Below are 60,948 nucleotides of genomic sequence, written 5' to 3'. Positions count from 1 at the left end.
TTTATGAAGTCCAAAAAATAGGGTTTTTAATGGGGGTGGTATATGGTACATTAACAAAATTCACAAAATAATTATATTGAATCCCTATATATATATATATATATATATATATATATATATATATATATATATATATATATATATATATATATATATATATATATATACACCTAACATCTCCAACCGAGTAAGTTTTGTCTCATTTCATTCGCAGTCTGTCTGCATCATCTTTACTTTATACTACCTGCTTTCTGTTTTGTTAATTTTGTACCCGGCACTTTTTCTGCACTACCTAGTCTAGTCACTGTCACTAGTCTGTGAGTAGTGAATTGAGGTGTTAATCTTGTTTTGTGGTTGTGTTTTGTAGAGTGAGAAGTTGTGCTACGAAATATAGGAATCTAGGAAGATTAAGGTAAATTAATAACATTTATGTTATTTATCGGAACAGAGTCATTAGTAATTTTTATGAATGATTTTCCGAAAATAATAAGTTAATTTTTTAATTCTAAATCTTACTTTCTGACGAGGAATAGGGCTAAGTCACTTCCATTCTGCTTTAGCTAAAGTATCTTAGACAAATACTTATTGATAAGTCCAATTAGCTGCAAAATATTAGACTGATCGTGATGCCTCAAATTCTGGGCATTAATGTCCCAATTTTGGGTCTGGTTGGGAATAAATGTTTATGTGGTACTAAGGTTGGGAGAAGTTTGGAACCCTTTTACAGTTAGGATCAATAGCTAGTTAGGATCAATAGCTAGTTAGGATCAATAGCTAGTTAGGATCAATAGCTAGTTAGGATCAATAGCTAACCGGACCAAAATAATAAAGGAGGCTGCAGTATAATAAGTGGGCACCAACACAATCAGATGATGATCATCGAATAATGTGGAATCATGAATATTCATGACCATACAAAGGACTGAAAGTAAAATGTCAGATCAAATAACGTAATATGTATTTCAAAGAACAATAAGGTTTGGCTACTTTTCAATCTTAGAAATTAATGTATATGTCTAAATATTAATATAATGTACAAATTTAAATAGGCTAGACTTTAATAAGCGGCCTTCTCTCGTTATTCAATTGTTTTTATTGGATTTAAAAAAATTTATGTTATATTTATTTTATATTTTGATTATTTTTAAGGAACAATTTTATATTATAATTTATTTAACTTAAGTTATGATTTCAACTTATTAGTCATTATAATGTAAATAACAAGAAGATTTTAAGTCTGGCCACAGAATTGTCGCTAGTGTTTGTAAGTCGGTTACAAACTCAGCGAGGATTTTGTTAGGTTTCTGAGCACAATATATATGAGCTGCGATATGGTTTGCTGTTTTACTCGTCGTCCCGGCAAAATTCTGGAACGGACCATTGCTGGTAAATCGTTAAATTGCGTCTTGTCTACTATGAGCTAAACTACTGTATTTGATTAGAGTACCAATATCAAACTTTAGGAGTCAGTAAGTCCCAACTTGTGGATTTGCGCTATCTGAATAAGAAACCTGACGAATTGATGAGGACTTGTACCTGAGAATTTTGGAAGTTTATATATCATTTAAATGGCCATCTCAGATAAATTTCCTGTACCTAGCACTAGGACCCAATACAAACAGAATTATTGCGTGTTGAAAGTTGATTGGTATTTTCAAATGCCACATTGGAAAGTTTCTACGTACAATAATAAAAAACCCGTGCATTTTTCAGAAAAAGCTCATCATAGAACCATTTTAAAAGTCGTTTAAAAAACCTTTATTTTTATTTTTGATAAAAGTTTTGAGGATCAAAACTAAGCAAGTATGAAGAAAATAATGTTGATTCCTATTTTATCAAGTTGGGAAAAATAGTGAAAATCTCACCCTCTCTTCCACTCCATTTGAAAATAATTTGTGCCACTTTACAATTCACTTTATTTATGTTCTTATAAAACGTTATGAGTGTTTGACCAGTTTAGAATACTTAGTTTTGAAAAAATTGAGCTTGAAGTGATAAAATCATTTTTGTAATTTAAAAAAAAAATCGCCTTTTCTTCAAAATAACTAAAAATATACTAATAATACACCAAATTTTGTAAAGTACAATATTGTAGAGTTTACTCTCTGAAAATTGTGACGTTTTATTTATTTTTGTAGGCTAAAAATTGAGTAAAATATGGCCGCTTAAAGTTTGAGCGCGTTCGCGCAAAGTACCTTTTTAAGCCCTTTTTAGCATGAACCTTTTTAAAAATAAGCTTATATCTTTAAAAAACTACAAAATGCTTTTGTAGGACTTGATTGCTTAAAAACTTATCAAGTTATGGGGACAAACCAAAATCACGTTTTTTTAGAAATTAGAAGAAATATATTAGTATATTAATGGATACACATAGTGGCTGGCTATATTTTAGGCCTAGTTAAACTGTCACTTATATACAGGGTGTTTCAGATGGTTTCCTCTAATCAAAATAATGAAAAAGGTTTATATAAATAAACATATGGATGTTTGGAAAGATTTTGCCCAATTTTCTGGGAAAGAATGGAAATAAAGCGACACTGATGTTTTTATGGTCCAAGAATAGGTGTTAAATTTAATGGATTTTATGTAAAATAAACTTAATTGAATAAAATACGTCCTAGACCTGTAAAACCACTCATATCTGAGATATCAAAAAAATATGCAAAATTGAGACTAGAAAAACCTCCTTTGTTTAGATTTGAAGTACATTAACTTCGTTAAATGAGTAATAAACACGCAAACTTTCTAAACAAAAGTTGTAGATAATTTAATTCTGAAGTTATGTAAAATAGGCCAATAATAAAAAAAACACAATGATTTTTAGAGGTTGAAACTGTTTAATATATCAAAAATTGTCTAGCGACGTTAATGTAACATATTTGTAGATGATTGCACACTAGAAAGTAATATTTTATTAATTTTTTTGAATGGGGGTTTTTACCCCTAATAAATAAAAACAACCCCCATCACAGGGTTAACTCTGAAGTAGAGGGTGAATAGAACCTAAATTCAAATTTTTATGCAAATCGATACTGTTTAATCAGTTAACAAATGTTCACACAAATCGGTGCTGTATGGGATAAATACACATTTTAGACATTTTTACTGTCATTGACTGCACTAATAATCCAAAACAGTTATACAACTCTATAAAACTATAGCAAAGTGGATTGCATAGCAACAGGTGACATGTGGGTGAATGAACTGGCCACGGTCAAAAACACTTGGTTGTGTAAATGATATTTTTTATCTCTTTCACACTTATAATTTCGATGATAAATAACTGTAAAAGATTGAGTAACTGATAGACAACATATTCCACATAGTCATAGGTTGAAATGCTGACAGGTGTCATCATATGGAAGAATGTCTAAACAGATGACAACCAATGGGCTGGAGATGACAGATAGGGTTCGACAGACCATCTAAAAGCATTACAGAATATATTTTTTATCTGTTGTTTTATTATAATGTCACTTATTTATTTCCCATTGTACCTATGTTTACTCTGCAATAATAATAATAATATTTGCTCAGAGTTTCTTTTTTCAATGAAAACCTAGTTTTGTTTTGTAAAGGTTTCTTACCGTATGCACCAAAGTAGTTTTGTGTTCCAGATTGAAACGGCAGCTGAACATTAAGGCTCGCTGCAATGAGTTTAGCCAAAGTCTTTTTCCACCAGTGGTGTACAAAAAACAATGTGAATCACACGTTTGAATGCAGAGCCACAGGTGAGATTTATTTCATTAATATCCAGGTTTATTTCATCTATTCTCTTGGCTGTTATATTATTATACTATTGGTTACATAGTAAATTAATTGATAGCTATGGTACAAGTGAATTAATTAGGACAAGGTAGGAGTATGCCACACCATGTCACGTAACAATGACTCAATTTACGTACCCTATTTATATAATGCAGCTGCAGGATAAAATATGGTAAATACAGCACCAATCGTTTGTGTAATTTGATTTATTCCAGGTCCAAAGAACAGACAGAGGTTTCTCTGTGAATGCCGAGTGGAAGGGTACACTTATGTCGGTGCAGGAAACTCCAGTAACAAGAAAGATGCTCAGATAAATGCTGCCAAAGATTTTGTACAGTATTTAATTCGCCAAGGGATTGTCTCTCCATTAGAAGTACCTATAGATGTAAGTACTCTCGTATTAGAATATCAAAAACCTTTAATAGGGTATATAGTGGTTTGAATAGTCTTTTTCAGAGTAATTATTGCTTAAAAACTTTGTAAGTATCATTTAATAATATTCCATTAGGCAGGTTTTATTAAAAACGTTATCTCTATAGAAACATTATATAGAAGTTGAGATGCTACTTTTGATTATATAGAGCCAAACGATTGTTTTAAAAAGTCAAAATATTTAAATACAGCTTTGTCATTCTTCTTTACAGTTTATAAGCATGTAATCAATTTTAGTTCTTAGGTTAATGTGATTGTTGTCTTGACTATCTTCTGTTTTCTGGTATACATAATAAACCATTGAATTGATGAGATAATTATTTGATTATCTTCTTATATTTCTAACATTAAAGATGGTTAAAATTATTCTCAGATTATTATGAGGCGCATTTTTTAAGTAAGGTCTGTTTAGTTATAGACACTAGTAGTTCATGCGCATACCTCAACAAGAGTGTGCTTTGTGTACTGACATGTCTCGGGAACAACTCTGCTCAGTTTCAGCTCTATAGCTAACCTGTACGGTTCAAATGGTGATGTACTTTCAAAACGTCTAAGACTATCAACTTGCCCACCACGTGTGAGGTTCGCTCAGTGATACGGTTTTTGTCAGTAAAGAACCTGCTTGCTGCAAAAATTCATCAACAGATTTGCAAAGTGTATGGTTATACTGTTAATATGAGTGAAAGTGCGTAAGTGGGTACCACTATTTAAAGATGGCCATGACAATGTCCAAGATGAGGACTGCTTCAGTCATCCTTCTTTGGTTACAAACAATATGGTGGCTTCAGTTGAGGAAGTGATGTACACTACTACAACACTCGTAGAGCTAAAGATTATATTTTACCAGCACATCACACCATTAAATACAGTAAGAAACCCTCTTACATTACGCAAGATCTACAACTCACACCCTCTGAATCTGAAGAACCTTACTGGAAGACAACTCGAAGTAACAGAGTATGGAATGGAGACACACACACTCGCCTGTAAAGGAGAAGACCAAACAGACCCTGAACCAGTGCAAAATAGTGGCGTTTGTATTTTGGGATAGGCATGGTGTTTTATTGGTCGAGGTCATGCACCAAGGAACCCCTATCAATGCAGAACCATACTGCCAAACTCTGAGAAAGCTATTCAGAGCGATTCAAAATGAAAGACGTGGTATGCTGACAAAGGGAATTGTCCCTCTCCATAACAATGCAAGACCTCACACTGCACGTCAGGCCCGCGATTCACCGTACAGTCCTGATCTTGTACAGAGCGATTACCATCTGTTCCTCCACCTCAGTGGCAACTGTTACAATGATGATGACAATGTGAAAACAGCAGTGAACTCTTGGTTATCGGAGCAGGCGGCAAGTTTTATGAAGAGGGTATTTTTAAATTGGTTGAGAGAGAGGTATGATAACTGTTTGAACAAACTTGGCAACTATGCCAAAAATTAGAGTGAAGTGTATACTTTCAAAAAATAAATTTACTTTTTTGAAATAACTTTTCATTGTCTACTTATGTTCAAACGGAATTTACTTTTAAGAAACAAGCCTCTTATTATTGTAGCAAGTTGTACTGTTTCTCTTAAAGGAAAATTAGGTTGATTAAAACAATTTGAAATGATTTAAATTCTTAAAAATAATAAGGAAAAAATCATTAAGAGATTTGAGTAATCTCAATGGCTTTGCTGCAGAAAGTGATGACTGAGGAGTTCTGTGGACTTTTGTGTTATTTTATCAAATTAACCCTTTAAGCGTCATGAAAAATTTGACCTGTTCTTTGATAAAGTTACAATTTTTTTAAATTTCCAATATGTAAAGTTAAATTTATTTTCGTTTCTCTATGTCAAAATAGAGTTATTTAACGGTAAATAAAATTTGTTTAGCCCTTTTTGGATTTCCTAGGCTAATTTTTAACTTTTGAGATTATCGCATTGTAGTTGTCACTAATATTTTTATTATTTATTCAGTAGTATGGGAATGAAACACAGTTTTATAGATAAACATATACTATATTACAAACCAATAAAATTAGAAAAATACAAAAGTAGACAAAGAGTGTTTATTTGGTGGCAGGCTGTCACAACTGACATTCTGCGCGTCTCCCGCAAGCCACTGTTATCGCGTGGACTTTGAACCTTCTTATCGCTCGGCAACCTGTAGGACAGCCTTGCAAGGCTTGAATTATGTTTCTTGCTTTCTGATAACATCCTTATGACCGTAGTAAAATATTAAAAAGTTTGGGGTTGACCAAGTAATTGCTCAGAATTACCAAATCTTCAAATTCCGAATCGTCTGGATTCGCCATTCACACGAATAATGGTAAAAAAAACACTACATAAATACTGGAAACTGCTGTATATAATATGAATAATTTACTTTAAAAAGAATAGGACACAACAGAAAATTATCGATAACCGAAATACATATGCGTGTACTGGACGCTTCTCACTAACTGACTAGATGCCTTGACGGGAGCTCCCGTCAATGACTTTGTGAAAGGCGCGGGGCAACTCCCGCTAGACAGTGTTTGGCCAATTAGAAGCAGCTGCCACTCCCATTGTAACAGAATTCGAGGCAGGGCAACCCGTCTGTATGTCGCATGACTACTAGAACCATCTAGCAGCAAAATATTCAACTAACATAGCAGTAAGAAAATAAAGAATGCAAAAACGCGGATCCACGGCAATAACGTTTTGAGCTTGTAGTGGCCCTCCGCGGATCCGCGTCAATAACGCTGGAAAGGTTAAAATTGAAAACATTTAAAAAAATAATTTATTTGTTATAAAATTCTTCGTATGATTTTGAGAGAAAATTGAGTCAATAATTTGCTATTTACTTCAATTAATTCTAGTTTATTTTCCAGCATGTTACTAGTCAATATTACTTGACAGTACCTAATTATCTATTTTCATAACTTATGTAAATTTAACTAAACAATAATTAGATACTTTGTTAACTGTTTTATTTTAAATCAAAGTCAGACAAGACAGATGCAACTATTGATTTCATGTGGAGTATGTGTTATATTTCATACAGATTAACAAACATATTGTCCTCAAATACAGACACTCAAAGAGGATTGTCTAAGGTTTGGTTGTTATTTTCATGTATCAATGGATTCAATTAAGCTAAATAATTGACATATCACACTACTGAATTGAGCAAATTAAGTCAATATTTTTTATTTAACAACTTTAAATTTAAAGGAAATGCATACATTATTGTTATTTAATGAAATGCATATCCTGAATCATGATTTAGAATTTTGATTAATAAGAATTAGTTTATTGTTATGCTGTGTTTATATTATCATTTGCTCTTAGTTGGTAATTCAAATTGACTTTTTCAGAATATCTATTTGCTACAAAACCATAAAGCTAGTTAGTTTGACCTCAACCTAACATTATTCAAGACGTAGCATTTGTGTTATCTTTACAAATTTCAGCATAAACTATTTTTAGATAAAGCTTCCAAATGTTTATTTTCTAAAAATATAAAATGAATATTATGATGAGTGAATTGTTTGTTGACAGACGGGCAATGACGGTGAAGGTGGAGGTGGAGAACCTCGTGGGGGAGTGCCACTTCCCCCTCACCTGGGGCTGGGGCTCAACTCTCGCCCTGTGTTCCAGCCAGGTCAGGATCCCAACACTATGGGATCAGCCTATATGCCCTTGCAGCGTGAAGGCGAGACACCCCAAACCTACCAGGACATCATTGCTGATCAGAAACGTGTTGAAGAGGTAATAGAACGAATTCCCCTCACAAAGTAAAACAAATCAATCAGTCATCTTTATTCATCACTAAGCATTATACATGCAATAGATGTCGTACAAAAATGTGTTATATAAGCAATACATTGAATGGTCTAGTTAGTCATATTGTATTTGCAATGTCAAACTAGAGAACACACTTAAAATAAATCCATATGCATTATCTTTGACAAGAATAATTTATAGTTAATAAAGTCTTAAACAGACCAAAAAGAACTAAATAATAACATACAGCAATTTATAATGAACAATAAGAAGGGGATAACAATATCAACTAAAATATAACATAATAATAAACATATTATAATGAACACAAATGGTAAAATTAGCTAAGGAAGACAATTGCATTAAAACATAAGTAATAATCAACAAGTTTATTACTTTACAGAATTAAAAATTGAATAACAATATTACTAAAATAAACACTTCAATACACAATACAAAATGTTTAAAACTGACAAAGAAAAATGTCTGACACAGGTACATTTATAAATTTGTGTTAATATAAAAAAGATTTAAGACCAACCACTTGTAAATTTTAATGTTATTAAATTTGTGTTCTTGTATTCTCACAGGCAATCTATTGTATAGATTTAAACCTATTACGATGTAGCCGGATCTTACTTTTTCCAGTCTAAAGTGAATATCCAGTAAATTATAATTACGAATACGTAATAAATGTACCACAGTTCTACATTAATAAGATTATTTGTTCCCATTAATAAATAACAATACATCATATAGGGTGAGGCAGACCACTTGTTCACGATGAACAGCGGCTGAACCAAGAAATGTACCTTCTTTGTTTTAATGAAAACACCCATATTTTGATTCCAAAGAATTCTGGAAAATGACTTTTAACGCCCAAAAATACCCCAAAATGGCACTGAAGGTGATTTTTGAAAGAATTTTCAAATGTAAACGTAGGTTTAGCCATACCTCATTTTAACCCTTTCATTGCCAGAGTCCGGTTAACCTGACGTTTTTAAGAAAATATACTAAAAGAATAATATATAATATTTTTACACGTAATTCATATCAATTTGCATAAAAAATACATATTTTCTATTGAGCACGTTATATGATGCACAAACATAGCTGATCTATCAGCAACAATGATGAAACCAAATCTGTAAGTGTGGTTCACTTGTAAAAGAGCCACTGACCTTATGCGTTAATGCCGGTGGTTTTTTTGAACTGTGACATATCTTCCATTTACACTATTTTGTAAAATTACTTGTAACATTAAAAGCATTTGAGACCCTAATATCAAAAGTATTGATTTTTTTATCATATACCTCTTTTATTTACAAAATGTACTCTATAACGACTTGGATTGTAGATATTAATATTTCAGAAGATTAATATTTGAATTATCAATGAGACATCCAAGACGATATAAAGTATTTTTTTATTAGTAAGCTCCGAGTGAATATTCAGTACAATTTATTACTAAATTGTTAACTATTAAATATTATCTGGTTTGTCTAAAATAAAAATCACAGTTCTAAATAAAAATAATGGATTTATTTTAAACTGGCAAATTAATAAGTTCAACGTTTCAGAATTTTCATCACTCTATTTTTTACAAAGAATTGACAAACCGTTTAGTAAATTAAAAGTTCCTTTGGTAAGAAATAAAAAATATTAATCAAATATATCAAACTATAATCAGAGCTCTCTTCTAAAATAAAATAATGAAGTTTTAAAATAAAAATCAAATACCACTTAGAAATAAACAATAAATAAAATAAAAATGTTCACTTCCAAGTTCACTCAAAATTCAAAATAAAAATTTAAACTTCTCTTTTCCACTAGTTGAACCTTAACTTTCAAGTCTTTGCAATTCAGATTACAACTCTCTCAAATAATCATTAATGTTCAATTAATTTCCAATTAATAATTCACAATAAAACAGTTCCAATTAAATATTAATAAATTACCAAATCTCAATTAAAGTTATTAACAAAGTTCAATTTTAATTCACTTTTCTTGCAAGTATGAACCAAATGTAACTTGTATGATTCTATTATGCTCTATTGTTCATCGAGAATTAATTATGCATATTGCTCTGTGGTTTCTGAATTTAATTTTTTCCTATAAAAAAGACAGCAAAATTAATTTAATATCAGATCAGGAAGACTATTTCAATAAAACGTACAATAAATTTGGTGCTTACCTCAAAAACCCTCGTGGAAAAAATTTAAGAAACACGGCGCACTGTAATTAACTTAACTCACGAAAATAACCAAAAGAAGGGCGAAAATTATGAGTTGGCGCTTTTATACTCCCTCACTCCAAGCAACTTTGCAGGACATCCGCTGTGTTCTCTCATTGGTCCAGCTGTATCAAACAAGGAGAACAATAGTCGCAACAAGACAAGTTCTAATCAATTCAAGGCAGTCAACCTGTCTTCCTAACAATTTAAAACTACCAGTACTAACTTGCCAAAGGATTACATGTTCGTTTTTACCCTGACTTTTCACAATCTAATTTAAAATTAAATCCCAATATTTCGTTCCCAAAACTTTCATTTAATTTAAGGTTTAATGAAAAATATAAACCAATGTAGCTTTATAAACGCTACATACTCAGAGTTAATAGAAATGCCATTTCAGGCTGAAGATGTTGACATGAATGCAGCAATCCATGGGAATTGGACAATTGAAAATGCCAAGTCCAAATTACATCAGTTCATGGATTTAAACAAAATAAAGGCTGATTATTGTTATACAATGGTTGGGCCTGACCACACCAAGTAAGTAGGCAATTGTTTGTAGATACAAAATACGAATAAAATTTTTCTTTTACTAAGAATTTGATTTATTTTTATTTTATTTTATTCTGGTAAGACGAATTTACTTAGCAGTGTAAAACAGAGGAGAGTGGTAATCTTTAACCCTCACATCCACAATGTGGCTCAACCCACACTTCTTTATAAACAGGTTTTATTTGTCAACTATATGTTGTACTTAACCCTTTGAGTGCTGTTGCCTCAAAAATTTTGCTGTACTAAACATTTTACAGTTCTTATTTTTTACGATTCATATTTAGATCGTAATTAATAGCCTGTAACACAACGTTATTTCAGCCGTCTAGCCAGATTTTGGCGTTCTTAGGATAAATAATATATGTATATGTAATACAGTAGAGCATGAAAATTTCGATGTGAACATTTAGACCATCAGTAATTTAGTTTCAATTCTGCCAATTTTTATATGTGTACAGTTAAGTACTTGTATAAAGCAAAAAAAATTTGTCGTCCCAGAGCGCACTTGAGAGGCATCATTATTTGCTTGATTACTTAGGCGTTCTTTTTCGTTTAAGGTGACGCAGAAACAGAATAATCGGATGTGGATAATAATAAAGTTGCTGGACTGACACAATCTGAAGCTTTTATGGCAGCAGAGACTTTGATGGCATAGTTTGAAATATAGACTGAAAGCACACCAACTCAGCTTGTTCTCCTTAACCAAATAAAAAAACTTGGCAGAAAAAAAAAACAAAACAAAACCCATACAGTGGTTGATAAATCCATAACAGATTTAAAAAAAATGTCAAATAATTAATAATTTACGTTATTTATTAATTACAGTTTTACATTAGGTACAGAATTTTAGTGTTATATAGCCTGGATGTACATTAAACAAAATAAGACTACTTTTTTCTGTGAATTAAAACATTTAAAGCTTTTATTAATACATAATGAATAGTTCTGTTTATCCGCTCCATTTCCGTAGACAACAACATGATTTATGCCCAGTTGTACATAACTTTTCACTATTTCTTTGTCAATACCTCTTGTTTTTAGTTGATTTCAAAAATCAAGACGGGGTCGGGTGCCAATTGATCCAGATTATTGATGCTCTACTCTAAATAAAACAATGTCATATTTATTTTTAATACACAATGTTCTGAGTATGAATTTAATTTAGATTTGCGTATTATTATCTTAAATAGTATTACAAAAAATTAAATAACACTGTATATTATAAACTTAGTTTAGAAATCAAATTTATAAATAATTAGTTCAGAATTTTAGTTTTTATAAATTATTTAGTGTAATAATATGTATTTTATCCTAGAAATGATTTCTTTTAAATTCTTTAGAAGTATACAAATTCCACATATATTTCACAATACCTTTTTTCAATTCTTGTATATGTAGAAATAAAATTTTACTTTTAATAGCATTCCCATGCCACTTTTTCGTTGCTGTAGCAAAATATATAAAATATTAAATTTGGTTAGTTTTCATTGGCCTTTTTCATTCCATAAATCCAAAAAATATTAAGTAGTCTACACACAAATTTAGTTATAACCAGAGCCTATGTATAAAATTTAAAATTTTTGAAGACGACACACGACAAAAGGTTCTAATAATTTAAAACCACATCATGAGGATATGTCACATTCTTCACATTTTTATGAAAATATATTCAAGAATAGTTTCTTTACAATAACTTTGTTCCAGAAATATTTTCAAATTGACAAAGCACTGTTGGACACTTGCATATAACTTTTGGAAATGGTTGTGGCACTCAAAAAGGCTAATTACAAAGCAATACATATTTACTTAGTTCTTTGATAAAGTTTTAAGATGTAGGTTTTATTGAATGTCCAATAAAATTATAAAATGTAGCAAAAAATACTGAACATAAAACACCAAAATGAAATATTATTGTAGTTTTAATATAAATGAAGTTAAACTACTTATTTCAGTATTTTATGTTTCATATATATATATATATATATATATATATATATATATATATATATATATATGTACTGTTTTAAATAGTACTAATATTGAAATGCTAAGAATTCTGCCCTCCTCTGTATTACACTATATTTGAAACCAAGATTATTTCATGGAGAGGAAATTGTTTTGGTTCAACAAGGAATAGTTCTGGAACTGATATTTAGCTGTATACAAGACTGGCAGTGCATCACCTTCTGAACTTTGGACAAGATTTGGAGGAGAGTTTCAACTGAATTTGCAGTTTAAGTGTTATGTTGGACAAAACGATTCTTAATCCATTTAGAGATGAGCTGTATTAATCTGAATATTTATTTGCTCGAGATGTTTTGATTATTAAGAAAATATTAATAAAACATCAGAAACCTGATAAAATTAATTTTAGCATTCCAAGTGACTCTGCAGGGTTGTGTGGAATGTGTACTGTTGTATGAAAATTTTTTGTGATATATGTCAACATTTTAGCCACTGTAATAACTCAACAATGCCCAAAATGCTTTTATTTCAAATTAATAAATATTTATGTCTTCAATTTAAAATATGTTTTGACAAATTACACTAAATAATGTATTAGTACAAGAGTTATGGGTACTGTTATTGTTTTTGTTAAAAGTACACAACTTCTCAGTTTTAAGACTGTTTGAAAAAATAATCTAAATCTCTCCTTAATAAAGGCAATAATTCATTTTACTTTTCTAAAATCATATATTAAACTAGTATCATAAATAACTAACCGTCTAGTAAATAGTCTTTGTCAATCATAACTACCGTGCATGAAGTTATAAAGTTAAAAAGTTTGTAATTTCTAATTAGAATTCTCTAGAATATTGAGTATGTCCAGCAGAATCACATTAAGTAAGCTGTAAGTTCAGATGAAACTTGGTGACCAAAAGAAAGGCGTCATAAAATGCTGTTAGCCTGTGATGAGGTCACAGGGAAACAGTATTATAACAGACTTTGTGTTGGTACTGCACTGCCATCTTGTTTAGGTACCGTTCCATGAGGGTTAAGAGCTTGACAACTCATCTGGGACTAACGGTGAGTCTAGAACATTGTTAATAAACTGACGTAATTAACTTTATGTGTGATATTTTATGTATTAAGTAGAAATTGCAATTCCTTTTGTATAATTTCTGCAAAAACATCAGACATGCAAGTAAACTTGACTCTGTGTGTAATTAAAAGTATAATTTACTTGAAGGTTACAGTTTATGGAAAGGATTACCAGATTGTTGTGTATTATGTTATATTTACCCTTTAATTGTTAAAAATAATAAGGGTTATACTAGTGATGTGTCAAAGCAGAATCCTGAATCTCAGATACACCGAATCGATCAATGGAATTCGACGTTCAAAGTTACGAAGATCCGCTACGTTATTAGTTATTGGCCGATCTTATATACACAAATTACCAATCACTAAAACGTAATTTTACGATAGTTTGAATTTAAAAACCTGTAAATATATACCCCAATAAACAATTATCATTCTTTTGTAAATTTTATATTGTTTGAAATTAGTATTATTCATATTTATGTCCCCACAGCACTGTAAATCTACTGTGTTTATTTGCTGACTACAGCCGAGTGGTATTATGCAAATTACCGATCATAAAAACATGTTTTTATCATAATTTTTATTTGAAAACCTGTGAATATATAACCTGGTTAATGAATTTATTATCGTTTTGTAAATAATATTTTGCTTGCAGTTAGTTTATTCTATATTTAATTTTGTTCACTATCAAAAGACTGCTGTATCTATTTGCGGATGATTGCTGATCGGAAGTACACAAACATTTCCAAACATTATAAGTATAAAATATGTTTAATAAGTGATTTATGCCCATATTTTCCACAGATTGAAAGCATATATTCTGGAAATTCCATGTAAACCATCAAATTAAAGTAGAAGGTAGGGGATATGGCTTTATTCTTAAAATATAGTTTTTATCTGAACATCTGTAAATCTCTTTATAATAGAGTGGTATTCTTGGATTTTTTTATCATACCAGTCTCCAAAGGTTTAACCCTTTGTGTTCGAAAGGCCAGCAGCATTGGCCACACCAAGGTTATAGACAGCTCGTGTTAGTTTTGCTGTAGTTTGTCCTCTCAACTCGTATTGTCAGTACAGATGGCCGTGCTAATTTCATTGACAGTTTGGTGGCCATATTTGTTGTTTGTCTCCCCAGATCTAAATTATTTTTCATTATCCTCCGCATTATTTGCATAGTAATTTAAAACGTTTAAAGAAGAAATTTAAAAAAATTTATTTTTAATGAATCTTTCTAATACAGATATAAACAAACATTGAGAAATTTCACAAAAAAATTCTCAAACAAAATTTTTTTTTGAGAATTTTTAGTTAAAAAGATATGTAAATAAAATATTATAAAGTAGGCATTTACATTTATGGTATACTCAGACATGAACTATTTTACATTTTTCTCAGTCTTTACATTTTTACGGAATAAATCCTTTAATACTACACTTTGTGTAGTCAAGAATAGTTAACACACATCTTCTATTAAAATTTTCTAGGTTTGTATCACTTCAATGTATGGGCTCAATACACGTCATTTGTCTTATTTGCACAGTCAATGTTTAGAAAAGAATTGTAGGCTAATTTAAAATTTACTGCTTTACCCAAAAACTTTAAAAAAAGCTACCCGATAGGTTTCAGTACTCACCATTCATTATAAAACAAAGATAATATCAGATAATAACTGATATGTTTAGTGGCCAGTGGTGTTGGCCTATGGACATATTATATTTTGGCCAGTACAGCTGGACATATGAGCTGAGATAACATTAAGGCAAAAATTAATACGCCATCCGACAAAATGGTGGTGGCCAGTAGAGCTGGCCACAAGAACCAATTACAAATACTGCCTTTGAGTACATAGGGTTAAGAATGAGAGAAATTAAATTGGTGGTGATTTTGTTTAAATTAAACTTAGGTTACAAAAAAAACCATACGGGTTCAAAATTCGAGAATCAGGAATACATCTTTTAGATTGGGAATCAGATTTGAGATTAGAAAATCCTTGATTCGGCCATCACGAGGTTAAATCCAGCAAAATTAGTAAGAGAGTTCAAGTAAAGAGAAGGTAAGTACAGAATCTAACAATTATTTAGGCATCATAAGTTTGGTTAAACATATTCTTAATTTCGATCAGTGATTAAGATTTAACTGGGATCGTTAATAACTCTACAAATTATTATTATGTTGTTATCAATAGTACTAGGCAGTGAAACAGCTGTGACTATGAATAATGTGACTTGACTGTAACCCTGTACTGTTGTTGATTTCATTACAGTCATTTGCTTGATTTCAAATTCAGCTACACAATACCAGATGCTTGCATTTATCATTTTAGTTGTGTGTTTTTGTGATTTTTGGATCCTAATTAACACATTCACTGCTGCCCGAATATGTGCAGTCTTTCCCCATGTGCTGCACTCTTGATTAGTATTTATACATAATATATTTATATAATATCATGTATATATATTAGCTATGTCATTCTCACAATATATATAAATTGATATATGATGGACGCACATGTGCGTCCATAGCACATGACCTAGAATTTTCATTGTCATATGCTGAAAGCGCACTTGTGCGTCTATGTTTATTTCACCATGACTACCAAAATTTTGTCTTTGGATATTCTATTATTAGCCAGTTTATGTAACAACTAATTACGATTGAATAAAAATTTTTGGTCAATAATGTAATTTTGTTCTCTTATGAACAAAATCGAGGTATAAATTTTGTGAAATACGCGTAGTTTGACAAATGGAAAATCTAAATAAAACATTCTATAATTTACAAAAATGTATTTTATATATTTACAGTAAAATATATGTTCAACAAATCCTTGAATTTGACATCTGAATTTAGGAACTGGCGCTTCATTTGTGGTATTCCGTAAAACATGCCAAACATAGTCCGGGATAGCCGGGACAAGCTAGGCAGTGATAAATTGTATCCATCCTTTCGCCCTTGGATTTGCAGTTCCTACACTTCTTCCTCATCCACTTTACTAGTATGACCTTTGCCACCCAATTCGTCTTGTTGGCCAGTATAAATCAGAGTGTTAAGGACGAGTCCATTTGGTTCAGTGAGGGTATAAATTTTTATACCATACTTGTGGCGTTTATTTTTTATGTACTGTCTAAAAAACAAACGTCCTCGCCACAGTATCATAGTCTCGTCTAGGCTAAGTTCCTTTCCCGGATAGTACACAGTATTCACTGTACGAGATCGTTTGGGCCTGGTAGACGGGCCCGCTTCTTCATCACTCATTTTCAATATTTGTACTGACACTGAATTATAAGCAAACTGCAAACGAATCACACACAGTAGCACAGCCAACAATCTATCCAACAAGTTTGCATTACCCATAATCCCACGAAACTGTCAGCTGGATATGAAAATGGCGGACAACCACGACGCTGCACGAAGCGCGCAAGTGCGCCTGCAGCACATCGGGCGAGCACACGCCAAGCGCGCATGTGCGTCCGCAGCAGTGAACGTGTTAAAGAGCAGTTAAATTTATCTGAAGAACAATGTTAATCATCAAAGACTTTTTACGGTCTTATTTTTGGTCTTAGAATTACGGCAGGCATTATATTTTAAAGATATGATTAATATGCTTCCAACTGATTTTTAGTTTTTCTTTGAAGTGTTGTATAATAAACAATAAAGCGCAAAAAAAAGTTTAAAATATTTTCCAAGTAAGAAATATGGTGGTATTACAGTGAGTTAAATTCAAGTTAAATCTGTAATAACTTCACAATGCAATGATAACATCGAAATTTTGAAATAAAATCAAATTTAATTTTTGGGTGCATTGTGTAACAAGTTTAATTTTCATTATGTATTATGTTGTGAATACAGGAGGCCAAAAGTCTAAAATTTATTGAATGTGAGGTTCTTTTAGCTTAACTTTTTGTGATCTTACCATGCAAAGTTTTAAAAGTTTGTAAATAGTTAAAGATCAGACTAACTTTTCTTTGAAATTGAACTATCTGTTTTGCAAACAGTTTTCATTAACTGTTTTCAATTATGTTATAAAATTTAAAATGGACAGGTCTCTCCTCCATTATTTATTCATATTAAAGTTATGCATTCTTCCTGTTTGTACTATCTGCCTTCCTTGAAGGCTGTGTTTACTAACAACCCCTTATTACTAAGTTGAATAAAGAGAATGAATCACGTATTAATTCTTTTCTGGAAATGATATTTTCTCATGCACAGAGATATAAGGTTTAATTCCTTTCAATTGTACATACACATAATTTTTACTGTAATTTATGAGCCTTTTTTTGATAGTTATGTTTCTATAGAGCAGATAATGATTAAATTAAACACTTATAAATGTTTATATGTTTGAAAGTAAGTTTGATTTTGTTACAATACGATTGTTTTCATAATTCAATTCTGTTTAGTAAAGGTGTTTGCTTTGCCAACTCACCAGCCATCCCATTTATTACATGTTCATTTTTCCATAACAAATTTGTTGGAGGCTGTTATTATTGTTATTATTATCTTTTCTCTTCTGTTTAATCTTTGATTGTTGATAGTAACATCACATACGATTATGTACAAGGTGTGTTTACAGTAAGTGCTTACAGTTTGCTATGCACATTAAAAATATTTCACCTATACTGTCCCATTTTCTGAAATTGATTTGTGCTTTAAAAGAAATTCCTTTTGAATGCAAGGAATATGAAATCAGCCAAAATTTATCAAGTTGAAGAAGTTTACATTGAAGTCATGATGAGTGATGGAATGGTGATGGTCGAATTAGAATTTTTAATGAAGGATGAGCAAATGTTCACAATGAAACTCGGAGTGGTCCACTAAGGCCACAGAGGCCCATATTGCTGGTGGCTCTCACACCACTGTGATTCTGCAGTTTGGTTGGGAGCAGTTTGATTATTTGACTTACAGCCTGGACTGTGTCGTCTGATTGCCATTTGTTCCTGCACACGAAGAACAAGTTAAGGGGCAAGCTTTTTATGTCTGATAATGAGGTAAAAATGTTTTGGGAGTCATTCATGGCTGTCATTAGTGGTGGGAGATTATTAGGAAGGTTTAGAAAAGCTGGTCAGCCTCTATGATATAGTTTGAACATTGGCAGAAACCACTGTTTATAGAAAATAGTTTATGATATTCAAAATTAAAATTGGTTTGAAAAATAATAGTTTTTTTATAGTTACTTACTTTCCAAATACACCTTGTATACAATTCAGCAGATTATTTTCATGAATTAATTTAATTGTAATAATAGCCTATGATATTGTGATTTTAGGTATTATTAAAAGGTTCTGATTTAAAAAATAACAATAATTATAAGAAATTGCCTTTTCTTTAACTTTCCCTGTTTTAGCCATTTAACTCACACCAATCATTTCCTTTGTTCTAATTTAGTTTTCCTAACTATCAAAACATTAGTTGATTCATTTTCTGTTTTTGATCCAAACACGTTAACTGGTAACCAGTGGAATTAATGATAACTTTTCATGGGGAGGTCACATACCTGTATATCTGGTTGTCTTGACTGATCTTGTAATGAATGACCAAGTATGTAATAATAATTGCATTTTTCTATTAAGAAAAAGTTATTCATTTTGAGTTTTAGCCATTTATTCTACAACATATTAATTATCATAATATTTTTATTTATATGCAGTTTTATCCTGGGTATATGGAATGTGAATATGTTGTTTCTTATATAAAGTGGTTCTAAAATCTTTTTTATTTATTATGTTTTTATGTGCAACACAATTTTGAAGTGAAGCTGATGTCAGATTCTAACACTTTGTCCTGAAAATTTGTAGTATCTGAGATGATTATACATTTTATCTTAAATATCACCTTTCATAACCATTTATGAACTTCATGAAGTCAAAGATCAAACTCTTATAAATCTTTAATGTCAACTCCCTTAGGTTTTTTTTTAATTGTCATATTGTTTTTAGTATTCTTAAACAGCCTATTGAGTAGAAGAGGATTCCACAATATTCAGATTCAGACTCCTGAACTTTTATAATTTGTTTTCCTTAATACCTTTTTGTCAAGAGGCATCAGACCTATTCTATTCAGGTATTAGAGGATACTAAAGAGATTTATGACCCAAAGGCAATCTTAGGACTTTTACTCTGTATTCCTTTACATTTAAACAATATTAGACTTTGCAATGAGAAGCTCTTGTAAGTGCATAAGACTACATTTTAAGCTACAAGCTACAATAGCTACAAGATCATCTTTATTTGTTGATTTTAATTTTTATCTGACTGGTAGCATTTATTCATTGTGCATGTAATAATATTATAGGCTATTTTAGCGAACCTAACTAGAAAATAATTGTAGTAATTGTAGCTAATACGTTTCTTTTTTCATTCTAGGAGTTTTATTTGTGAAATGGGATTCCCTGTAAAACAACTTGGAAGAAGTAAGTAAAATCTCAATTAAAGTCATTTAACTGTAGGCAAAGGATTTGTTTATCTCCTGATTTTTAACTTATTTCTAGTGTACAGTTCAAAAGAATTAAAATTTAGAATTTTAATTAAAATTTTCAATTTAAAAAATACATTACCTTATAAATATAATAGTTTTAGTGAGACTGGTTACTTTTTATTGTGCTCTTTTATATTATTAGAAAATTTTAGTAATTTGATGAAAAAAATCAATTCAAAAATTTTGTTTTATCTAGAGTGCTTTTAATTCTTTTTTAAATATCAATAAAATTTCTATTGAAATTCACACGAAACATCATGTAACAATTAGTGAGAAAAATTCATGTATATAAAAAAATTAACACTGTAGTTCAAATAGATTTAACAGTAGTCATATATTTCCAAGTTTGAATAGTAAGAAATAGGCATTACTAAATACTAATATAATCTTTCTTAAAAGACAAATTTAATTTATTTTTATACTTTGAACACTTGTTTGTGTCCAGAAATATCAGCAAGGGAGGCAGGTTCTAACAAGCAGTCGGCATCCAAGTCGTGTGCTTTATCCATTGTGAGGCAGCTGTTCCATCTGGGCGTAATTGAGGCGTTCTCTGGTACCCTCAAGAAAAACAAGGATGCAGAGCAGATGCCACCATATGAGGTGATGGTAGCACCTGAGCTGGAGGCGCAGGTCTACGAAGTCCTGGGCGATTTGAAAATTGTTCCTATTAAAATTGTAAGCAACTCATATCCATGAAAAATAAAATATTAGCTTTAGTAGTATGACAGACATTTTAGTTATAGTTGGATTTAACACGATTACCTATGTTGTCAGCCACAAGATGCAAAAGAACCTGTGTCACTGCTCTCTGATCAGGTGTTGGACGACTTTGTAACCAGCAAGCCACAGCCTGCCGGTGTAGTTTCGTGGTCTCCACCCCAGCCCAACTGGAATCCCTGGACGGCTTGCAACATAGATGAAGGCCCTCTTGCCACGGTACTGTACAAAATATTGTTATTATTAAACATATCAGTAGGGGTCAACACAATTTTAGCAATAAATTTTAAGAATGAAAAATGACTTTATTTATAAAATAGTGCACAAAAGAGTGAATTTAGGACCATAAGACTGTCTTAAAACTAATCCTAATATAGGTTCAAGACCAGAAAGAGAGGTTGACGAGTGACTCCAGGTTGCAGAACATGATGGATCACAGGAACCAACTGCCAGAGTTTGCTATGAAGAACAAAATCATGACACTCTGATTTTGTGTTATAGGGTAACATGAACCACATCAGTGAGAATCTGGTTCAAGACCAGAAGGAGAGGTTGACGAGTGACTCCAGGTTGCAGACATGAGAGATCAGAGGAACCAACTGCCAGAGTTTGCTATGAAGAACAAAATCATGACACTCTGATTTTGTGTTATAGGGTAACATGAACCACATCAGTGAGAATCTGGTTCAAGACCAGAAGGAGAGGTTGACGAGTGACTCCAGGTTGCAGACATGAGAGATCAGAGGAACCAACTGCCAGAGTTTGCTATGAAGAACAAAATCATGACACTCTGATTTTGTGTTTTGTAGGCTAACATGGACCAGATCAGTGAGGATCTGCTTCAAGGCCAGAAGGAGAGGTTAATGAGTGACTCCAGGTTGCAGAACATGATAGATCAGAGGAACCAACTGCCAGTGGCCGCTATGAGGAATGAAATCATGACAGCCATAAATGAAAACTCTGTTGTTATCATTAGAGGCAACACAGGATGTGGTAAAACAACTCAGGTAATGGAGTGTTTTTTACTTACTCTTAACATTGCTAACCAACCTAGTGAGAAGCTGGAACCAGATTAGACATCAATTACATTCTTACCTGTGTTTTCAAATTGACTATTCCAAATAATTTCAGAATTTTAAAAATATTATATTACTCTGGCAAGCAAAAATGAAAAAGTTCTTTTACCTAACTGTGATTAAATCTAAAATAATTCAAATTATTTAGTATTTTCATTTGTATATGTGCAATATTAACCAATATCCCGATCCTGTTGTTTCAAGAAACTTCTACCATACACTGTCAGAAATGCTTAAACATCTTCATATCTTTATTATGGATTAGACTTCAAATATCTGTGAAATGTATTACATTCTGTGTACTCAAAAAAGAATATTTAATCAGTAAATTTATGGGTCTGAATTTAGTGGGTGATTCAGATGCACCATTCAGTTTCAGACTGTTTTGGTAAATGCTGCTCTATTAGATTGTTATCTGTTTTTTGTAAATGCTATTTTTTATGGCTTTAGAATTTTTTTAGTTGTATATCACTATTATCCAACTTATTCACTATTCTGATGCCATTGCTACCAAAATATTTTTACTTAAAGTTGCAATATGATTCTTGGCACAGAGCGAGATTACCTATTATAAAAGCAGTGTCTTCCCTCTAAAGTTCCTGAGACTTAGCTGGTATATACATATTTTCTCCTGAACATCATGTAACACTGAATCTTACAGGAGATTTTCTCGTAACTGGAGGCAGCGAGATCATAAGAAGTAAACATTGAACAGAGTTATTTCTAGTTGTGAAGACACATTTTGTCCATCATATAGTCTTTGTAGTTATCCATTTCATACTCAATGGTTTTTACTTTAAAATGTTATAAAAGTTTCAAATTCACAAATGGAGAGAAAATGTTTGTTTTTATCAATAACTAACTGTAAAATATAATCTCTCAGGTATGCCAGTTTATCATGGATGACTATATCCAGTCAGGACAGGGAGCCTACTGTAACATTGTGGTGACCCAACCCCGCCGTATATCTGCTGTGTCTGTGGCGGACCGTGTGTCCTGCGAGCGGGGAGAGGAACTTGGTCTCAGCACAGGCTACTCTGTGCGATTCGAGTCCTGCCTGCCCCGCCCCTATGGTGGCATCATGTTTTGTACTGTAGGTTAGTATAATAGCTCAAGGGAGAGAACATCTGTTAAATATATAACAACTTCAATGAAAATTGGCTTTTTGTTCCCAAGAAAATTATTTAAAAAATTAATATTGTTTACCTAATTGTTAATCCTAATTCTTATAGGTTACTTAAAAATACTAGCTGATTGAACTAGTGCGATTGATTGTATCAATATTCTTTACACTGAATTACTGTCAATGATGTTTGCTATCAGAACTAAATAGCTGTGGCACAATGGAGGTGCATTATAATTATTTTTCAGTAATATACAATACAGCTATTTTTTAACCCTTCCCACGCTGTAGACGGATATATATTCGAAATAATTGACTTTGACCTAAATGCCAAACACGGTTATATCCGAAATTATACATAGTATCTCTTGGAGTGTTTTTTAGTTCACATAAAGACTTTGAAATGGCAGGCACACACACACACTCTGTGTTTATCAGGTTGAACAGAAAGTATTTTTAGACAACCTACATTCTGCAACAGTGTGAGGGGGCTAGCTCCATTGTCTAGCTTCACCCACCTGCTTGTCTGCCTTCTGCGTCCTACAGAGCCATAACCAAACATTCTGTTGGAGTGTATTGCCGCTTCGTCGGTTGTCATAAGGTTGTCTATAGCGATTTTGGTTTAGTAAATATTTGTTTTAGAGTTTTATTAATAAATATACTAATTTTAACTAAAATGCCCTGTTTTATATGTCTTTGCGTTTACCTCTTATAGCATAGCTGTAATAAAAATTAGCTTTGAACTTAAAATATATTTTATATTGGCTTTGCTTTGAAAAAAATTATTAAATTCTTTAACAGCTTGCGAATGCTTAATTTGTTAATGTCACTAATTTTCAATTGGTATTTTTAAGATCCAAAAACTTTGTTCAGATTTAGGTTTTTGCTTGGTATTGGAATTTTAAGAAAATGTATCCATTCTTTTTTGTAACTAGGAAATCATTTATTCTGCAGCGTACTGTACATTGTCTGTCATTTATTGAAAAGAGCCCTCATTATGTTGTACCGTGCTTCAATTCACTGATACATTTGATACCATAGCAGACTGAAACTTAACTCCATCACTTGATAAAAATAAGTTCAACAATGAATGAGTAATAAATGTATCTTACAAGTTTTAAATAACTTAAAATTGAAGACTGTTTATGAATAATTTATTGCAGCTTTACGCTGGCTCTAAAATGTTCTGCAACTATTATTATATGGTTAAGAAATTTAAATGTATAAATATTTGTATTGGTTTATGTTTTACTAAGATTTTATGAGTTAATTTCATTGAAATGTATCCTAAAGATATTGAAAACAAACTAAGAATTCAAAAACTTTCCTTTAGATCTATTTGATCATTTCTGACATGTTTTGTAATATTATTAAAATAATTAATTATCTGAGAATTACAAGCAAATTGTCATAGTAGTTTTAAATATTTAGACACATCAATTGAAACTTTTGTGTATACAGATTGAACATTTGTTGTTAGTACATCAAAAGTGTTAGTATGTCTAATTTGACAGGTGTACTGCTGCGTAAGCTGGAGAATGGGCTGCGCGGGGTGTCACACGTTATTGTTGATGAGATCCATGAAAGAGACGTGAACACTGACTTTGTGATGGTGGTATTGAGGGATATGGTCCACACTTACCCTGACGTTCGCATCATCCTCATGTCTGCCACCATTGACACCACACTGTTCAGCTCCTACTTCAACAACTGTCCTGTAATCGAAGTGCCCGGTCGAGCCTTTCCAGTTCAAGGTAGTATAATCGTCTCTTTCTATATTATAATTATATTATGGTTTTAGATGTTGTATAAAAAATAATAAATAAAAATGTAACAAACAAAAAATTGTGTTTTACATTACTAATTTTGAAGAGTCACAATTTACACTAATACAAATACAATTTTCATTTTATTATTATTAAATAGTATTTTTCATTAGGTAAGTGATCTTGTCATTGGTAACTTATTTAGTTTCAGAACTAATAAGTTCTAATTTAAATTTATTATATAATATAGTAATTTTATATAAACATGTATTTACAATTTTTGTGTATCAATATTTGGTTCTGCTATTTTCAGAGTACTTTCTAGAGGATTGTGTACAATTGCTGAAATTCGTCCCTCCTCCTGATTCAAGGAAACGAAAAAGTGGTAGTGGAGATAAAGATGATGGAATTCCTGACGAATACGAGGAAAATCTTAACACCAAAGTTACTAATGATTATTCAATTGAGACACAAAAAAGTGTTGCAATGATGAGTGAAAAAGATATTTCTTATGAGTTGATTGAGGTAATTCTTATTAACAGATGTTAGTTATTTCAACATTCAAAAATATATTTTGCTTATACTGTATAAATGATCAGCTTATAATAAATTTTCGTTCAAAATTAATTTTCAAAGATGCACTTAGAGTAACTTGATTAGTTTAATTGATGATCACAGAATTTAAACTGTGCACTGTTCAAATCTAAAATCTAGAGGTAAAAACCAATCTCTTAATCCTTCAAGGACTAAGGATCAATCTGTAATTGGCAGAATTTTTTCACTTTAAAAATCACAGTGTTTTAAGTGGCAATTTAATGAGTTATTACCATTATTGTGGTTGTACCGATTTTTGTACAAGGGCTATCTATCCAGAAAGTAACTGACTTTTTCAAATAAAAAATTAACAAAGTGAAAATAACAATATTTATTATTTACATTGTGAAGGTAAACTCTTAGGCTATTTTCTGTATAACTATTATTTTAATTAATACATTTATCATAACGGGGTACAAGCTTTTCAATACCCTCTCTGTAGAAATCTGCTGCCTGTGAGTTTAACCACTGTTTTATATGGCATGTAGTTCAGTGCCAGTGTCAAATCATTTCGTAGCGAGCCACATCTTCAACGCTGGGAACAGAGGGTAGCCGCTTGGGGCAAATCTGGACTGTATGGCAGATGATTGAAAACTTCCCATCTAAAACTATCCAAGAGCTCTTGGGTATGATTGGGCATGGGTGGATGAGTGTTGTTGTAACAAAACTTTCTTACTTAGTTTCTCCCATACTTGTTTTGTATTGTGCGTCTTAAGTTTCTGAATGTTTGGCAATGAGCGCTATGAGTTTGAAAGTTTGGCCACGTTCAAGGAAATCAACGAGAATCACTCTCTGAACATCCCAAAACACAGTAGCCATGGTTTTTCTTGCTGACAGCATTTACACATACTTCCTCAGTTTCTTGGAAGATGCATGTGTCACCAGTCCTTTGACTGCCATTTTGTTTTACAGTTGACATGCTCTACCCAAGTCTCATCACCAGTTACGATATGATCGATGACTTGGGTTTACACTTTTGTTACAGCCTTTAAAAAATGTCAGTTCTGTAGCAAGTTTTTTTTTTTTGTGGTCGTCGGTTAGGATTTTTGGAACCCACCTTGCACAAAATTTGTGGTAACCAAATTTACCAATCAAAATTTCATGAACCAAACTTCTTGAAATTTGGGGAAAATGTTTTGAGAGTTTCGTAATTGTGTAATGACGGTTTTCACAGATTGTTTTGTTGATTTTCATCACCAATTCATTATTCACAAGACTACTCAGTGAGATATTCATCTTGAACACTGGTTTTTCATGTTTTTTTTTAAATCAGTGCATCACTGCCTCACTCCGCTTTCACTCATTATTAAAATAAATAAATATAAATAAATATATGTTTATTGCCATCTTACAAAAATGCATCAGCAAAGTCATATATACACCTAAGTGGTATAGTCTGGAGGCAATATTATTAATCTAACATTTAAACATATTTAACAAAAGTTGCCAAGAATTTCTCTCTTCCACCTATTCCTTGACCATACATAAAAAAATCTTCCGATAAATTTCTATTGGTTTGTAATTTTTTCACCAAGAAACCATATCACAGATTGTACTTCACAACGAGCAGGATTTTCATTAGCAGCGCTAATTCAACATTCCACTGTATACAAAGTACGATGCAAAATGTACTACGGCTGGTTGTGTACTGAGTGTAAGAACACTGACGCCAAGATGGAGGCGCTAGTCCTGGTCATTGCCACGCTATGTCAAACGTCTGATACTTTCACAAGGGACAGCCCCTGTATGTTCAAAAAATGAGTACCACACAAGGTATGATAGGAAAAGGTCAAGAAGTGTATATTGAAAATGCCAAAGGGGTTTTTACCTGATATATAATTACCTTCTTACAAATCTTAACAATAAACTAAACCTTAACTGAACTCTTGTAAATAGTGTAAGTACATAATTATCGATTGTTTTTCAGTTAAAAATATATATGTTGTCAAATTTTGTTGACAATATCATTTTTAAAACAATGGAATGTCACTATAAAAATAAAAGTATAATTTATCTTTAAATCACTATTATAACTATATTTTTTTCAATTTGTGTGTAAAACATGTTATCATAGTGTGTTTTTTTTTTTACTTGATAACCTTTTTATTCTTTTTAAGTATTATATTAGTAATGAAATAAATTGTTTCTCTACTTGTAACTTATTTTTTGTTTATATGTAAAAATATTTCAATCAAGAATTATTTTTATATATTTGTACTATTAACAAAAAAAGTTCAATTTACAAGTGAAATGTATAATGTAAAGATATAAAAAATATTAGGATTGTTTAGTTTATGAGGGTTTTTTGAGTGTATTCAAAATAGCTATTTAGCAACATATGTTTTGCATAATCCTTTTTATTTGATAGTAAATATTTTTGCTATTGTCAACGAATAACATTTAATGTTGGTCCTCAAGGGGTTAAATCATAATTATTATTATATACGTAATGATGTACAATGTATAAATAATAACATTTTGGAAGTAGAAAGTTTAGTCATTTGTTAGGTAAAACAATTCCGTCTATTTTGGCCTTTCATGGTTGAATCAGTAGTTACCTATTCTTAGCAATTCAAAGAAAGAAAGTAGTAATACTAAGCCTTTTTATATATTTTAATTGGTAAGAAATATTTTAGCAGTTACATACTTGCAGGCACTGCTGAAGTACATTAAAGGACTCGGCATTCCAGGAGCAGTGTTGATCTTCCTTCCAGGTTGGAATATTATCTTCTCACTGATGAAATATCTACAGCAATCACCTGTATTTGGTATGTACCTTAGTGTGTAATGGACTATTGTTTTCTGTTTCTTGCAACCTTTATTTATGTAACATATTATCCCTTTAATGGTTTTTGTAAGATTCAATAAGATTAAGGGGGTTCAGTAAGGCTTATCCCACCAATGTTATTGTGCTATACATTACATACCACTATATGTTCTCAGGGACCACTGATTATGATTTTTGAACCTTGTAATATGGACCTCTTATTTATACCATTTAGAGCTCAAAACATTTATAAATTTTCGTTATAAATATTTTTTAAACATATGTTAAAAAAACAAAAAAAGTGGTTTTTACAATTTGTGTGTGTGTATATTTTAAGCTTTTTCACAATGTCACGCACCTAAAATGTGTGTATTGATGAAATGAACAACTGTAACTATTTTAAAGGCAATCCATCCAATAGTTTTTGAGAAAAAGTGGTAAAAAATTCTGTATGTATGGTGAAAAAAATCAACTTATGGGAAATCGAAAGTAAAGACACTTTAATAATTGGTCTTACTTGGTTAGTTGTAAATTGTAGTTTAGTGACATCCTGCTCCATAACTGGGATCATCAGAGTTCTCCAGGTCTTTCCACTCATCTTCCAGCTTATTGTATTCTTATTCATCTGTCAGGAATCTTATTCAGTTGTCAGTAGTTGTTTATTATGTACTTGTTGACTGTGTAGTTAATGATATTTGATGTTTTTTTTTTTTATGAAGTACGTGTCTTCAAGATAGTGAGCTTCCTTTTAACACTTACACAGGCTTGTCGAGTTTTCGTGGCCACATCAGAACCATGCGCTGAGCTTTATGTAGATGGCATATATCAAGGTTTTTCATGACGTTGTGAAAGTTCTGCCCAACAACCATGCTCAGCTTTTGTAAAACCATACACTTAGCCATTTCCTTTGTTAAAGGAGTTTATGGCATTATTTACTCTAAAGTGAAGAGTATGTGCACTTACAAACATGGTTTTTGGGAAGCGATTCCAGAATATTGGTTCACAGACTCATTCGGATTCTGTGATTTACCATGCAGGCATTTTTTTGGTAGATCAGGTGTACTAAGGTCCTTAAAAATAGGTTTTATTTTCTCCATCACGGCAAAGAGAAAGTGAAAATATTTGTCATGATCATACTGTTTGTTTTAGGCCACAGCCTTTCTGATATTTGCACCAACTGCTACTTCCTTTTGGGCAAAGGTCATGTTGAAGATTTGAATTACATTAAGTGATGATAATACTCTGCCCATACTGTATGTTTCATGTCCATCACAATACCAGTATTTATGCGAATGGCTAGTCTGTAGCATTTTTGAACCGACAGTGTAGCAGGCCACCTAAAATTTTTCCATCTGGTAGTTATTTATCTTATTTTATTTTGTCTTCTTACAATTTTAAGGTTGTTAGACGAGTACTCATATGCTTTTGAACGTGTCCAAAAGCATATGAGTCCAAATGCATTCCAATTTTGTCACTGGATAGTCATTACCATAAGGCATGCTCTTAGCAATACTAGCAAAACCTTTGGAGTTTCCATCATCAAGGTATTCAGTCTACCAGAACTTTGTAAGTAGGCACAAACCGTTGGAAAATAATACAATCTCTGACTACTTCCATACCTCCACTTACTCCCTGATAATTTGCACAGCATTGTTCATTATATTGTCCGGTAAACTTATCTTTTCAGCGACAGTACTTAGATAATATCACAATATTTATTATTTTACCTGTATCAACGCTTGTAATGACACTGTTTTCTGAAATATGTTTGTGTTTTTGCTGAGTGGCATCGATGGCAACACACAAGTCCCTCTTACCATCATTCAGTCACTGCTTCTACAGCTTTCTTCATAATCCCAAAAGATACATCTTCAGCTGTATACCCCAAAACTTTTATATATCTACTAAACTTTGTGGGAGGTTTAGGAAAGTTCAGAACTCCACAAAGAAACACGGCAGCCACCAGGCCTCTGCCAACAGTACGCATACCTAAGAGAATTAACTTTATTTGTGCAATGTTCTGTTTTAAAACTTACGATCGAGAGTACTGTAATCTCAATTTGTAAACAATTCTTATGTTTAAGGGAAACAGAAAGGTAAGCAGTTTTGGGTGTGGGGTTAAATCTTGTATGCCCAGGGCGCAGGCTACCTGAAATCAAATCGACACAAATGACTGACATTTTCAACTTAATATAATAGAATATTCTTCAGTAAAAGAGTTAACCCTAGGTTAGTGTCTCAAATATTGGAATTTCATTAGTAGAAGTTGCCAAGAGACTAATTGTCACTGACACTTGCAGGAGGTCCAGGCTACATTATCATTCCTCTTCACTCCCAACTACCTAGAGAGGATCAGCGACGAGTATTTGAACCAGTCCCAGACAATGTGACCAAGGTATAGTTGAATCTCACTATAACACCCAAGATCAATAAAAACAAGGTCAGATACATGCCACTAAATATTTGGTCATTATTGTGAAGAAGTTTGTATAAATTTTTTATCAACTTCCACTGTTTACAAGTTTGAAATAGGCATTCTTAAAACCTTTCGTTACAAGTACTTTAATTTGCATAAAGCCTATTTTCAGTACAGTACTCAAAACCAAAAAAGTTTTCAATGCAATGTTAAAATACAATTTCTTTTACTAAATAAAGCCTCGAGATATTTGATTTTGAATGCCTGTGTAGAACACGAACTTTAGAACACTAATTTTTACTCTAAAAACTATCTATTTAAACTGCAGCAGGCTACCAAAATCAAGGCTCAGCTCAGCCAATGTGCTTGGTTTGAAAGATAGATCCATCAAATTTGTCCATATTTATGAACTAAATTATACCTATTATGCTGTAGGTTGTAATTTTATTTTATTTTCTAAAACTGCAGACATAAAATCTAGGATGATTGTAAACAGTTAGTCCAGATGATTTTTTACACCTTCAGCTCCAGGCTCTTCATAAAATATCTCAATTATTTAGTGGAATACTATTGAAATGAAATGAAAAATGACTTTATTACAGAGGCGAAGTTAGAGCTATCAAGCCCTCTCTATACCACTCAACCTCATATAATATACAGTAAATGTACAATAGTTTGATACAGTTACAGTAAATTATTAACTTATACTTTAAATAGAAAGTAACAAAATTGTTTAACCTGTACAAAATTAAATAAACTTAAAGAAAAAAATACTAACTATGCCAAACAATATTAATAAAATATGTGACAATTAGACTATAGTAATAGTTTTATTCATACGTCCACTAACAGTTGAAGTGAATTACATAAATTTTAGTGAGTTTTATTGTTCAAAACATCTACTGACCTTTCTTAGGTTAATTTCAAAAATCCGGATGATTCAGAAAGGAATAATTAAGTTAAGTTAATCTGCATTATTGATGCTTTACCCTATGGTCTTAGATACTTTAATATATTATATATATTTTGATCTTCAAGAGACATTAATTTTTTATCCCAGATTATTCTGTCAACCAACATTGCCGAGACATCGATCACAATCAACGATGTGGTGTATGTGATTGACAGCTGCAAGGCCAAGATGAAGCTGTTCACGTCACACAACAATATGACCAACTATGCTACGGTTTGGGCATCTCGTACCAACTTGGAGCAGCGCAAAGGTCGTGCAGGTCGTGTACGTCCAGGGTTCAGCTTCCATTTGTGCAGTCGAGTGAGTAATTGTTTACTTTACCTTCATTTAATTACTGATATAATAATTAGCTATTAATTGAAATGTTATAAATTGATGAATACGGTGATTTTAGGCAAGGTTTGCAAAGCTAGACGAGCACATGACTCCGGAAATGTTTCGCACGCCACTCCATGAGCTTGCCCTGTCCATCAAGCTGCTGCGTCTGGGTTCCATCCCTCAGTTTCTTAGCAAAGCCATCGAACCTCCTCCCATTGACGCCGTCATTGAGGCTGAGGTGCTTCTCAGAGGTACATCATTTGTGTTTTACATTAAGAGTTTAGAAGATTCTGAAAGAAGGCTAGTGATGTGTCCAAGCCTCAAACAACAAAGATTCGGATTGGACAGTCAAATCTGCAGAGACTTGCCTTATCATTAATTATCGGTTAATCGGCAGTACACAAATTACCAATTGATAAAAATTGTTTTCGTTGTACTTTGTGAAAAATCGTAAATAAATAACTTAATTAATAAATGGTTATACATAATATATTGCTTGCAATTACTATTTTCTCTATTTACTTTCTTGTGTAGCCACGAGTTTACTGTGAATATCCACGGATGATAGCCAATCGCATTACACATTTACGATTCGTGAAAACATGACTTTGCTGTTACATTTCACATATGAAACCCCATTGATAGATAACCTAAGTAAAAAAAATACCATAGTTTTCTTCTATAAAATATATAAATATTATGTGTACATCTTAATATTTATTATCATGACTAGTGGTGGTTTGACATTTTAAATTTAAAATGTTTTGCAGATTAAGTATATTCTAATAATATACAATATCTATATTATAATCTATCATATTAAATTACAAGATAGGGATTATGACTTGTGTCTTAAAATGTGTATAAACCTCTGCAAATTCTTTTAAAATAGAGTGGTATTATTAGATTACTTTTTATGATATCGGACGTTCTATAAAGGTTATAAATGGCAACAATTGGATCAGTGATAACTTTGTCTAAATCTTACTTGAAATAATAAAAACCTATTTAGATTCAAAATTAGAGAATTGGAAATTGATTACAGTATACAAGACTCGGATTTGCAATCAAGAATAGAAAATTCTGGATTTGCCCATCACTGAGCTAGCTGTAGTTTGTTAGATGTGTAATAAATAAACAGATATAAGAGCTCTTAATGCCAACAAAATCTAAAGTTTCATCTTTTGAAAATAATTTTAAATGATCAGAGGAGTTTTAACAATACATCAGTTATTTTCAGTATGTATGTACGGGGTACCTTTTCCTGCCAATTATATTGAATAGGTTTACAAGGTGTAGTTGGGTATTAGGAGAGTACTAAAGAAAAGTAAGCTATTAAATTATATTCTGAATATCTGTAATCTTTAATTTAATTTAGATTTCCTTGCTATACTTGAAAATGATTTTAATAGTATAGTAATAACTCTGCACTGCTAAATAAATAGTTAAGTTGTGCATTTTATTCTGCTTATTAAACAGAAATGAAATGCCTGGATCGTAATGATGAGTTGACTCCACTGGGAAAGATCTTGGCGAAATTACCCATTGAACCAAGACTGGGCAAGATGATGATTCTAGGAGTGATGTTCTTTTGTGGTGACACTCTGGCCACCGTTGCTGCCAACAGTTCAACAATGCCTGAAGTGTTTGTTACAGGTGGGTCTATGATAGTATATCATTGGTAAATCATTGAAAATCTGACAGTTAAAATATATAGTGATCCAAAAATAAAATTTGATCCTGCTGCATAATTTGCTTTACTTTGCACTGAATCTGTTATTTTGGTTTCTCTGAGCAGAACGTAGGTTGACTTACCAGCAGAGGGCATTTGCGGGTAACCGCTGCTCTGATCACATCGCCATGTTGAATGCCTTCCAAGCCTGGGAGGATGTGCGTCAGAATGGACCTATGGCCGAGGAGAACTTTTGTGAGCACAAGCAGCTCTCTATACCTACCCTCAGAGTTACATGGGAGGCCAAGGTATTCTTGCTTCACTAAGTATTTTTAGTAAAATGAATGAAAAGATTTACAAAGAGAAAGTTGTGTTTTCAAACATCATTGAATAATATCTACTGTGGTTTTTTTATTGCATGATTTACATAATTTTTAATACGACCAACTTAATTTTTGTGAAATACTCATTTTATTGTACTTTGTGTGCTTCCAGAAACAACTGAAAGATTTGCTGGCATCAACTGGGTTCCCAGAAGAGACCATGATCCCACAGGTGTACAACTTCAACGGTCCAGACCACAAGTTAGACATGGTGATAGCTCTGCTTTGTATGGGACTGTATCCTAATGTCTGCTTCCACAAGGAAAAGAGGAAGGTAAGGTTGTAGAGTATAACTTTTGTAGCATTTGTTTTCATTGTTCTATGACTAGTAAAATACTATGACTGTAATTTATATTTAGTCATAGTTTTTTTTTTTTTTTCAACCATATATTTATATTTCACTAATGTTTCTTATTGATTGTAGGTGCTGACTATGGAGTCAAAGGCTGCATTAATTCACAAACAGTCTGTAAACTGTAGCAATCTGCCCCAGACATTCCCCTCACCTTTCTTTGTGTTCGGAGAAAAGGTAAGACTCAAAGACAATTTGGGTGGTTTAGATACGTTTACACAAACAACAAATGCAGCATTTTTATTAGAAAAGCTAGGCTCATGGTGTAAAGTTTTAAGGTACACCAAACAAAATAGAATATCAATTACTTCCTTGGAGTTGCAATAAACACATCAAAGTGAAAGTGTATACAATAATACTTTAAAATGTAAATAAAATTACATGCTGTTAAATAGTATTTTTTATAAGTTTTTGAAAATATGCTTGTGTTTTGCCAAAAACCTGCCTGCCACCAATCAGTTTTTACCAGTAGTTGGAGAGTTAAAAAAGTATTCTCAAATAAAAATCCACAATTGCAAAAAAATTGTTTTAAATGTGAAAGTCTATCTTAATCTACACTTAAGGTGTTTGTTGTAAAATTTTCATCAAACCTAAATCACATCATATTACAGCCAGTTTTACCATGATTCTGTCGCTCTAAGAATCTGCTGTTTAATTTTCCAACTGCTGAATTGGCGTTTTGAGACATCATTGTAAAATTGTTGGGTCAATCACATATATGGTTCCTCAAGTGCATGAACAAGTGGTTGTTAATTTACCTTAAGTCAGTGTCATTGCTGCAGTGGACTTATTGAAAAACATTAGTTACTTAAAAAATTTCTCTCCTATTTAGTCATAGCCTCTCATCTGTTAGGGTATTTTCTAAAACAATTATTATTGTTTGATACTTAACCTGATTAACCAAAGTTTTTTTTTTCTTTAAAGAAAAAGTAATATACTAAATTTAAATGCTTGGACTAATTTTGTAAACCATTTGTAGCTTTAATTTGAGTTCTTTTCATTAATATGCAACACTGAAAATCTCATGAAATTATTGTCATAAAAGTTATTAGATTTAGATTTGTATTAAATTCTTTATTAGCCACAAGATATTCCACGAAATACATGGGCCAGTCAAATGTAATATACAATATATGAAGAAACATAAATGGTGTTCACAGCTTGTCGTTACATACAAAATCTTCAATAAATTACAATATATATTGAATACAATAAAAATTAAATAAATTATAATAACATACATCATGCACTTTTTAACCAAGGCTACCTTTATTTATAAAAATCTGACAGTTCAACTTTTTGAATAAAAACTCTTCCACCTTCAATAAGGATTTCCCAATAAAAACTTGGTTACACAAGATTCAAAAGTTGTTATTCCCTAGTTCCTTGTCTTGTCAGGTAAGTATTCATAAAGCAGTTTGATGTAATTATAGGTCATTTTTACTTTTTTAGGCATATTTTTAACAGTGCAGGCTTAGTGTATTTGAACAGTGTCGATCTTCTTGTTTGTATTTTATCTAAATTTGATCTTAAACATATAAGGCACTAAATATATATATATATATATATATATATATATATATATATATATATATATATATGAATAAAGAGTTTGAATAAAGAATAAAGAGTAAATATTCTCAACTCAAGAAATATTTGCTTACAAAGGGCCTGTAACCCTGTTAACCCAGTTATTACTTACTCTTATTGCCTTTTTTACCAATAATATTTCTTGTGACTTGGAGTACTCCCCGATACATTTAAACTGTGAGTTAGAGTGCCTGAGAGACCAAAGTAAGGTTGAGAAGTCATCCTGCTCCATCTGATTACTTACTTATTTTAAAGTGTAAATACATTTGCAGAGTTCCATTTTCAGATCAGTTATATGTTAATGCCAATCAAGAGCTGGGTGTAAGGTTATACTTAAGAACTTAAAAAAAGCTAATTCATTGGGAGCAAACCAGTTTTCAATAAGGATTTTATTGTTTTTTTGCATCATCCAATGCTTGACTATCATTATTCTTTCTATTTATGACTGTGCTATCATCTGCATTAAGGGTGATCTCTGCAGGCATGTTACTACTAAGGTCATTTACCATAATCAAAAAGAGCAAGAGACCCAAAACAGATCCCTGTGCAACACAACAGGCAAAAGACATCAGGTTTAACTGTTACTTTGTAAATGTTGTAGTCTATTTTCTAAATAAGTTTTATAAAAATGTTATAGTGTCATACTTTTTACATTATAATTCTTGAGTTTTGAAATTATAAGCTTGTATGATACACAGTCAAAGGCGTTTATGATAATAATAATAATATTCTTTATTCCGTGAAACAACTACAATTCGCATGGCATGTGTAACGTAACTATATAAAATACATAACTGCATCAGATAAATAATGTTTGTCAAGGTAAATACATACAATGTAATACAATTCTTGTATATATCAGAACCGGGGGTTTCATGGTTGTTAACTTCAAAAATGTTCATCCCAGTGCCTCATGAGTCGAGTAAAATACCTTTGACATAAGAAAATGTTTTAGCCAAGTTTTTACTTTTTTTTGTTTCATTGAGTTGTTTGATGTCCTCAGGGAGCCTATTGATTAGTCGGACTCCAACTTGTGATGGCAAATGTTTGAAAGCTACCGTTCTGTGCTGTTTGACTCGAAAGTTATCCCTCCCTCTAATCCCGTATTCGTGGACATCCCTGCCCTGTACCAACTCGCATTTAAGTTGGCAGTACAGGGCCACCTCGAGAATATAGACAGGGCAGGGTCAGTAATCCAAGCTCCCTAAAGGCATCTTTGCACGACTCTCTGGGGTTTAATTTTGAAAGAATTCTGACGGCTTTCTTTTGAGATTTGAAAACTCTTCCAAATCTGTATTTGGAACAGCTTCCCCACAATCTCAAGCCTGTCAAATGTCTATCAGATCGAAATAGGCCATTTTTAATACATCCACCGAACAAAATTTTTCAAGATTGCACAAGACATAAATTTTTGAAGCACACTTTTTCAATGTGATCATCCCATGTCAGCCCCTGATCAAGGTACACTCCAAGGAACTTAGTGGATTCTGCATCTTCCAGAAGGAAAGTATTCACCATCATCACAAATAAAAGTTCTTGCTCTTGTTGTTGCCAAAGACAAAAATTTATTACGTTTGATTTTGATCTGTTTGTTTTCAAATTGATTCTGGAGAATCAATTCCATGCATGAATTCAATTAAATGAATGACTCCACTTCAAGTTTGTTTTTTGATTTTTATCTGATGAAGAGAGTCGTATTATCAGCATATTGAATCATTTTTTTCATTCTGGATCACATCAATCTGTTGATGTAAATTAAAAAAAGTGCACTGCTTTCTTATCTTTCAAATAAGACTAGATCCAATCGTGCGCCAGTCCCTGAATACCACGTGACCACAGCTGGTTCAACAGTGTCGGATGAAGCACACAATTAAAAGCTTTAGAGAGGTCGAGGAATATGCTTAGCACTTGCTCTCGCCTCTCTAGGCCCCCGACAATATTGCAAATGAGATTTGTTACAGCATCGATTGTCAACTTGTTTTTCCTGACCCCAAATTGTTCGAGACATAGAACTTCGTAACGATCAAGAAATTGTTCAAATTGTTTGAGAAAAGTTTTCTCAAAACTTTTGCTGAAAACTGGGAGAATATAAAATGGATGATAGTTGCTTGGAATGCAAGGATCGTCCTTTTTGAAAATTGGAATGACTTTGGCAATCTTCAATGCCGACGGGATACACCTTGAGCAAATTAGAGATTGATCAGTTAGGTGATTGGAGTCAAAAGGTATTTGAAGCTCCCCTTGAACAACCAACCACACAGACTTGCCATTGATATTACAGAATGTGATGGTAGACAAACTCTTTCTGTAACAAACTCAAATCCTTTCAACTAACTTTATAAGGGCATGTATGGACATGGTAGATAAACCTTATCTTTAGCCAAACTGAATATTACATATAAGGCACATAAGACTTCAAAATGAAACATTGTTTACCTAATAATTGTTTACGTATTTCTAAGATCTGAAAAAGACTGGAATTATAGTCATGGGACCATAATTATTCAGATCATCCTTTAACCTTACTTAAATATACATACAACTATACTTATCTTTAAATAATCAGGAAAACTGCTTCAGTTAAACACAGATTTATCAAGAGTGTCAAAGGAGTTAAAATACCATATTTTTTTATAGATGCATAAAAAACATTTTAAGTGCATAAGTTTGAAATCAAGTTTGTATTTTTAAGTTCTAGACTCGTGTTCAAAATAATTACACTATTTTTTTAGAAATGTTTCTTAGTTACTAATAACACAGGAACCTGTAATAAATTCAGGACGAGACCACAATTTTGGTATTGGTATCGGAATTGAATTTTCTTACTATCCATCCCTAATTAAAAGATTACGTAACTAGAGTAAGAGAGTTATTAAATCACATAAATCCAAATTAAAACAATTAACCCCAAAATAATTCTAATTAACCATTATTTAGGCACCAACTTATCGTACTTTATTGTTTCTTTTTATAGAAACTGATCTTGTAAGGTTTCAATATCAGATTTAAAAAGCCATGAATTTTTTTTAATGGTTTAACAGGTGCGGACGAGAGCTGTGTCTTGCAAACAAACGACAATGGTTACACCGATCCACTTGCTGCTGTTTGGTTCTCGTAAGGTGGATTATGTGGATCACGTCATACGTTTGGATGGATGGTAAATCTACCTACAATAGTTTGTATTTTTTAATTTCATAGAATTTTAACAAAATAATGATTACATATTCATATTCATATTGTACCATACTGTACTCTTAGCAGATATACTCGCTTGTGACAATCAGCTGTTATGCATAAGCTTAGTTTGTTTGAATAGTTATACTCCACTATAATTGACTTCTGCGAGACTATCTACTTTAAAATGTAACTCATTTGTAGTTTTATATAGTTTATACAACCACAATATAATATTTGATTGGTATTTTTATTTTACTATGCAACCATAGTGAACCCTGATGATTTTGTACTTGATGTAATGAACGCTACATTACATCATTCATCATTCGAGTTTCTGACCTCGAAGTGAGCATTTTAGACAATTTTAATAATGAAGACAGTATTAATCGAGAAAAAATACAGCAAAATATTCTAGGTATGCCTAACCTTTGGAATAATGTATCAAATAATTATCCTGGTCCATTAACAACTGCACCTGTGTACAATGTAAATTTTTTTATTCTTATTATCTTGTATTTGTATTTTATACTTGTAACTTTTATAAAATTAATGTCATGCCAAATATAGTAATAAAGTTTTAATTTTGTATAGTTATATTTATATAGTAACAAAGCTTAATTTGAATTTATTTCAATCACATCTACACGTACAGTCAATAAATACAAATTTGAAATAAATATGTTTTCATTAATTAGAACACCAACAAAACTTCAAAAACACCAACTTTGATCAATTTAACCCTTTTAGTGCCAATGGCCGAGTAATCCGCCGTCCGCAATTTGATTTTTGTTTTTTATTAAAATGATATTTATCACTATTGATACTTATATCGTAATATTCTGTATTCCATTGTCTTCAATAAAAAAAAAATGTTATAGCGTATACATGTACGCACAACGTCGACAGGTTCCTTGTTTTCAAGGAAAAGATCCTCTTACATCTGCCGAAAGTGTAAAAGGGTAGTACACACATTGGTACTTTGGGATTATACCGACCACACCCAGACATGAATCGTTATTTGACATTTTGCTTCTACTGATTACTAGATTAGCTTAGAACAATATTTCGTCAATATAAAACAGGAATTGTCTTATCACAAACCCCTCCCCATCCTCAGACAGAGGTCAAAGTCGAGCGGTCTAGTAGATAACGTGATTGCAGAGTCTCGCCGCCTGTTCAGCTGGTGCGTCGCTTTGTTGTACTTCCGTGTTTACATACATTTCTCCAAACACAAAAATTCAACAAAAATAAACATTACCAAACAAAAACTAAACTCTTTATTTAAAAAAACACACAAAACTTGTTTTTATTCTTGATCACACTCCGCCACCCAAAATACAAGTGCCTCCGGCCAAAGGTGCTACTGAAGCCCGTGCTGATGTCAACGAAAGAAAAACATTCCTCGAGATATATCATCCCTATCAGTAAAATATCAAATTCTAGAGGGGCTGATCAGAAATATAAATTGAATTGTAATGGAAAGGCAATTATGTACCGTGCAAAAAACGTAAATAATCATGTGATGCTGCGCGGCCTGCCGTAATCGGGATTCTCGAGAAAGATAAGATAACAGCGACAATAATACCGATCACAATACCTGGAAATGCTTGTTGATTGATGGAATGTTAGTTCTGTTACTCAACTACATCGTTTTATAATGTTCTAAGTTCATTGAAAAAAGTTTAAGTGTTGGGGGTTGGGGGCATATAACAGAATCTGACCCCATTAACAATTGATAATCGTTGTAAGTTTGTAATTTTGTAATTAAAGAGTTGTTTTTTCGTTCTATCATGTTTGTTTCTATAAATTTATATTTTTGTGTTCTTCATAATCCCAAAGTACCCACACATTCTGCTTCCCGAAACATACTTGTTAGGTACATGCCCAAACGGACATTTTGTATATATGTAATTATTTTATTTTGTAAAAGTGAATTGGTTCTTTTTTTGTTTTATAAAAAACATATTATTTAAGTTGTTTTGCAACTGGAAGCTTGAATTTAATTGTTACACCATAGAAACAAAAGCTTTTGAAAAAGTACTGTATCCGGTTTAGGTTACTGTAAATTGTTAAGCGGTTTAGAACTGCTCAATCTATCCCGTCTTTATTTTGTAGGATAAAATGTTATTTTTGCGATATTATGTTAGGACACATTATACTTATAATTATTGTTAAATATACCTGTATTATGCACGTTTAATACATATACTATGTACTATTGCATATCTTGCTAGTTCCAAGCGTGACAAGTTGAGATGACGCTCATCTTATTTTTTTTTTAATTGATGTAAATATGTTATTTGTGGATCAAATGTAATAAAACTTGAACAGTGTGTGCACAACCATAGGAGCATCACTAAAAACAAATGAAAATTGGCCTACAGATTTTTGTTGTAATTGATATCTACCTTAAACTTAGAAAAAAAGAAACAAATCATGTAAGTATATATACATATACTAAAAATGTATATATTTTGTAATGCATGACCTTATATTTTGTGTTTGAATGTTCAAGTATAGTGTATTATGAACTGTTTAAAAAAAGTTTCACAAAGATCTGTTCATAAATAAGAGAACTGTAAACGTTTTCCTAAACTTCTACATTTTTGACAAATATGCCCTCGCATTTCTTGCATAACCAATAGTATAGAGGCCTGGCACTTTTCGTATGCAACATCAAAATAAGCCCGGCACTCAAAGGGTTAAATATTATTTTTCTGTAATAGAAGGTCACAGAGATATTAAATGATTACAACGTACAAAAAGTTCATATATAATACAACCGGTTAATGTATTTCACTAAGTTAATGCTTTCATACAGCTGATGTTACAGGATCAATCTGAAGATGAACCCTAGTGTGGCTGCTGCCATTGTAGCTCTGAGGCCAGCGTTGGAGAGTCTGGTGGTGAGAGCCAGTAAGGAGCCAGAACAAATCACTGAGCCCACACCACTGGAGGAGAAGGTTATGAATGTGATCCGCCAGCTCTGCAAGCTCAACGCTGGACGTCACAACATGGAGCCCATCGGAGTCGCTGGGTAAGTGTTGACCTTACATCTCTGTTATTTTGAGTCCAGTTCAGTTCCAGTCCAGTTTTATGCAGAATTTGTATTAATTTATATCTTTAAGGTTTTAGCTTAACAGTGTTACAAATAAATGGAATATAAAAAATTGTACTTTTCCTGATTATATAATTCTTAAAATGATCACTATTAATAATTATTGAATTTAATACAAGTCTCATCAGATTTTCCTATTACATAATCTACTAAAATAAATTTCTGGATCTAGTTCGAAACAAAAATATACTAAACTAAATCTTTAATCTGCAGTCTTAAAAAATCTGTTTTATAAAAACAAAGAAAAGCATCTTACCCATCTTACTGACAGGGTGCAGTGATTTCTAATTTAGCCACAATAGAGCATGGGGAGGCGTGAGAACTAGTTTTCTAGGATTCCAATTCATAAGGATAGATTAATAGGTCGCCAATTGTAAAATATTGTTCTGTCATCAGAAATACCATAATATTTATATAAATTTTATAAGTAACAGCCTCTACTAGTAATCACTCTAGTTATCGTCATTATCTTCTGCAGTTTCAAGCACCACCTAATCTGCTGCTTTTAATGTTAAACTCATTAGATTGTAACACGATCAACAAAATAAATCAGTTGTCTAGCCAATAATATAAATCTTTTCCAATGAAATTGAAACAAGTTTAAAATAATTTACTATCACTAATAAATGAATAAACATTTTCCGATATAAATTTTATTGTTGCACAAGGCCTTTCAGAATCAATGATTCCATCATCAGGCACTACACAAATAGTTTAAAATAACTTCACTTCTTCCTTCAAGTAACACTTCTTCTTCCTTACTTCTTCCTTCTTTCCTTAAAGTAGCTCATTGTGACCAGCAACAGTACTAAAACTGATCCACTTAACTAATTATTTTAGCTTAATTAGATTACTAGATATGTAAAGAATCACATTTGAGTGATGTATACTTTCTAGATTCCAGACAAGAAGGCCTCCGAGAGAGTTTGGTGGAATGAGAGGAGGAATGTCGGACAACGGACCACCGCCCAAGTACTTTAGGGGAGGTGGTAGCCCTGGCTGGCGTGGTCGTGGGGGAGACTTCAGGGGCTCTGGGCGCGGGGGCTGGGGTTTCAGAGGTGAGCATAAAGTAAACAGAAACACATGTTGGGTGTAGTTCTTTTTCTGATTTATCCCGAATGGATTTATGGAAATAACAGTTATAGGCGTTGTTAACGTTATTTTCGCATAAATACACTTCATTTTCGCATAAATTGCTAATCAGTGTCATTTTCATTAATAGAGAGAGACAAAAGAAAACAATCTTGTTTCGCTGAAATGGTTGTTCATTAGTTAAACAAAATTATGAAATTTGACATGACAAAGTTATTTGGCTACCAAATTTTTTTATATTTTGGTCAGATAGATTTGTTTGTGGGAAAGTTTAAGATAAGATTCTAAAGTTTATTTTACTCTAATAATTTTATGTTGGCTGATTGTGATAAAATTGTTTGGTATTTGAGCATTAGAATATACCTTAATTCCTACCATTGTTTATCTTATAATTGTTTTACAGAATACGTTTAGTAAAATAAAATCTTATCATGACTTAAAAATAAAATACTATTATTTAGCAGAGCAAAGGAAACCGAATGGTAGATGACAGATTCAGTAGTAAAATTACATTTATATTTATTTTTCATAGAATACTAGCATATCAAGTAGTTAAACCTTTATAAAACAAATTTAATATTAATTGATAATGGTTGTAAGTGTTATGTATCTGTTACAGGTAATTACTCCGGTGACTATGGGGGTTACCGAGGAGGGCGACGAGGGGGCTTCAGAGGCAGATACTAGTTACATTACCAACATCAACTCTGGTAGTGACTTATTAAAATATGTTTTCATATAGAGTAAGAAAAAACTTGATGTTTATCGACAAATTATTTTATTATGTTTACTTTGTGATATTTATATTATAATTTAGTCTTAAATATTATTGTTTTAGACCAGTGTGACTGTTTAAAGCAAATGTCAAATAAACTTGTGTTTAGTAAAAAATGTTCATGCTTCATTATTTTACATTTTAACACAAAAATTCATAAAAATGCTTGCAAGATTTTCATTGAAAAAGAGTCTATCTAGTAGTAACTATACTATGATTAAAAATGTCATATTTATTATGCTGAAAAAATAATGTGACAAACAATAAAAATTTAAACTGCTCAACTCTGTTTTATTTAAACTGCTTATAATTTTTTTTTCAAATTGACATGCTACAAAACAGTATGATATATTTAATTATATTGGAGCAAATTAGTACTAAACAAAAGTCAATAATCTAGCAACCATTATCTTATAATTTTATCAATTAAAAAAATATTTTGTGTGTAAAAGTTCTTACTTCACTTTCTAATGTACAAACCACAATACACAAATAATAAAAGTATTTCAGAAACAACTAGATAGTTCATTAACATAATATAAATGCATAAATCAAATAAACATAGAAACGCTAAATTAATAGAAAAGAACCAATAAAGAGAAAACACACATTACAGAAGGCAAAATCATGAATCAAAATGTCACCCAACAGTTTTGGTGAAAGAGGTCGAAGTCAACACCATCATATCAATCTTATCAGGCAGAGCAATTGTGTAGAGACCAAGTACATTAATAAGTAGTTAATAACAGAAATGAATGATCAAAATGGCCGATACAAGGCTCTAGAGAAATATTGAGGAACCAGAAAGTTGTAAGTGAGCAAACCAAGTCCCTGCAATCATCCTACCCAACTTACCAGCTTTTGTTAAGAAGACTTAACAATCCTATGCCATGACACGTCTTTTAAACTCAAAAAATGACAACAGCTCAGGACAAGTATATACAGTACTTCAAATATAAAAAAATCTTAACTTGGATTTGATCAAGCATTTCAATTGCTTAACTTATTTTTTGGCAATTAAAATCTATAAATAAATCTCCAGCATCAAAAAATAATGATCAAATTTACTAGAAGTTGTATCAGCAGTTATTTAAAGTGAGGATTGTGTTCATATGTAAACACTTTATATGTAGATAATACTTTACAGTAACATTCTATGATCAGTTAAAGTTATTTCAGTCATTTCAACACATTATATCTCCCCACTCCTACTAAATGTGTTTATGATTCTGTCTCTCACAAATTTGTATATAATTTTAAAATAAAGAAGTATTTTTTAATGTTCTGTTCTATATGAGTTTAAAAATAATACAAATCCATTTTTCTACTATGAATGACTGAATTATCTTTGTAAAAAAATACTTGTACTTGAATTTTTGAAGTGAAAACTTCGTTAGGCGCGTTGAGCGTTTTGGTAGAGGGTAAAATCCTCGGTTCGCGTCACCGACATGCTAATGATACTAACCTGCATGAAAAAGTCAGTCTCGCTGTGTTTTTTAACCGTAGACTTGGCCGCGGACTACTAACCTGCATGAAAAAGTCAGTCTCGCTGTGTTAAAACTGTCCCGGCGGAGTATGAAAACAGACTGCGAAAATCAGTGACCTTTACGGCTTCCTCTCGCGATTTAAAAGTGAAGCTAATGTCGTACAATTCTGTAAGATGCGTCAAATTAAAGCTCTTAATATTGGCAATCTATTGGTTACATTTTTAAATATTAAAAAAATTTCGAAATAATTTTGATTATTGTTTACATTTTACATAGCGTTTACAATTACAAGAAAAAAGTAGTAAGCGAGGATTTTTTTTATTTTTTGGTCAGACAAAATTTGTCAGCGAGAAAGTTGTGTGAAAATAGATGAATATTTTTTTTGTAATTTATCATTTTTTTTATTTGAAGTTTAGTTTAGCCTGTAGTAGCGTATGAAGTGATGAGTGAACGTTTCTGCCGGAACTGTAGTTGGCGCATTGGCTCACTGATACCGTATTAACTCAATAAATTAGTTTATTGTGCAATAAAAATACCTTTACGAAAGAACCAAGTTAATTTAACTAATTTATTAGTTTTAAAAATATTGTGGGTTTAATTGTTATTGCAATTATATACTTTATCCGTAGCAATAACTGTATTATTTACAACGGTGTTCAACTCACTGTTGTTCACTCGGTGTTTACTCACTTGTATTTTATGTTTAACTAACTATTAATATTGAGCAATTACAACATATTTTTATACAGATAAATGAATAATGAAAACAACGAATATATTTTTAAACATTTTTAATATTTGTACGAATATTTGTATTTAAAATTTAGCATTATTCATTTTAATTATGTTTTTAATATTTAACCTCTTCATCATGAAATGAGTATTATTACGGTATAAGATTTATCTTACTAGCGTGGTAAAATAGATTTCTAGTTATTTGATAATATTTTTTCGTGGATTTTAAAATTGGAAAATTAAAAACGCGTCACATTTACAATTACAGATGTACTGCTACTATAACGTATTGTTAATTACTCTCAACTTAATAGTTCCGTTTTCACTTCTATCGGCAGTCCCACGACTGCTACTGTTTTTATTTTATTTGCATTTACAAATCAAAGGATCTGTACTACACTATAAAAATGGTCACAAAACTGTTACTTATAAAGGTATTTTTGTGTTCCTTTTTATATTCGTTCAAAAAAATGTACTGTACGTAAATTAAGGGAATAATGAGTTGACTCCTATTTGTATAATGTTATTTAAATTTTGAGTATTACTCTCTCATTACTTGACAAATATTTCATGTTTAAGTTTTTGTACATCTCTGTTGACTAACGGCCATTGAATAGAGTGCAGATCAGAGTTCTTGGACTATTATGGCAGTCTAGATATAATTTGTGAAATATAATATTAGTAAATTTAGTGTGTTGAGATTTAAACTAATTTTATACTATAGAAAGTTTTTATCTTCATATTAGATAATTGGGCTTACCTTATTGGGTTGAAATACAATTATTACAGATTATAGTAAACTAAAAATTAGATATAAAAATTTACCAATTATGTTGCTTTAAAGTTAGTAATGTTTACACTCAATATTTTAAGAAATAGCCGATGGACAATATTGACAGTGAAGTGTTAATTAAATGAAGTGACTTGATTTATCTCACTATATCAGATAAGAGTACAATTTTGTTCTAGCAAATGATTTGAATGATATACATCTCTTGAATCTTCTATGAGCAAGTTCTATAGTTTTATTAATTGAGTTTTGAATTTTATTGTGTACAGGAATTGTAAAAACTACACAGGAATGATTTTTAACTATGAAAATTGTGCTTTTGTTTGTATTGTGTTTTGGATCTAGTCTCACATTTTACGAAAGACTGGGCACAGAATTGCTACAGGCTGACCGGTTTATCTGTATGGCATTTCGTCACCCTGCTGAGGTGGAAGTGGGAGAAATCTTCAATAGAATTGAGGACTTTATTATGTACTTGAGACGATTACGAGAACTTCGTATTGACTTACAAAAGAAACGGGCTATACGCATTACAGACGCTCTGTTTGATCAGGGGAGACCAAAGTTTTTGCAAATTGACTATGAACAGTTAATCCCAAGACTGAAAAATGAGTTTGGGTGGACTGATGACGAAGCAGAACAATTGGATGAGCTCGTAGCGGAAACAGAAAGAGTGTGTGGCGAGTTGTACAGGAAGTATAAATATTCAATATATGTGAAATTTTCTACCAGAAAACCTCTACCCTTTTAAATGTTTTCTATTATTAATCCTGCATAATTTTACATACGTAAAATTATATTAAATCTCATCGTCAACACTTTTTTATCTTATGTGCCTAATTTTTTATTAACAGTAACATTTCATTCCCTCAAATTATTTGGATATGATTTAAGTTCAAATTATCAATGTATTGTAATTGTAAGTTATATAAAAGATTTAAAACTGTTCAAATCCAATACATTTCCAACTCACAGGAATATACTTTAATAAATAAAAGCAACTAATTCAATTACTACATTGAAATTACAAGAACTAATATTTATAAAGTTTTATTTTGTGAGGCCTTGCTATCAAAAAGCTTTACAAAATAAAAAATTATAAATATTTGTTCTTGTAATTTCAATGTAGTGATTGAATCAAGAATAGCTAATACTAGCTCCACTTCCACAAAATTAACTAATCCTGTTTTTTTTTTTTCATAAAGTTTGATTTGATTAAAATTCAAATATTAACCCTTTGGGCGCTAATGTCCGTATTTTCGGTGATGTAGAGAAATGTTGAGACATACTAACGCCCTGATACACGGATGTGCCTGTAACTGTTGAAAACATCTGGATAAGTAGAACCTCCTGAATTTTATTTTTGTACTTACTTTTCAATTAAATTAATTGTATTTCCTATATATCTTTGAAATATGAGTTGCCATTGACGTTTGTGCCTTAAATACACTAAAAATTAACTTAAATATGTGTGGAATTATGAATTTTCTGCTTGTAGAATTTTTCAAGAATGTTCTTTTAACTCAAAAAAAAAAAAAATAAATAAATATTGTAAATTTTAATAAGTACATTTTTTATAATTATAGAGGTGTTTCATTGTAACTGGAACTGCCTCGTCATGACATTCCATGATTGAAACGGTTATGGAATTTTGACAATGAAAAATTAAAAGGTTGTGCTGGAACTGCTGTGACAACGTGACCATTGCAACAAAAAAATAAAGGTTTCATTGGAGTTATCGTGATAATGGAACCATGGCAATGAAAGCCTGCCTGTCACAACAACACAATCGTTGCAATGGTTACTGGTACTGGAACAATGAGATAACCGCAACACTATACGTTTTGAGCTCAGAGCAGCTATATCTTTTATTCCCACCTTTTCATTTCTCCCTCAAATACTATTTGTTAATGATTGGGAATATACTTCTGTTTAGCACTTTTTAAATCTGTGATAATATTTATAGCTTATCAAACATTTTAACCCATAGTTTAAAAAAGTTGTAGTATTTTCCATTTCTATGTTATCATCAACATTTAATTTTGGTCTATCATCAAACTACATTCCAATATTTTTATATACAATATTTGATGTAGTTTGTAATATTGAACCCAAACAATAGTAAATAAATGTTGTAATAAAATATTTTAATTGCACTTGTTAGTGAAAATTGTTAGAATTTCCACCACTGATTAATTGGTATGTCTTATAACCAAGTCTTTTATCCATGTAGCAATTAAACTAATCTGATATACGCGGTGAGACGTAATAAAATAAAAGAACTTATCGGACAATATAATTTTTTGTGTGTGTGATTATTATACTAGGTTTGTGCAGAAAGTCATTTATGTTTGCATTTCTTGTCATTCCAGTGTTGTGGATGTGGTTTCACTCATACACATTACTAAACCTGACTTACAAAATAGTCAATATAATTAATTTTGAGTTGAATACAGTACTTGTTTCCAATGGTAAAGTTAATTGATAATACCAATATCAAGCATATTATTTTAGATTAAATCTATAATTCATTTTAATCAACAGATATGAGAGATTAATGTACAAAATGTGATGGGTGATTCAGTGCTAAGGATGTGGATAAAACAGTTTGATGGTGGACGTTGAAACATGCATGATGAGAAACAAAAGAGGCGTCCATTTTAAATTAATAATGAGCTGGTTCTTGCAGTTAAAAAAGTTTTTCAAGAAAATATGAAGTTCACAACTGCTTGTTTTCATTAATTCTAGAATTTACCCAAATTTCAAGATAATTTTGATGAGTATTAGAAGTTGTTGAGTGTCTGGGCATTAAAGTTTTGACATATTTGACTACAATTCAACTTCCGTAGCAATATAATAACTTGGAACAGATTTTAATAATCTGAATCAAAATGGCAAATCAGTGAAAAGAAATGCCATCACTAGCAAAGAAGAAACCAAGTGAATATATTCTTCGTGTTTTGAGTAGACACAGTGTTGCCTTTTAATGAGCGGAGAAACAGTTCACCCTAATTCCTTCTGTGGGATATTGAAAACTGTGTAGTGCGAAACCGAATAAGTCATGTAAATTGCTCATGTACTGGAAATTTTTTAATCCATTAGAAAGCTTGTGCTCACTTTATGTATAATACTCAAGACTTTTGGCTGGGAACTATTCAACAGTCCATATCTTGCTCGTAGTGACTACAAAAATATAACTTTACTGGCAAGATGTTCAACAATAATAATGAGATGAAAGAAAGTGTTGTAACTTGATTGAAATCAGAGGTGGCAACTTTTTGTAAGAGGGAATACGGAAGGTTGTACAATGCTATAAGTGCTTACAAATTGCGAGATAGTTATGTTGAAAATTAGTTAGAAGTATAGAAACTGTTTGGAAATAAACGTAATGTGAGTCATCTGATTGTCCTTATACCTACACCACCAAATATCACACCAATATCTACATCAATGTTCCATCCATCTGTCTCCTAGCTTTAAATCCTCACCATGTCATTGTTTAGTGTTTAGTTTTTACAATATTTTGCATAACAACTAGAAAGATGTAAAAACGAAAAGTGTTTTGTTTTTCTAGTTATCCGTACAAACACATAAGGAGTTATTTTATGCGATAAAACCAAAAGTAAAAAAATGTAGCACTTTCATCACTTTCAACTGTCTAGTGAACACTTGTGCTCTTTGCATAACTTTAGAAACTATAATAAATAGATTATATTTTCAAAATACATAAAATTAAAGAGAATCTGTTGAAACATGTAATTACTGCCAAATCTTGTCTAGTGTACCACATCATTAATTAAAAGTAGAAATTGTAGAGTGAGGTTTTCACAAACAATTTAATTACTATTGATTAAAGTATGTATATTTTTTATATTGGTAAATTAGTTCAAACAAAAGCAGTATTCTTTGAAATCAGCTTAGTATTCTAATTTCAATACCGTACCTCTATTCAGGTGAGATACACAAAACTACAAAGTCCTTTTATGCTTCCTCAGGAAGCTTTCTAGCTTGCTCTTCAGTTCTTGAGCTTCACTAAATAAATGTTTCAATGATTTGAGATCTGCCTCACCCCACCTCCCCTCACGGACCAACCTCTCCTCATCTACTTGTAGTTTGATAAAGTGAGGATGAGACTTGACCACTATCTCCGCTAGCTGAACCTTCTTGTTGTGCAGTTCATGTTCCTTACTTGATAGCACGGCTTTTATAACTTTGCGATACAACGAATTGAATAACCTGATGTCTTGTATGACAATCTTCGCTCCTCCCTTCTCTGGTTCTTTTAAACCATGTGAAATTCCAGTATCCAGTTCTGTAATTTTTGATGTTATCTGTGTATCCTTGGATGTGAAAGCCATGTTTATATTTGCAGAGAATAAAATTAATACAAATATCAACATTTTAACCTCTCTTCTGTTACCGCACTTTTAAACTGTAAAATACGTAAAATTAAAAATGTTGTAGTGAAAATATCATTTTGAGATGTCTTACATTTGGTTTTTGTTACAGTATTGTATGTTACAAAGAAACTTTATTAATTAATTCACAGACACTTCGTGTCATCAACTACTCTGATTATTATTCACAATCAACAGGCTAACAATACTAAATAGATGAGTTCAGAACTGCCAGCTTTTAATAATATCGGGAAGGGAAGACTATAAACAATATCTAGTTATGAATTGTTATGTAACATTTCAAGTTTGTGCAAAACCTTAACAAGCTAATACAATATTGCATTGAACTAAAATGATATAAATTTCAAATATAGTTTATTACAATTTTTAATGCAAGTGCCAGATATAATGTGCAAACTAAGTTTTGTTGTGTTAGATAAATGATATTAAATCAGGTACGAGAAAAGTAAGTTAAATAATTATAAGATAAAAACTTACTGTGTTTTAAATAAATTTGACTGCCAGAGGTCATATTTTGTTTAAGATGGTGTCATTGGCATTTCTTTGTTGGTTAATTTATTTTAATTCACAATCACATCCATTTAATATAACCTTTCTAAAGACAGAATATTTGTTTCATTTATCACTCCACAATAAAAGGAATAACTTCTGAAGTAAAGGATATGATTTTTTTAGAATAAGAGAATTATTGCTTAGAGGAATGAAATATATCTGAAGTTTACAATTTTTCCAGGTATTAACACTTCGGGAATGAAATATGACCTACGAAAATGGCATGGTTTAAAATGAAATATTACTTGAGGACATAACTTTTTATGTATAAAAACCATGTCATTCTCTTCGGTGATATTCGATATACATGCAAGTACTGTACAAATTTTATACATATATGTATATAGCCTTATCTTCAGCTATTTTTCATGGGCCTAATTTCAAATTAAAGGGCTGTGAATACAAAATTTAAAAAATAACTGAAAATTAATTACGGTAGCATAATAATATAAGACCTAATCAACTTGGAAAACTGAGAAATTTTAAATCAAACCTTTAAAACTTATAATTTTATTAGTAATTCTCAATTCCTTTTTATTGCTTAAAAAGACCTGTAAAATGTATTTGGTGAAAAATTATAATTGATATAAATGAATTTATGAACAATGAAAATATTTATGTAAAAATACCTTGTTTGATGTTTTTGTTTCATAATAACTTGGACACAATTTCATTAAACTTAATTATAGTGTTTATAGTGTCCAAGTAAAGTTGTTCAGTGTGATCTGGCGAAGTCTGTGAGTGGTCAGTCCCATTCATCTCCATCTGATGTAGATCTTCCAACCTAACATGAAGCAAGTTCATGTCACTCTGGAGAGCCTCCAGCTCGGACAGACTGCTCGTGTCTAATGTTCTATTATCAAAATTATCCACTAGACCGTGGGCCAACTCGTTCAGACTTGTAAGTTTCTCCAAATAAGTTTCATTAGTTGAAGTGCCGTTAAAAGCAATTGTGTATTTCTTTTCCATGTAAGGTGACTCGTGATGTTTCGGTGCTGTAAATATTCCATGACACGAAATGATGCTCTGGCACAGCATCAGGCAACTGAACATAACTGTGAATCATAAAATACAGCTCTGAAATCAAACAGCAGGTACAAAAATCACATACTGGTATATCAGAATTAATCACTGCTATTTTTGTTTTATCTCTATAAAATAAATATAGAGATAAGTAGTTTAGTTTTATAATCAGTGTCTAATTTACAATATATTGTCTTAAATATTAATTTTTACAGTTATTAAATTGAATAAATCTTTTATTTTTCTATAATTATTTAAATTCACTTTTGTAAAATAAAGTATTTATTTCTGTTCCATATTTGCCTTTTGGCTTAATGGTTTTTTTTAGTGTTATTTAAAATTACAATGCTTTACACTATTTACAGCAATCAGTCTATTCATTAAATCACATAAGTTATCTTTTTAATACAAATTATTTATTAAACCATGTAGGCGCCTTGACAATGTTTATTGATGTTAAGCTATTTAACATGAACAATCTATTATGTTTAATATGTGCTTTTGAGTTTGTAATCTTTACTACTTCACATTCTTCAGATTTGAAATTACTCAATGAGACGTACTCCAGATCTAAAGATACTGTAGATGACAGTTCATCAAACGCGGCAATATTTCTTGACCGACTTCGTCAGATTTACTCACACACTTGTAATCTTGTAAATTTGTTGAACACCACTCAAGCAAGTGATGATGATTCGTTCACTACCAAAATGTTCCAGCTCGCAGGGGAAATGCTTGGTGTCCAAAAAGCTCTCCGAAGATTAAATGTTGATGAATTTCGCTTGCGGACGGACCTAAACATGAATGATGATCAAGTTGACCAAGCTAAACATTATTATTTCAGTACCCACCGATTAGTTTCTATGTTTATTACACCGAATTTATGAGTTCTCTCAGGTATCGTACAAATATGGTATTTTAGATGAAATTATGTGAATTGATAAAGATAATGTGGTTTCAGACTATATTTATACAGCAAATATAAATGAGCCTTCAGAAATACCAATAGTAATTGAAGGAATTAACCTGTCCATTACAACAAACTGAAATAATATGAATTGTGTAAGATTGGTAAACATTTTACTTTTTTCCTTATAGATGGAATCTTAATCTTGATGATTTTTATGTTTAGTTAAAAAGTGGTGCAGTAAGCTGAAAAATATTTAGAGAGTTGTAACATTTCGTTTAATTTAGGTTTTGGTAAAGTTACCTAATTCTTTTAATCATAAAATTCTAATTAAAATACATGTATGAGATAGTTGTAATTAATCACAGCATTGTATATGCCTAAAAGACATTTAGTTATCGTTCGACAATGTTTGGTGAGTATCTCAACTGAAGTGTACTAAGAAAACCTTAAGGTGAATATCAATTTAATTTTTAAATTGTCCACTATAAGGTTACAAGGTCCCGTGTTTAGCTCTTTGTCATATCGCTATAGAACCAGGCACCAAGCATGCATAATGCTTGAAAAAAAGTAAAATTTTTATTATTTATTCGTAAAATGTGATAAAAAATTCAATTTTTAGTTATATTATTAATAATATAATAGTTCGGGTTTAGTTATCTAATATGTACCAAATCAAAGGTTTAAAATTAAATTTTATTTAATATATATAATTAACAGCCAAAATAACAAAACAAATAGATCCAATTTTTACAAATGTTGATCCATGTTAGTGGATACATTACCTGTAAATTATGCTTAACACCTTCACTACGGTTCCATACTGAGTGATACACAGGGCCTCTGTGATGTTGATCCATGTTAGTGGATACATTACCTGTAAATTATGCTTAACACCTTCACTACGGTTCCATACTGAGTGATACACAGGGCCTCTGTGATGTTGATCCATGTTAGTGGATACATTACCTGTAAATTATGCTTAACACCTTCACTACGGTTCCATACTGAGTGATACACAGGGCCTCTGTGATGTTAGCATCTACCACAGTCAACATGTTAACTTTAATTTGGAATCATTTAAAGTTACTTAACTTACTTAATTATTATATATGCAATGAAATTTCTATTAATCAACTTTCATGTCTATTTAAACTTCTTGCTGAAAACTTAATTACATTAAAACATAAAACCAATATTTAATACTTTTATTTTTGGGAGGCCTTTCGATAGCAAGGCTATATATCACAAAAGTGATGTGTCTGACGAAGATAGCCTTGCTATCGAAAGGCCTCACAAAAATAAAAGTATTAAATATTGGTCTTATGTTTTAATATAATTAAGTTAACAGTAACCAATATAAGCTCCATCTACAACATTTGTTGCTGAAACATCGCTAAACAACATTAGGTATCTTGATAAAAATTTTGATTATAATATAATAAAACACCTGTCTGCCAGTGTTTAAAATTAATGTAAAAATAATATAACTACAAATTCGCAAAACGTGGTCTTACAACAAACAGCATGCCGTAGTTTGACACTTAACGTATGCTCAGTATTGTTACATGTAGTGAACATTACCCCGAATCAAACTTGAAAATCGTCTAAAAATGTTTTTATTTCTAATTATAATTTTTTAAGATGGTGAACATTTAAATTTGTTGATGGATGGCCATAACTAACCTAATACATTACTACAATTTATGTTATATAACTTAAATTTTAGTTATGTGTTAGACTAGTAAAGTTATCCACCTGAGGAAAAGATCAGATTTATGATTTCAAAACATAGTGTTACTGATTTCCTATATTACTGAATGATCACAAATTTCTTTAAAATATCATGTTTCCTTCACAATCTTTGCATTAAAAAAACTTTAAATGAAGAATAACTAACAATTTAACCATCAGTTAAGTCAAAGTTTTAATTTTAACCAATTAAATATTTATGTAAAGGATATTACAATAAAATGCATCACAGTAAAGTATATAAATAAGCATCACTACTATTTTAACCTGAATAATAAAATCTAAATCAATCTAACCACCAACTAATTTATTAAAGTTGTAAATACAATTTATGGAATCATAATAGAGATGTTTGGCCTTTTCTATCTCTTCATGGGTCATGCTGAGGTTGTGCCTCATGTTGCCCTCGTCAAACTCTAGGTCTGCCAGATGATCATGTAGATCCATCATCTCACTGATGACATGGGCCACCTTCATGCCATAGGATTCCTCGTCTCGCTGCTCATCGCTGAGGAAGTGTATCAGTTTGTGGACATGGGAGTTCACAAAGGTGAGCTCATTCAATAGGATTGTGCCATTCACCAGATATGGCTTCACCTCCTCCTCATCCTCCAGTATGAAACTGCTGTTTCCATTGTTTTCCACATAAGCACTCAGCACACAATTTTCGTAGCAGAGCAAACGTTGTATCAACTTTAATATTACAACAGTGTTTATGATCTTTACCAAAACCATACCAATGTATATAAAAATTACTTTGTTTATGCAATTACACAATATGAGATGTAAACAAATGAGATTTTGTGACATATACTGAACTGCTCTTAGATCTTTGATGATGGAAGAATCACATCACAATATGTACAATAATATCAAATGTGTGTTATGTAATTCCAACATCAGTATTTAACTGGTGAAAATTGTGGTTTAACAATAATTATTTTCTTTTACTTCCAGACTTCATAAAATTATCCAAATAAAGCTTGTCAACTATACATTTAATATTAAATTTTATAAATTCCATAGCATAAAGAGTGATTTTGTTGTTTTTGTATTTAACAGTCATATAGCAAATTCATGTTTGCCACATGATTTAGCATTGGCAATCCAAACAATATCCTTCATTAATTTACTAGAAAGTAGCTTTACTATTTTGTTTAGTTCAAATAACGCTACATCAAATATAATTAGGTCGTATTGAATTTTATGTGACATTAAGTTAACTCTCGTCGTCATCTAATTAAAAATTTCTTCTGCCATATTTTCATGAAATTTATTCCATGGAACAACAGAGTCGGATACTTGACAAAATGCTACTAAAATGGCAAATGAATACATCATTGACATAGCTGAACTGCAAATAGTAGTTTTCAATAATATATTTATCTAATAAGTGTCATCCTCCAAGAAACCATAGCTTTGCAAACTGTTTGATAGGTACCATGTATAGTATTTAACTCTGTAAAAGAAGTTGGACCTTTTACTACATGAAGTAGCATTCTCAAGTAGAAACATTGGCTTTGATTAGGATGAACCACATACACCCTACCAAGAGCATTCGTATATTTTTACTCCAAGAAACTCGTTCAAAGGAGTACCGTCCTTTCTACACTGGAAAGTTTGGGCAGTTTGATTCCATGTATAATAGTTTGAAACTTTATCGAATGTCAATGTTTTTGTAAAATATTCTTCAGCACACAACTTGAAGAAGGCTGTTAGTGTTGTATCTCGTAGATTACAACACTAACACATTGTGAATATTGTTTTCTATGAATTAAACTCTTTGGACATTTTCCAAGTCCACAACAAGGTGAACAATAATAGGGGCCCAGTCTTGCACATTGAATGAGAAAATCACTCATACTGCTTCAAAAGTACAGATTTAATGACTAGATTGATATTTCTGTACTCCATTCATTGATTGTATACTGAAAGTTGCCTATTCAGTACCTTTATTTATATATTTGGTAACGTATTGGATTGATTTGAGTGAACTGCACAGCTCAACTTTAACGTTGACAACCCTAGTCTAATTCTTGACTCGATTTGCTGAAAAATAAAATGCTTTTCTTTACCATATTATAACAATACTGCTAAATTTGAGGATTTAAATAATACCTATCTACCATAATAATGATTGAAATTATTTGCTTAAAGAATAATTTCACTAAAACTTTATGTATGTTAATGCATTGATATAGGATACTTTATTGATCTAAATAGCTTCGGAAGTACTAATAAAAACGTAAACTTTAAAAGAGAAACATGTTTATTGTGGGTTATTTTTTGAAAATAGATATACGCCACCACAGAATTTTGAAGCCTTTTTGAAATATACAATTCCTTACCACATTATTTTGTTATAAGTCGTAAGGTTTAGTCAATATTAAAAATAAAACACCTTGACTGCCACGTCTGTGTTAAAACAGGCGATCCCACTTTGCGTTCAACTGCCACACCCATGTTATCACGTTTCAAACAGCTGCTTTGCTACATGTCTGACAGCTTTAAGATTATACACTTTGTTAGTGTTTATTTTAACTACTACAAATCCACAATAGTCCTGTTTAATTGCTACTACATTGATAGTCACTAAAGAACTATCACAAAAGTATAGGGAGAAGTGAAGTTTTATGTGGACTTTAGAAACAGCATTGCTTTCTAGTTTTTTAAATTGCATTATTGAAGTTGCTACAGCAAGTTCGTTTTATTTTCCATTTTGATTGTGGTTTATTCAATATGGTAGGAATTAATTGTAATAATGATAAAGATGTTTTATCAAGTTTATATTTCTCCAGATGCATTGTTGTGAGTTAGGCCTTCAGCAGTGTACCTCTCTGAGAATGATGGGATCGGGATATGAACTCAATTGATCAACTATGATCTGACATGATGAATCAGGAGATTCTGACAGCAGTTTGATAAATAATTATATCACTAAAGTTAATCATCATGGGTGAGAAGCATGCTACATTTTTACTGCTGTTGAGCAGCTCTCTGCATGGGAAATAAACCCAGCACAGCAGCTCTCGGCACTTAAAGGGTTGGTTTACATTAGTTGAGTTGGAGAGTGAGTAGAATGGCTGTTAGTACATGACTGTCAACTCGACTAGTATGGATGATTGGGCAAGTAGAGTTGTACAGAACCAGTTGGCAATCAAGTCAAGTAATTTTGGTGCTATTATAGCTACTCAGCCACTTTCCTAACTTCTACTCGGCTCACTACACTGATTTTAACTGTTTTTATTTTACACTACACCATTATTTATGAACCTAGAGAAAAATTAAGTATTATGGAATGCTTATAACAAATCCTAGACATTTTCTGATAAACAACATGTTTTTATCTCTAATGGTTTTAGAAATATTTAGTACATTCAAATCCCACGAGAAATAAATTTAAAATATTTCAGTTTGTCACAAAATATGCATAGTGTCCAGCTGTGTCTGACTGCGCTGGAAGACTATTCTTCTATGAGTTGGGTAGCTAACAGCATTTTATGATTTTCCTCATTATAAGAAGCATGATAAATCCAATTTTTATGCTATAGTTTTTATTTTATAACATGGCTAAATGCGTCACATCAGAGTTATGACTTGTATGCTTTGAAGTACCATACTTTCACTAAAATAGTAACACATATAGATCTCACATGTAACACAAGCAATGTAGAAGCCTGTAACAAAATAGACCAATGACATTTGAGACGGTGTTGCCATATCGCTGACCAAAAGTTGTTTCCACTGTACCCATAGCTATCTCTAAAACAGATGAAATCAAATGTACGTATATTTGTTCATGGTAAGAACTTTACCGATGTCTGTTTACTGCAACAAATGTTGAGACAGATGGATCTGTAATTTTCCATACACGTTAAACTGGTAACAGTGTAGTGGACACAATTAGAAGGGGGATCAGATGCAGCAGCCGCCATTGGACTATTTTGAGTGGGCTGCAATAATTACTGTTTTTGCAATTTTATATTAATATCTCTTAAACACCAAACCAAGTTTAGTAGCAGAACTAAAGAAAAGATACTTTGCAATTCAAATTATTTTTCTAACCTACCAAATAAACTCATCTTTTATACTGTAAATAAAAAAATAACAGAAAATCTTATTTTATAACCCAACTTATCCATCCTTTTCCATGGATGGAATGTTGAGTGGAGCCTTCTTTCCGATTAGCAGATGAATCCACCTCAGTTAATCTCTCAAAAACACTACAAAGTAAAAAAAGGGGTAGAAGGATGTAAATGAATCATACTTTTAAGGTGAAATATTTTCCAAATTACATAAACAAAATGGTAAGTTGGAACTGTTCTGATAAGATAAAACTCAGATGTGTGTTAATAGATCCAGCTTTTAATAGCATGTTCTCTCTATTGTATTAAGATGACATATTGTGTTGACAATTACATTCAGCTGTCACAAGTATGGAGTAGAAGGAGAAGTGTAACTTCCCTAAATCTCATTTCTTATTAATTTCATATACAATAAAAACGTTATTCATATACTTCTTGAAAATGTTTCTTTGAGTAATAGTTAAGCATTTGTCTTGATGTTTGTGCATGAACAAATGTGAATATTTCATATAATTTGCAGAAAGTATAAATATTGAAATTCGATGTTTAAATGAATTACTATTTTCATTTAAAAGTAGAAAAGTAGAAACATCTATGTCCACTTTCTCTTAAAGCTGCTTTTGATTTATGATTACATAATAGATTTAACAAGTGGATTATTAGATTTCAATTTATGACATTTTAAAATTCTACAGGACTAAAATATTAGAAAAATTGAAAATGTATTGTACTTGTATTAAGTAATATACAATGAAAAAGGTACACAGGTAATGACTAAGACATTTTAGTTATATGCATTCAGATTTAAGAGAGACTGTTGCATACAGGTGATGTACTCAATTTACCTGTACCATTATTTATTATTGCACTTTTTTGTGTTTGAAGTCAGGATCGGATTATGGAGAGAGAAATCATGATGAATATTATTACAACAGATTCAAACAGTTCTGAAAGATTGTAATATTTCACTCAGCTGCACCATCTTATTAATAGTGTCGAAATAAATTTTCTTCGCTTTCACTATATCAGCGTCAG

At 31.5% G+C, this 60,948-nt stretch overlaps 2 protein-coding genes across 3 annotated transcripts; one reads left to right on the top strand and one right to left on the bottom strand.

The window, feature by feature from the left end:
- The first annotated feature begins 297 nt into the window (after nt 1–297).
- LOC124362103 (ATP-dependent RNA helicase A) lies at nt 298–44,282 on the top strand. Of its 2 annotated transcripts, XM_046816290.1 has the most exons (24): nt 298–412; nt 3,618–3,731; nt 3,984–4,153; nt 7,727–7,936; nt 10,585–10,724; nt 20,144–20,190; nt 20,701–20,930; nt 21,030–21,191; nt 21,782–21,979; nt 22,932–23,145; nt 24,686–24,925; nt 25,251–25,462; nt 28,185–28,299; nt 30,599–30,693; nt 31,775–31,987; nt 32,082–32,256; nt 33,485–33,661; nt 33,804–33,985; nt 34,173–34,334; nt 34,485–34,589; nt 39,044–39,159; nt 42,013–42,216; nt 43,195–43,355; nt 44,009–44,282. In XM_046816290.1, exons 2-24 carry the CDS (start codon nt 3,653–3,655, stop codon nt 44,074–44,076), a joined length of 3,675 nt encoding a protein of 1,224 aa, XP_046672246.1. In that variant the 5' UTR covers nt 298–412; nt 3,618–3,652; the 3' UTR covers nt 44,077–44,282. The 2 variants fall into 2 exon arrangements, with proteins under 2 accessions (XP_046672246.1, XP_046672255.1); XM_046816299.1 differs by lacking the exons at nt 298–412; nt 3,618–3,731; nt 3,984–4,153; nt 7,727–7,936 and adding an exon at nt 13,715–13,763 and having other exon boundaries at nt 10,645–10,724.
- Nucleotides 44,283–51,020: 6,738 nt separating this feature from the next.
- LOC124362096 lies at nt 51,021–54,122 on the bottom strand. The gene is made up of 2 exons (XM_046816276.1): nt 52,776–54,122; nt 51,021–51,608 (listed from the first exon to the last, which is right to left on the bottom strand). The coding sequence occupies exon 2, from the start codon at nt 51,574–51,576 to the stop codon at nt 51,145–51,147; it is 432 nt and encodes a 143-aa protein (XP_046672232.1). The 5' UTR covers nt 51,577–51,608; nt 52,776–54,122; the 3' UTR covers nt 51,021–51,144.
- Nucleotides 54,123–60,948: the final 6,826 nt, after the last annotated feature.

Source organism: Homalodisca vitripennis, chromosome 1 (assembly GCF_021130785.1).
Source record: "Homalodisca vitripennis isolate AUS2020 chromosome 1, UT_GWSS_2.1, whole genome shotgun sequence".
NCBI lineage: Eukaryota > Metazoa > Arthropoda > Insecta > Hemiptera > Cicadellidae > Homalodisca > Homalodisca vitripennis.
The sequence above is the reverse complement of the archived record's forward strand: the minus strand, read 5'-3'. Positions and strand labels throughout refer to the sequence as shown.

What these genes read in the sequence shown, in the direction of transcription:
- LOC124362103 (XM_046816290.1), top strand. Translation starts at nt 3,653, where the DNA reads ATGAGTTTAGCCAAAGTCTTTTTCCACCAGTGGTGTACAAAAAACAAT. An exon ending in CATCATGTTTTGTACTGTAG is followed by an intron (nt 23,146 to 24,685) that starts GTTAGTATAATA and finishes CTAATTTGACAG; the next exon opens with GTGTACTGCTGCGTAAGCTG. An exon ending in TCCCAGACAATGTGACCAAG is followed by an intron (nt 30,694 to 31,774) that starts GTATAGTTGAAT and finishes TTTTTATCCCAG; the next exon opens with ATTATTCTGTCAACCAACAT.
- LOC124362096 (XM_046816276.1), bottom strand. Translation starts at nt 51,576, where the DNA reads ATGTTGATATTTGTATTAATTTTATTCTCTGCAAATATAAACATGGCT.